Here is a 71,372-nt window from a genome sequence, read left to right as displayed (position 1 = left end):
TGGTTCAACCCTTGTCCGATTCATATGCATGTTACCGGTTTATGCTTAAATATGACTATTTTGCCCTTTTTGCTATAAAACGTAATTTTTGGAAAAGTGAAAGAGTAGAAACCTTTATTACTGATTTATAAACTTGCACCAAAAATTTGATATCAGTTGGAGGTCCAGATTTAGAGTTATGCTCAATATCGTAAATCGAAAGCTTTATGTTAAATAAACGGCGTAATTAGCGTATAACCTATTTAAGCCCACTTTTTGATACCAAACTTTTTACCAACTGATGTTATATAATATTTTGGGATTTTTGAAAATTTTTATTTAATTTTTGGCTGATCGTATCATAGGTCTCTAAGTTTAATTCGGTTAATACCGAATTTACCCTTTTTAAGCCATAAAATGAGTTTTACAAATCCTTTTGACCCCAAACCTTTTCTACTGATTTTATTTGTTAAATAAAATATTTTGGGCTTTCTGGAATTATAAAAATATCTGCTTTCCTTTAAAAACCCGGAAATGGCTCCAAATCGGCTTTTTAAGCGTTTTTAACGCATAGTATGCACTATAAACACATTAGACACATAAGGTTAATACCTACTGATGTTTTTAGCATATTTTTATATAATAACAGTAAGCACGAGTTTTTGAACTCAGGTTTCCAGTTTTGACATTTTTAGCCCTTGTGAAATTACCAAAATACCCCTAAGGGGCATAGTTTGAATTTAAATGATAAGTTTCATATATGGGTCATACCCTACTGTCATAACATGTCAAATTAAGTGTATTTACTGTATAAATCAGACCTGTAACTCAGATTACAAATTTAACCCTTCCATAATCTTTTAAATGACCAAAATGCCCTTATAAGGCATAAATTGAGTTTAAATTCATTCGGGGCATAATAGAACATAACTTGCTGATATTATGACATAATTAAGGCATATTATCTCAGGGAACTTGCATATGACTCTTAAGGTTACCCGTAACGCTCTTTTCGCGTTCGGATCGGTTTATGTAACTAGTTTGCATAAATTGACCGAGACGGGTCAAACTTTATCATTTCTATCTCAAAATCCAGAATGTGTTTAGTATACCCATATTATACAAGTCTTCGAACTTGTCGGGTCTAAATCACATCCTATCCGGTCTTCGCTTAATCGTGCGCTTGAACCGTATCGTCCTTAAAACTAACCGGTCTAAGCTTAGGCTTAAATAAAGACCCATTAGGAATCTAATAGGTTATTATAAACCTTTGTTCCAGAATAGGAGACCCAGTAAAAGCTACCTCCACTTTCTAATTGTGATTCATACTTACCAAGGTAAATACTTTTAACTTATTTTCCCTATACGGGCTTGGGGTAAGGTATATAAAATACCGCTTGGTCCGGCATCGAATTCTTTAATCGTATAGTGGTTAAATTCATTGAGATGACCTTGTTTTGAATGTGTTTTATTACTTAAAGCCTTTGGGGGGTTAATGACCATGTCCCGGATATCCTTGGCATCATCTTACGAGATGGCCACGACCTGAGCACGGGGTGTAGGCGTACACCCGTCAGTGTATAACTCTATATTGTGGTGTGTCTATTAATCTTTAACCCGGTCTACGGATCGGGCTACTGAACGCGGAGTAACATGTAAATCCATTACAAGATTATATTGCATAATTATCCCAAGTTATAAAAATATTTTTATGCCATGTGCATTTAAATCAATTTTCAATCATTTTCAAAATGAGTCAGTTAAATTGTATTTACCAGTGTAAACCGACGTATTTTCCAAAAGGTTAAGTGCAGGTACTACACGTAATAGGCTGGCTGTCTTCTAGAGTGTCCACAATAAGTCTCGCAAGCTTGGATGACAATGAGTCTGTTGAACAATATCCTATTTTACTTTTGATCCGCCTGTGGATCCTTTACATGCCGTTTGTAATACTTGATATTACTTTATATCGGTTTGTAATATATTTATCTTTTGCTTCCGCTGTGCATTTAATTATTGTGTTGTTTGACTATGATGATGTCAACTACGTCACTATACTCCCCACCGGGCCCACCGGTGACACGTGGAAAATTGGGGTGTGACAGGTTGGTATCAGAGCCAACATTGAGTGAATTAAACACTAGCTTTTTGTGTTTAATCTCAATGACACGATAGCACATTCTTTGACCTTCTGAGTCTAGACTTAACATAGGAATACTCTCGACTCTATTCAGAGGATTGTTACTTTCAATTATATATATTTTAACATGTCGCCAAGCAAGGAGCTGTAGTGAAATTTCTCCCCATTTGAAGCCTAGGAAAGGCCGAGCTTCGTATTGCGACTAGGATTAATGTACAACCGAGAAGAAGGCATTCAGAAATAAAATAAAGAAGAAACTCGTTTTGCTGAAGTTCGCTTCCTTAGTAATTCCTTGTAAGGACATTTTTATCCTCCAGTCTCATTGAGGACAACATCATTTCTTTTAAGTCCCTTTTACGGCAATTCAGTATTTTAGAATCATTGGAATGCTTTATCAAAATTTCATTCATTCAATATATATGAATATAATATATGAAATAAATTAAGATAACATTCCTTTTGCAAGATCTAACATTATAATAAAATGGCAAAATCTAAAAGGACAAGACCTAGCCTCGTGTCATATTAAGACCCGGCCAAGATGGCAGTTCCTCAATTTAGATTCAGATCCTTATCAACATTTCAATTTAAAATTTGTTCTGCGTTAATTATAAACTAAGAATCTTAAGAGTAAAACCTAGCCTTCGGGTCAATTATAAGACCGGGCCAAGATGGTAAGACCTGTTTAAAAGATTCGTATCCCCGTTAACATCTGAAAACATGTTAACACTCCTGGCAGACATGATCCATTAAAATCACACACGTCACTTTTATATAAAAGGATCTTCTGAAGATTCCTAACCCAACCTTATGATCTCTGAATCATGGGTTTAGGTCATTAATTAAGATGATCATAATTTTACCATACGTGGTAATATAGTGCCTACGGGCCCTGCTTATTTCCATAAGAGCCAAAAGACAGTGGTAGCGATGACTCCCTGTCAGAGAAAGGTAATGAACTAGGTTCAAACCTTCATGTTTTGATTCTCTGAAATCATAACTTATAAATTAAATTGTCCATGTGACTAGGCCTTTTGTGCCACAAATAAAACTGTTAATGTTTTATAATTAGGATAAATTATTATAGAAATCGTAAATATGATCGATAAATTAACCAAATATGGTCTCTGCTTACCATGATTAATGAATTTCCCTAAGGGGCAATCCCGTAATAAATATCCCTTATAAGGGAAGTGCCTATGGGCTATAGTTAATGTCCTATAAGACTAAAGGCAGTGGTAGCCTACAGCTTCCTGTCAGGAAAAGGTAATGAACTTTGATTCAAACCTTAATGCCACGATTCTCTGAAATCATGGCTTAAAAATCTAACTTGTCTACGCGACTAGACTATTTGTGCTATTATTAACTTATAAATTAGGGTTTATGACAAAAATCTTGAATAAAATAAATATCCTTCCTTCCCTGTCAGTATGCATTTTAAAAAGAATCTTGAAGGTGAGACCTAGCCTACGTGGCCAAGATGGTGAAATCTACTCAAGGGATTCAGATCCTTGTTAACACCTAAGAACGTGTTAGCACTCTTGACAAATGTGATTCGAAAGATCACAACAGTCATCCTTATATTGGATTCTTCTAAATCTCTTGTCTAGCCTAGCAATTAGGAATCATGGCTTATGTCATCCTATAAGATGAGCATATTATAAACATCCGTTAGTGATGAAGTGCCTACGGGCTAAACTTGTTGTCCAATAAGACAACACGACGGTTGTGGTCTACGACTCCCTGTCTAAAAAATATATTGGACTAGGTCCAAACATAATAGTCTATAAGATCAATGCGATCATGACTAATATCATCTAATATGATGATCATGTTATTTAACATCCCTTAGTGATATTTTGCCTACGGGATATAATATGTTGTCCAATAGTGACAAGGCAATTGTAATCTTTTATAATTCTTTGCCTAAGGGGGTGAGCTATGCTCAAATCCCATAGTCTATATGATCAATGCGATCCTGACCAGTATCATCAGTATGGTCACCATAATATTAACATCCCTAGTGATGAAAAGTCTACGGGCTATATTTTGTTCTACTTGAGATAGGACAAAGCTAGTGGTGGTCTTTATGATCCCCTGTTCAAAGTGGTGGGTTATACCCAACCCTAACAGTCTATATGATCAGTGCGATCATGACTAATATCATCTGATACGATGATCATATTACTTTATAGGATATTTGAAGTACAGTCTTGGGCCTTCCTATCTTTATAAGGAGATTTCAAGAAGTACTTTCCGACTCAATGGTTATGATTATATGCATCTTGACGGTGATTTAGATAACGAAACTAGAGTAATACAATAAACACATGGTGGGTACGCTGCTGGTACTTCCTATATATAAGTGTGTTTATTGTACTACCCTTCGTGGTGTTATCCTGAATCACCGATAAGATCTATATCACCCACGGGTTATATATTATATTGTCCACTAGAGACATTGTCAGATATGACCATTGTGGTACATTGTCGAAGGTGATGGGCAATGCCCAAGCCTTAAAGTCTATGAGATCGATAAGATCATGACTGATATACTCAATGATGATAATTATATATATACATATACGTATATATGTAAACATCCATTACTGATGTCCTAGGATTTGCCTATGTGCCAAAGTAAATCGCCTTTCAAGACGATGACAATGGTAGTCTATGACTCCCGGTCCAATGGTGAAGAACTAGATTCAAATCATAAAACCCCTAATCTAATGAGATTACGGATTATAAATTAATGTCCTCTATGACAGGCATTTGTTGCCATATCTTATAGCGTCCTATGCAACAAGGCCTTCGTGCCATATGATTATTTATGTCCTTCCTGACGGACTAATGTTTCATATTTTAGAAAGCCATTATGGCAAGCCTTCGAGCTATCTAAAATCATCTATGTGCCAAAGACAGCTGGGACATTTTGATCCCCTGTTAAAAGGGTAACGGACTCGGTCAAAACCCTAAAGGCCATTAATGATCCTTTTGTGTCTTAGGCTGAATATGATTGATGTACAATCAAATAACACTCCTTAGGAATGTTTATATGGTTTAATAATACCATGGTTAATGTATGATAAGTCATCAGAACGTCGATTAGCTGTTGAAATGCACACAATAAATTGTTACATTTGGTATTTAATACCAAAAGATTCGAGTATGGAAAACTCATATAAGACAAACAACAGTCGCAATGCTAGAAATGCGACAAATGTTAACGGTGCATCAAGAGTGAACCTCAATGTTATAGGAGTTAATCTCCAAAACCAAAGTTAACGCAGTTGTTAGAAAGGTTATGAGAACACGCATGAAATGATTCAAGAAGCCAAATGTTGTTTACTCTAAAACACATGTCGCTACTCAAAATAAGAGTTTTATTCATACTCCATATGCGAAGAATGACCCAAATAAAATCATATGTGGCAAGGAGCCCATTATTTTTAGGATGTACTTAAAAAGTACTCGTCTCTTGGAAGTCCAGAGACTTCAATAGTTAAAAAGGGGCCATTGATTGCAAGGGATTGTTGAAAGAAGTAGAAACCATTAGGTATAACAGTGGTTATGCTGGAAAGCACGCGGTAAGGTGTGCGTCACAAATCATTCGGTGGTAATACCCTTGATTTGTGAGGACACTAATGGAATCCCCTTATACAGTATGGGATGGTCCAAATTTTAAGGACCTTATTAGAAAAACTTGGTATCCGCTTTGCAAAGTGGAAAAGATGGAATAAGAATTTTCCGACCCCCATAAGAGCTATAAACTATCGGCAGTAGGTTGCAAACATTGATTCATTGGTTGAAATAGTGCTCTTATTCGGTTAACCTAGAATTTAAGCATAATGCATAATATATATATATATATATATATATATATATATATATATATATATATATATATATATTATGATCTAGCATCAGCAATAAGAGGGCACATTAAGGTTTCAAAGCCTGCTTACTATGAATCCATTATGGATCCACCTCAGCTACTCACGTTTTATACATTAAGGAATAATCAGTCAAGGTCGGAACTGCCCTACAAATTGTCAAAGATCTTATAGCTAAGTTTAAAAGGATTAAGAATGGAGGCGTTTAACCTTCCTGATCAATAATTAGAGGCAGTTCACATTAATAATGACACCAGATACACCCCTTATTATAACTTTATTGCTAGGAGTTACGTTTGGTTTCAGGTAATGCTAAGTCCCTCATAAGACCATAAATTTAGCAAACTTTTAAGAAATTTTCCCGTAAGAACCCCTGACATTAAGTGTAAGGTAAAACTTACAAGTGAAATCATAAGAACCATTCCTTCTGTTCGTGTCAAAAACTTCCAAATTGCAAAATTCTAGAAGTAGCCTCTCTCTAGAGGAAGTGCGTCAGCACATATAGTTGATATCTCTTTAATCTCTATCGATTACGAATACCAGACAGTATGATAAAAGCGCCATATGAGGATTGATGTATCTTAATATGTTCCATAGATTGCTTCCATGCCTGATCAGTATGGAGGTTTAATGCATGGGACCACAAGGATATTCCGATGGTCATATGGTACTAAAGTCAACTAATAGTATTCAAAGAAGATATCCATAATGGAATTGTCCAAGTAAATGTCCCCGAATAAGTAATTCGTGGACTTGTAACATAAACGTGTCACTTATTTGACACGAGCAATGATGGATGAACTGGAGCTTGAGATTTGGAAAATCTTTGTAATCTCCTTGTGTCTTGATTATCTTCTCCTAAGATTACCCTATTCACCTCCTGAGAGGCAAGTAGAGTTAAGATTTATATCCCATTTAGGGTTATTCTATTATGAAATCTCCAAGGTAGCTAGTACCATCATTGGAAGAATCGAAACCCTGATTAAGTAAGTTTTAAAATAAAGGATTCATATAGCCTAACTTGATATCCTGAAGAATTCGGTATTGTTAATTAAGAAAGACGGTTCATTTTGCTTATGCATTGAATACCGCAACCCAAGTTAGGCAACAATTAAGAATTTCCATCAGCTGCCCAGGATCGTCGATTTGTTCAACTAACTGTGAGGATTAACTATCCCTTAAGATTAGTTTTAAGTAATGGTTGGAATAACCATTTCACATTAAGATAAGCTTTTCTATAATAGTTGATGTATAAGTATCAAGGCTGCTCCTTTGGAGACCTTGCTTAGATGGAATATTGAATACCTATTGTTAAATAGAAGATTGGTACGTCCAATCATCAGGATCTGAAAATTGCCTTGGAAACAACGAATAGGATCATACAAATCCATGATCATCTGTAAGATTGCCAGTTTTGGCAGAAAAATCAAAGATTAATGAAAATAGCAACCCTCCTAAGTCCTTGTTAAGGAATAAGGTTCAACAAAGATATCACTCTGGAAGGGTGTGCCAAATTATTAATTATCAGACTAGTTAATCTCTGAATATATAAAATCATTTGAAGGAACCAAATGTATCAAAGATCAAATAGCTTATAAGCTAAAACCTATTTAAGGAGCTTGGCGGAGCATACAATGCATTGTACACTAATGGATTGAGGATGTGTTTCACCAATAAGGCAAGAAGCATTATCACATATTGATATGCAGATCTATGATATGATGAGCAACTTATATCGATTGAGGATCGCCAGGATAAGAAACCTCAAAAAGGATACATGAACCTATTATATAGAGGTCAAATTGGGAGCTTGGAGAGACTCCAGATATGCTATAGAAGTTAAGTCCGTTACGTGACAAAGGGTACTTCCAGCATTTTAGCAAATCTCGAGGTCGAGATTTCTTTTAAGGGGGTGAGGATGTAACACCTCGTAAAATCACGTCCAATGATATATTGACACGTGTAATAAACCCTAATAAAGTCCAATGTTGAATTTAAGGGACTAATTTTTCGAAAAATCGGAAACTTTGATAATAAAAGGACTGGAAGGGTTAGCATACCTAAAATAAGTTTCTAAATAACCTCTCACAATGTTTATATTCGCAAATGTGCCACTTGATGAATAAGTGTAGTCGTTTGCGTAATTAATTGAAAGTTTGCGCAATAAAGGGATTAAAAGCGTCAACATGATTCTTACCTCTGAGTGACCTTCTAACAAACCGGGAGCTTAATAATATTTAATTATACTCTCGGGAATGCCAAATAATGGCCATCTAAGGTTTTTATACCTATAAGTAAAGTTACGCGCAACTTTGCAAGTTAGAGGGGCTAAAAGTGTCAATATGTTTAATTATACCTCTGAATGACCTTTTAGCGAACCCGAAGCATCGTGATGTTTAATAATACTTTCAAGAATGTCTAATATGGATTAGATGAGGCTTAAATGCTATTAGATGTTGTAATGCGCAAGTTTGCGCAATAGAGGGGCCTAAAGCGTCAACTTTTGAATCTATGCCTTTCGGTGACCATCTAAGCGAGCGAGAGCGTATTAATATTTAAGTATATGCTTGGTAAGGATGAATATGGGTCATGGAAGGCTTGAATAACATTAAACGGCATTTCGCGCTACTTTGCGCAATTTAAGGACTAATTGCGTCAAACTAAAAAAGTATGTCGATTCGCATGGTAACAGACCTTCCGGAAAGTGTCCATGAGTTAAACATGCCCTAATTATCATTTCTATAGCTTATATTCAGGCTTAGAGGTGTTTGGTGCGCAAAAATAAACTTTAAGGTCATACAGGGACTAAAAGTGTCAAAAAGTGCACAAGTTTGCACTTTTGCGCATATCTCGCATTCCGAATATCCCCGGACACCCAAAATTTATGTAAGCACTAAAATATTTTATTTTAGTGATCGCCATGATAAATTTCCTTTCGTCGCGTCGTTTGGTTCGTTTTTAGCGCCCGTCCGTGTTTCGTCGTAATTCGTCGCATAACGTGACCGTACGGCCAAACGAACCGACATCCGACATGTTTTTGAACGTGTTTTATGTCCCCTAAGTTTAAACATCATAGTGGGGCCTTTATACGAGGTTAACGGGCCTTGAACGTGCTTAAAATAGCTGTATAAGCTGACAGGGACCAATCCTGTCGATTTTGAAACTGTTTTGTGCAGACCAGACCTGTCAGGCGGGCCGCATGAGTCTGCTGTGCCCTCTACGCGGGCCGCATGGCCTGATCAGACCTGCAAACAGCAGATAACAGCCTGTTTCCAGCTGTCTTCACATACAAACTAGATTCTAATACCATCAACTTGATTCTAGGGGCTGCCCACAGGTTTTGAAAGGTGGTTTAACACCTGTCCTAATCTGATTTCATGTCCCCGACACTTGTCGCGATCATACGAAGTCCCGAAAAGTATAAATAGGTGATGAGTTCACTTGTTACTCCACTTGCATTGTAAATTCTGAAGCTCTCTAAGCAACCTCAGGCCTTCTAGTGATCTCAAATTGCAATTAGGACTCTTGTAAGTGTTTATAACCCTTTCGATTTCGTTTTAGCTTAGTTAATTAGCTATTAGTCAATCCGTCGTAATTTAAATTTGACTTTGCGATTAATTAAAATCCGCTCAGTCATTTCTCGAATTGAAAGTACCTACAAGTAGGTTTTTATGTGGGTAACAAACCCTTAAAAGGGTATTTTCAGATTCCCACTCTAAGCATGATGATTGTCGAGTCAAAGCGTTTCTTAAAAAGTCAACAGAATGGGTTTTTGCAAAATTTAGCATAATTAACAGTATAGATCACATGCAACCTGTTTGATCATCAAAATAACTTTGTAAATAATGTAAGAACATGTTTCATCATGATCAACTCGACAAATTTTCAGTTTAAACCCGGATCGGAACCGAAAGTCTCCTAAAATGACTTTTTCTTTGACTCTCGATTCGGATCCGTGCATGCATGTTTGAGATCTGCCTTAGAGCTTATTTTGGACCATTTTTATATATGTGCAACTCTCTGAGATTTTACATCTTGGTTCAACCCTTGTCCGATTCATATGCATGTTACCGGTTTATGCTTAAATATGACTATTTTGCCCTTTTTGCTATAAAACGTAATTTTTGGAAAAGTGAAAGAGTAGAAACCTTTATTACTGATTTATAAACTTGCACCAAAAATTTGATATCAGTTGGAGGTCCAGATTTAGAGTTATGCTCAATATCGTAAATCGAAAGCTTTATGTTAAATAAACGGCGTAATTAGCGTATAACCTATTTAAGCCCACTTTTTGATACCAAACTTTTTACCAACTGATGTTATATAATATTTTGGGATTTTTGAAAATTTTTATTTAATTTTTGGCTGATCGTATCATAGGTCTCTAAGTTTAATTCGGTTAATACCGAATTTACCCTTTTTAAGCCATAAAATGAGTTTTACAAATCCTTTTGACCCCAAACCTTTTCTACTGATTTTATTTGTTAAATAAAATATTTTGGGCCTTCTGGAATTACATAAATATCTGCTTTCCTTTAAAAACCCGGAAATGGCTCCAAATCGGCTTTTTAAGCGTTTTTAACGCATAGTATGCACTATAAACACATTAGACACATAAGGTTAATACCTACTGATGTTTTTAGCATATTTTTATATAATAACAGTAAGCACGAGTTTTTGAACTCAGGTTTCCAGTTTTGACATTTTTAGCCCTTGTGAAATAAAGACCCGTTAGGAATCTAATAGGTTATTATAAACCTTTGTTCCAGAATAGGAGACCCAGTAATAGGTTATTATAAACCTTTGTTCCAGAATAGGAGACCCAGTAAAAGCTACCTCCACTTGCTAATTGTGCGCTTAATCGTGCGCTTGAACCGTATCGTCCTTAAAACTAACCGGTCTAAGCTTAGGCTTAAATAAAGACCCGTTAGGAATCTAATAGGTTATTATAAACCTTTGTTCCAGAATAGGAGACCCAGTAAAAGCTACCTCCACTTGCTAATTGTGATTCATACTTACCAAGGTAAATACTTTTAACTTATTTTCCCTATACGGGCTTGGGGTAAGGTATATAAAATACCGCTTGGTCCGGCATCGAATTCTTTAATCGTATAGTGGTTAAATTCATTGAGATGACCTTGTTTTGAATGTGTTTTATTACTTAAAGCCTTTGGGGGGTTAATGACCATGTCCCGGATATCCTTGGCATCATCTTACGAGATGGCCACGACCTGAGCACGGGGTGTAGGCGTACACCCGTCAGTGTATAACTCTATATTGTGGTGTGTCTATTAATCTTTAACCCGGTCTACGGATCGGGCTACTGAACGCGGAGTAACATGTAAATCCATTACAAGATTATATTGCATAATTATCCCAAGTTATAAAAATATTTTTATGCCATGTGCATTTAAATCAATTTTCAATCATTTTCAAAATGAGTCAGTTAAATTGTATTTACTAGTGTAAACTGACGTATTTTCCAAAAGGTTAAGTGCAGGTACTACACGTAATAGGCTGGCTGTCTTCTAGAGTGTCCACAATAAGTCTCGCAAGCTTGGATGACAATGAGTCTGTTGAACAATATCCTATTTTACTTTTGATCCGCCTGTGGATCCTTTACATGCCGTTTGTAATACTTGATATTACTTTATATCGGTTTATAATATATTTATCTTTTGCTTCCGCTGTGCATTTAATTATTGTGTTGTTTGACTATGATGATGTCAACTACGTCACTATACTCCCCACCGGGCCCACCGGTGACACGTGGAAAATTGGGGTGTGACATCGGGTTTTTACCCGAATACCCAACTACCCGATTTCAACAAGGACAGGAATCGAGTTTTAGAGGTGGGTTTTTTTTGGGTAGTGTTTGTAGGTGAGGTCGGATATTGGTTTGGGTCGGTTCTTGCTCGGGTCGGGTCGGGTTTTGATTTTTGCTCACCCCTAGAAAAAATAGATTGAAAGAAATTGGAAGTTTACCTGACTCACAAGAAATTAGACCTTGGAAATTAAAATTGAAGGTCGTGATTCCGGTGGAGGGGGCGGCGATGGTCGTGAACAGTGGTGGAGTGGGCGGCGATGGTCATGAACAGTGCTGGAGTAACTGGTTGCATATGACTATATGAGAAAACCCTATTTTGGGGTTTAAGCTTTATTTACATCCAACTTTCTACAAATTTTGCTGCCAAGTTTATTTAATTTTCAAACATTTCTTTTTGCTACCGATTTTGCTACGTTATTTTTTATATTTATTTCCTGAGATTTGCTACGGATGTTGCTACAACTTTTTCTACGCTTGGTTTTAAATATTTTTTGATAAATTTTGCTACGAATTTTGCTAGGCTTTTTATTTAATTTCTTTAGATACTTATATTCTCAACTTTGCTACAGATTTTGCTACTGGTTTTATTTCACTGCTTTTTTGTTAATTTATAAGTATGTATTTTCTTGGCTTTGCTACGTTATTTTTTTCTATATTTATTTCCTCAGTTTTGCTACGGGTTTTTGCTACGGATTTCATTTGCGACGGAATATTCGTAGCAAACTGGTAGCAAAATGTGTAGCAAAATGTATCATGTTAACTCGCAAAATATAGACTTATACGAAGCGGACTTTTAATAATCTGAAAGTTTGTTAAACCGAAAAATAGAAGTAAAATCGATATGAAAATGTTATGATTAATAGTAAAAATGTATTTCTTTTATTTCATTAACTTTACTCAATTATCTCAAAAAAAAGTAAAATATATCTTGTAAAATTGTACAAAAAGAAAAAAAATAAAAGATTTGTAGATACCACGTGATATCCACCAATTGAACACTCAAATTAAATAGTGTTAGGTGAGGAATTTTTTTTTCTTCAGATAATTAATTAAAGGGTGGATAATTTCATAAACCAATAACCAATTTAATGAGTTCTTATACCAGATTCATATCCAAATTATAAAACATAATGTTATACAAAAATATATTGTTGTAAATAATTATTCTTTAGTAAAAAAATGAAAGAAATTGACTAAGAAGAGGAGGAAAGTTGTGAAGAAGTAAAGTATTTAACAAAAAAAGAAAGTAAGTTTTCTAGTGAAATTTAATATGTGCATAGAATGATAGTATGAGAGCATCATGTGCATTGAATAATTGTACAAAGTTGAATAGTATTTTTGTGAGTCTAAGAGAATTTGATAATTAATATAGGGGTAATAATATAATATAATATAATACAATACAATACAATACAATACAATACAATACAATACAATACAATACAATACAATACAATACAATACAATACAATACAGTACAATACAATACAATACAATAATATAATATAATATAATATAATATAATATAGGTAAAGGATCCTATAAAAAGTGCCCAAAGTGTGAGAAGGGTAAGAAATAATGTGGTGATGACAAGTGTCCTATATCTAAATTAATTCAAAAGGGTGAATTAGTAATTTTCTATTTTCTTTCAATTAATTGATTTAAAGATAACTGCCCAAAATAACTTCCACCCTTTATTATAGGAATTCGATTTTAGGATTTAATCTACGAATCTGTGTAGTGTTATATAATTTTGTAGTGCAACAACCATTCAGAACTGCATAGTGTTATATATTTTTTATATAGTGTTATATAGTGTTACTTGGTGTTATATGGTGTTATAATATGGTTTTTGGTGTTATATAGTTCTGTAGTGTTATATAACTCTGTAGCGCAACCATCAAAAAACACTATATAACACCATCAATTATTAATTCTGTAGTGCAACCACCATTTAGAACTGTATAGTGTTATATATTGTTTATATAGTATTATATAGTGTTACATGGTGTTATATAGTGTTATATGATGGATGCATATTGTTATATAGTGTTATATTTTTCTGGTAGCATGCCTATGATGGATATATAGTGTTATATATTGTTATATAGTGTTATATGATAGATGTATAGTGTTATATGATGGATGTATAGTGTTATACGTTTCTTTGCAGCAGTTACATATTTTTCTATTTTTAGAATTTAGGATCGAGATAATTTAGCAATTAAATTTGAATAGCTAGTTTTTAGGAGATTGATGGCGGTTACCATATTTGAAACATTGGAAAAGACACTATTGCCCTTTAATTTTACATAAGGTCCTTCTAATTAAAACACAATTTACATTTTATACCCTATTGATCTCAACCATTAGATCAAATATCCAATGGTTTAAAACACTTCTTACCCTTCTCACATTTTAGACACTTTTTACCATATCCCTACCCATATAATATAATATAATATAATATAATATAATATAATATAATATAATATAATATAATATAATATAATATAATATAATATAATATAATATAATATAATATAATATAATATAATATAATATAATATAATATAATATAATATAATATAATATAATATAATATAATATAATATAATAATATAATATAATATAATATAATATAATATAATATAATATAATATAATATAATATAATATAATATAATATAATATATATAATATAATATAATATAATATAATATAATATAATATAATATAATATAATATAATATAATATAATTAAGGTTTACTTTTACCAATGTGTTTATTTTCTTTTCTTCATGATCACCCAAATAACATTGGCCGGTGAGTACCTAAATGGATGTAGCCATATAATTAAGCTTTACTTTCACCAAAGCGTTTATTTTCTGTTCTTCATGATCACCCAAATAAGAACATCGGTGGAGGACACTACAAGAAAAAGGACCAATAGCGGCGACACTATTAGCAGCGACAACTAATATGTCGCCGGTATTGCCCTTATCCGCACCTGATATTCCAAGTGAAACCCTAGCCACACGTTTCATATGCTCATCCAACGGTTGGGGTTTGTCCAGGTTAATAGCGGCGACACTATGTATCAATAGCGGCGACAGATTGTCGCCCCTGTTGGTCCGTCGAATAAACAGACAAAAAAGCGTCATTTCTTCCCTCATTCCACTTTCCCCAAAACCTTTCATTTCTCGTCTCACGGGTTCTTCTCCAAATTGGCATAATCTCTTCATTTTTACCAATTTCTACATAAAATCGGTTAGTATTTTTAGTTTTATGTTGAATTTCTTGTTTGTTTAGTTATATATGTTGTTAATTTCTTGATTATTGGTATATGTTTATTTGTATGCTAGAGAATTTCTCCACCGTCACCACCTCTTCTCCTTCTTCAAAATAAGGTTAGTGTATGTTTATTTTTGTTCAAAGATGTGAATGTTGGTAAATGTATGTTAGGATGTATGTTAGCTTGGTGAAAATGTTTAGGCTGAAAATGTGGGAAGATAGAAACAAAATCACAACCAGAATAAGCAAGAAAGTTGTTGGTTTTATTTTGTGTAGGACTAGAATTATGAGATTCTTGAAATAATATCATATGACTTTGTTAGCCATATTTTCTTTACTTAAAATTTGTCATTTTTATTACCTTCTACAGTTTACTAGTGAATTAGCTCAGTCGAGTTCTTCTTTGTTGTCTGACAAGGTTTATAGTGAAGAATAATAGAGAACTAGTGATTTTCTCCGCGTTTAGCAGCGAGAATTCGGTTGGTATCGTTCGATTCGTTATGGTACGGTACCGACACTTGCTATAGCAAACGAAAGAGAAAACCTTACATCGATCGAAAACAATAAAATCAATTACCGATATCGGCACATATCTTGTTTAGTTGATATTGGTTCGGTTGGTTTGCGTTCTATGTTTTTTGTTTCAAAATTGCCATATAAACTTTATTGAAAACGACTATCCTGTTGCTATTGTACAAATCTGAACCGAGACCGACTGAACAACATTTGTATTTGTATCGGTACCGGTTTTTATTTTTATTATTTTAGCTTTCAATAAACTAAGATTATATCGCTATCATACCGTATCGGACTGAACAACATCGGTTTGGTATGTATTAATTTTTATGGTTTCTTGTTGATAACATATATCCTGTCGCTACCGAAACCGAACGAACAATGTAAGTTTGGTAATGGTATTTATTTTTATTGTTTTTTTTTCTTTCGATAAACAAACATCGAATCGCTAGTATATCGTACCAAACAACATCGGTACTGTTCATGTTATTAGTATTCGTGTTTATGGCTTCAAATTTAAAAACAATTAGAGTAAACTGCCATTTTGGTCCCTATGGTTTGGCCATTTTTGCCACTTTAGTCCAAATCTCAAACTTATTACATCTGGGTCCCTGTGGTTTGCGTTTTGTTGTCATTTTAGTCCAAAATTCAAAAACCCCATTTTTTTTACTGTTACAACCTCCTATTTTGTCCTATAGTGCAGGGGCATTTTGGTCATTTTTTAAATTTCATTTGTTTTAGTTTTTTTTAAATATATATTGAGGATGATGATGTTGGGGATGATGATGATCATAATCAGTTCTCTCTCTCTTCTCTCTCTCTCTCTATAGCACCACAACCGCAACCTCCTCCCCCTCTCTCTCTCTCTTCTCTCTCTCTATAGCACCACCACCACCGCCACCTCCACCCCCTTCCCACCACCACCACCACCATGAACTCCACCACCGCCACCACTGAAACCCTAAAGCGCCACCACCGCTGTCACCATCAAAGCCGATACTGAAACCCTAAACCGCCGGAAGTTTAGCAGATTTGGAACCTTCTATGTTCGATCTACGATGGTGTAGCAAAAGTATTGTTGAAAACCAGGTAAATAATCTGCTTTTACAGTGTGGTCAGAGACGGTGGTGGTGGAGGGTTTACGGTGACGGTGGTGGATGGGAGACGGTGGTGGAGGGGAGACAGTGGTGGAGGGTGTACGGTGGTGGAGGGGAGACGGATGATGATCTGTGATTTTGTGATGGATGATGATCTGTGATTTTGTTAGTTTTAAGGGATCGAGATGATGGATGATGATATGTTAGTTCCTTTTATTCACATCGAGATGATCTGTGATTTTGTTAGTTTTTGTGATGGAAGATGATCTCTGATTTTGTTAGTTCCTTTTATTCACCACGAGGCTGTGATGATTTCACCTAATCCGAGTCAAAATTGGGTCAACATTTGAGATTTTCCGCAGCTTGGCGTGGCAGAATCGGAGGAGGGCAAGTGCGCTTGCAACCTCTGTTTGCAGCCATGGCGGGTTTGATTTGTTGTTGGAGCCTCGTTTCTTTTTACAAATCGGTTTTTGATTTTCTTGAAGATTATGTTCTTGATTTTCTGGGTTTTGATGATGATGTTTGATGATGTTCTTGAAGATACAGATCTGAGCCTCGTTTCTTGTTACAAATCGGTTTTTGATTTTCTTGAAGATGATGTTCTTGATTTTCTGGGTTTTGATGATGATGTTCTTGAAGATACAGATCTGAGCCTCGTTTCTTTTTACAAATCGGTTTTTGTTTTGATTTGTTGTTGTCTGTATTTTGATTTTTGTGATGGTTTCTGGTTTTATTCTGGGTTCTTGATTTTCTTGAAGATGATGTTCTTGATTTTCTGGGTTTTGATGATGAAGTTTGATGATGTTCTTGAAGATGGATTTATTAATTATTGAAATGTTATAATAAATTAACATGGACCAAAATGCCCCTGCACTAAAGGACAAAATAGGAGCTTGTAACAGTCAAAAAAATGGGGTTTTTGAATTTTGGACTAAAATGGCAACAAAATGCAAACCACAGGGACCCAAATGTAATAAGTTTGAGATTTGGACTAAAGTGGCAAAACTGGCCAAACCACAGGGACCAAAATGGCAGTTTACTCAAACAATTATTATATAACTTTGTCTGTGACGATAATTAAATATCGGTACCGATACCATCATAATTTGAACTAGTTGATATCATTCGAACAACATCGGTGTCGGTACCGGCTTCCGCTTTTATCGTTTGGGTTGTAAAACACGTATGGATTTCTATATCGAGTGCATAGACGTATCGGTACTGTAACGAACCAAATCTAAATCGATACCCATCCAATGCCCTCGCTAATGTACCATCACAATGCGCGGGCAAATAACTTGGAATGTTAAAAAACAAAAATGAATGCAAATTTAGAATTTTTTTTTCAAAAAGTTAATGAACCTAAGGTATTATTAAAAAACAAATCAAATGCTAAATATAATACTACTAATAAAAATAATGAAACAAATACTTAAGAATTATTAGTTACTATTTATTACGGACAAATAAAATGAATAAAATGTATAAAAACAAATTAAACGCCAAATATAATACTACTAATAAAAAATAAAGAAACACATACCTAAGAATTTTTTATTACTATTTATTACTAAAAATAAAATAAATAATAGATAAAATATTACTAAAAATAAAATAAATACTTTCAAAATTTCAATTATTATTTATCATAACTTTTTATTAATTTATTAAATATAATAGTGGATTTTTCTCCACGGAGGAATTCGTTTGGTATCAATTCCTTGCACATCAATCATAGGGGAAAAACACGTTGTGATGGCATATTCCGAAATCATGGAAAAATTACATCATTATCTGAAATTGAATCGTAGAATCATTTAAAAGAAAGATTATCCCCAAATTTAAAATAAATAACTAAAATAGTTAGTTGGGTATTAACATAAATGTAAATTTTTAATAAATAAAAAATTAACCTAATCATATTTATGTTTAGGTATCTTGGTGGAAATAATATATAAATAATTAATAAAATATGTATTAATTTAATTTTTTATCACTTGTTAATAATAATAAAGTAATCAAATTCACTATTCATCATCACTTACTATTCATATGTATAACTAGGGTAATAGCCCGTGCGTTGCGACGGTACATATCGTGAGCATTAGATCGGTATCGGTTTGGGTCGGGTCGATACAATACTTTAACGATACATGCACTCGGTATAGAAATCAACACCTATTTTACATCGACAGAAACTGATTAAAGCGAACATCGACAGAAACGGCTACCCAATTCAATAATCGTCACAGAAAGGAGTAATGTTTTATTAAAATATAAATAAATAGATAAATAATTAAGAATCCATTAAAATATCTATACTATATAATAAAAGAAACCTGTTTTGAGACACTTGTCATTCTCTCATTTAATTGATTAAAATTATTAATAATACTAAAAATAATAATATTTAATCTATATTAATACAAATTCTTATTATTAATAATATTTAATCAAATCTAAAATCTAATCTAATACAAATTTGTATTATCAATAATATTTAATCAAATCTAATAAGAATTCATATGAATTCCAAAGTTGATATTAACTTTCAAATAATTAAAAAAAAATCTGCCTAACATCACAAATGTTTCTTTTAAATTCGATTAATTAATTTGTTCAACAATCACTATTATCTTTATCATTCAGTCCGCTTAACCGATTTATCATAATACAACCTTCCACCTATTCAATCATATGATTTTTCAGTCTTATATTAACTAAATAAATAAATATTAATATTCAATCTTATCCTACTTTAAATATAAAAAAATCCGTTAGTTCAGATTAATATTCAATCTTATCCTACTTTAAATATAAAAAAATCCGTTAGTTTTTTTAAATATATTTTTTTATTATTTGGTATATAAAATCATATTTATTCAACCTATGTAATACACAGGGATTTTTAAAAAAATATAACTTTTTTTATTATTTGGTAAACAATGGTACATTTATTCAACCCGTTTAATACAATGGTTTTAAAGATATAATTTTTTTATTATTTGGTATATAATATTACATTTATTCAACCCGTACAATACATATGGTTCTTATAGATATAACTTATTTTATTATTTAATATATAAAATTACATTTATTCAACCCGTGCAATAAAAGAGGCTTTTAAAAAGATAATGTTTTATTATTTGGTATACAATTCATTTATTTAACCCGTGTAATACACGGGGTTATAACCTACTAAATAAATATTTAAAAATCTAAAACACTATTCATGAAGAGTTTGATATAATATATAATAATAATAATAATATAATATAATATATAATATGTTAAGACTTTACATTTATTAATAAAATAATAATGGTTTATTTATGTTTAATGTTATGATATCAAACATTTATAGGATTATGTTTTAAACTACGATTTATGTAATTTTTTTTTTATTTATGGTGCTTAACATCCACTTACACAATCTTTCAACTTTCATAAACATCTATAATCTCTAGATGTTTTAAGAACTTTTCATATGTTAAGTGGTATTATATAGACTAACAAAAGAAAAGGCTGGGCCATATTACAACATTATTCTAAACTCAAATATAATTGTTACATTCAAACTAATCAGTATACATGATCTTTGTTACTTATTTTATTTAAATCAAGATTTGGAAAGGTTATCATATAAAATAATAATTAAAAGAAATTAATATAAGATTAAAAGAAAACTAATGTAATATGAAAAGTAAAAAAGTTAGGCTTCCATCAACTATGATATGTCACTTACATGGCATGCTTCCCGAACATGGTGGTCATGGCTCCTTCTGATGAGATTGAACTTTTTCATATGGTGGCAACTGCTACTGTCTTTGATAACAGAACTAGTTTTCGTTATCCACATGGAAACGGGATAGGTGTTTCCTTGGCACCCGACAACAAAGTCATTCCTCTTGAGGTACTCCAAACAATTTAAGTTAAAATTACCTTTTTGTCAATACTAAGCGTTAGGTCGTGACAGTAACTCATGAAATTCTTCATTTAATAGGTTGGAAAAGGTCGAATAATGCTTGAAGGAGAACGGGTCGCACTCCTAGGATATGGGACAATAGTTCAGAGTTGCTTGGCTGCAGCAGTTTAGAGTTGCTTGGTTGGAGTTGATAGCTTTGATAAACAGTTTATGTATTTAGTATTAAAATCGAAAACTTATGTATAAATTTGTTTATTATAGTTAATATCATTAATTTGGTTTGTTCATGGTTACTATTATTTTAATTTTGAAAAAAAATAAAAATAAATTGCTAATTACAAGAAATTGGCCACATAGAACCACGACAAGTGTGTCACTAAAGGTTAGACAATAGTCGCACTTACAATAAATTCATGTGACCGTACAATAAAATTAATCACACTTACAGTGAATTTACGCGACTGTTGATACTGTTTAGCCACACACTTAATGAACCATTTGCTTAATTAAAACAACATTTTTGTCACAGTTTTTTTTTCAATTGATGTGACTAAAACCAACTTTTGAGTGACTATATAATATATATGGACACACTTACAGTTAATTCTTATCACTATATATTAGAAACCACCACATTTACAATATATTTATGTGGCCATTGATACCATTTAGCCACACTTATTGAACAATTTGTTTGATTACAACAATCTTTTGCCACACTTTTTTAAAATTGATGTGACTAAAACTTACATTTTAGTGACTATATAATAGAAATGGTCACACTTACATTAAATTCTTGTAGCTATATAATAGAAACAACCACAGTTATAGTATATGCATGTGGCCATTGATACTACCTAGCCACATTTAATGGACCATTTGCTTGATTACAACAACCTTTTGCCACACTTTTTTAAAATTGATGTGACTAAAACAAACATTTTAGTGACCATACAATATAAATGGCCACACTTACAGTAAATTCATATGGTCGTTGATACCATTAAGCCACACTTAATTGACTATTTGCTTAATTACAACAACCTTTTAGCCACATATTTTTAAAATTAATGTGGCTAAAACAAACTTATAAGTGACTATACAATAAAATTGACCATACTTATAGTAAATTCATGTTGCCGTTTCCACTCCTTTAGCCACACTTATTGGACAAAATGATTTTCAGCAAGACCTTTTAGCCACACTTTAAGTTCCTACGGCCACACATAAGTGAAAGTGGCCGTATGATACCTATGATGACTCGACCTTTGGTCACACTTAAGCTGGAAAAAAAAGTGTGGTGAAAGGCGTATGGTCACACTTTTTATATGTGGCCGTAAGCCATTTTTGACGTAGTGTTGACTATTTGTTAGTTTACAGTATGAGTGATCAGGGAACATCGGACGCTTATCGTCACTTAGATAGTTCACCAAAAGATGAGGGAACATCATCTCAACCTAATCTCTCAGGATACTCAACCGATACTGAGGAAGGGATATTTATATTTAAGGCACAGTTTGAGGAACCCTTTACTACTAAAAAGAGAGGTTGGTTTAATAGAGGAGCACATGAGAAAAGAAAGAGAATGAAGAAGTTGCAACAACAGAGGGCGATAGTCAGAGCTAATAGGGAAGCAAATGCACAGACTCAGGAAACAATTAATAGGCCACCTTGGGAAGAGGAACTAGATAGACAGCTGGCCGATTTCCATATGTTAGCCACTACAGCAGTAGACGCTAACCTAAACCAAATAGCCGAACCACCACTGTTACCTTTATTCCCAGACCAACAAATGCTAGAACCCAACCAAGAAAACCAATTCCCGATACCTGCATTTGACCCCAACGAGTTACCTAGAGTCCCAACCCCTAGAATCACCAGGAGCGACCCTAAAACACAAATCAAAGTGAAATCAGAATATAGCAGCGGAAACAACACAGATCAGGAGCGATTTTCGCTCTGATACCATGTAAAATTGGTATGAACAATATAGAATAAAGACAAAACAATGACAACACCAGAAATAGCGGCAAAACATGACGTGAAACTTTTATTACTTATCCAACCCTAAAAACACCCAAACCTCCCAAGATCTTACAAACTGTAAGATCTGTAATATGAACAATACAAAGAACAATCAACTGATGATTATTAGTTGATTATTAAGAACGATACAACCAAATACAAAGATCCACAGGATCTATAACAACAACAGATCCACAAGAAGGATCAAAAACTGAGAAATAAGATCCACACTGGATCATTAACACAGATAACAGCTTGTAACTACTTAAGCAACTCGAATAGATTAAGAGAGGAGGGGGTAGGTGTGAGATGAGAGAGAAATTGGTGTGCGAGTATGATCTAGAACCCCTAAACTCTTTCTCTTTATACCAGTAACTATCAATGTTTCACTCAGCTCCCTGATCTTCCAAACCTGCACACTTAACACCCACATAAGCCCATATAGCAAACAGGCCCAGACAACTTACCAGCCCAGATATAACTTATAGGCCTGGACAACTTGTATATAACCAGCCCATGTAATGTATAACGTATTATATTATGATGTATGAATTAGGATAATATAATGTCACATTTTAACACTTCTCTAGTGCCATTAACTTTGAATATGGTCAAGGGGGATTTTGTTCATGATAAAAGCAATAAAAAGGAACGATGTTGAAAAACAAGGTCTGGGAGGCTGAACACCTAGAGTAATCGCTACAGGGTGGGCTACCGAGACTATTTTCTTCAACTCCGTCTAATTACTCAGAATCAATTAAATGCGGTCAACCTCAGACAGAGTTAGATCTAGTTGGTCAACTAAGGCAGAGTTTGTCTTAAAAACTAAAACGTAATTCTTATGTCTATTGTATTAAAGAATGAATATCAGTTTTCAAGGAACTAATATCAATATTTGAACATGTATTTTTTATTTATATTGGTATTCATGTATTTTGTTATAAATATTAGTAACTTATGATATTTGACACATATATAATTTCCCGAAAACTAATTTCTGTATATTTTAACATGTCTTTGTACTCCTCGAGTACTCTCCGCCTAGGCTAGGCTGCGTATTCGCAACTCCCCATCGATCGACCTGTGAGCTCCTAAAGTCATTATCGTTTCACTTGGAATACAAAAACATTGCTCCATTGTGAATAGAAATGATTTAAGTTTTAACATTGAATTCATGAATTTGCTTAAAATAACTACACAAGTATTTCAACATGTCTATTATATATGACCTTATTGTACATTGTATATGCAATGTAACCGACAGTCATATTTTAACTTTTTTAACAAAGGTTTAAAATTTCGTTGTTCTCTCTTGCTAGCTTTAATATTGTTTGTTTGTTTGTATGGTGAAGCATGCAAGAGTTACTTGGGAAATATAAGCATCACTCGAAAAATAACTTAGATAAAGTTGACGAACCTTCACTCGATCTACAGGTTTTCATCTCTTGATCTTCATATAACCAACTTATTTGTGTTGTCACTATAAGCATGATTCTTTCAGATTGTCTTTCAAGCTGTCTGTAGCTCCAGGAAAGTGATGAAATAAGGATGGGAAAAGAGTTGTTTGACAAAAACCAGGGACTGAGGTACGTACTCTTATCACATCGATTCACTGAATCAGTACACAGTTTATAGCACGATAAACATTGTTGCTAAATGTGTATTATTTTCATCATGACGAAAAACAGTCACTTACACGGTGAGGACCTTCAAGGACTTACTCTAGAGGAACTTCAACGCTTGGAGACCTTGCTCGAACGAGGGCTCCATCGTGTGCGTCGAACAAAGGTTTTTGTTACATTCTTTCATGTTCTTGCTACACCAAAAAATAGACAACATATAATACACACAAAAAACAAATAAACAATATCTACAACAAATACTACGGCTACTACTCCCGCCACTGACAGCAAGCGCAAGTGGAACGATTTGGACAAGGTGTCCAATTCAGTGCAGTCACAGAAAAGGGCGGACACTGGCAGCAATCGTAGTTTCAGCCAGTCGTCTTCAGTGAACCAGAATCAGGGTAACAGTTCAGGTCAGGGTTCGTATGCGGGAAAACTACCAAAGTGCAGTAAGTGCAACTATCATCATCGGGGGCAGTGTACTCGGATATGTCACAGGTGCAACAAAGCAGGGCACCAGGCCAGGGATTGTAGGGCTTCATTCCCGAACCCGCAGCAGCCGTCACAGCAGCAGGGGAGACAGCAGCTTCAGCAGAACCAGGGTATTCGTAAGGGTTGTTTTCAATGTGGTGCTGAGGGCCACATCAAGCGAGACTGTCCTCAATTGAATCAGAATGCTGGTGGTAATAACAATGGGAATAACAACAACGCTGGGAACAACAATGGGAACAATGGGGGAAACGGTGCGCGTGGGCGCGTGTTTACTATTGGAGCTGGGGAGGCTCGGAATGATGGCAATGTAGTGACCGGTACGTTTTCAGTAAATGGTATATTTGCTTCTATTTTATTTGACTCTGGTGCCGATTAGAGTTATGTATCTTTGGGATTCAGTCATCAGTTAGGGTTGAGTCCTACAACACTTGTAACCAAGCACATAGTAGAGATAGCGGACGGTAAAATGATTGAAGCTTCACACGTTCTTGTTGGGTGCAGACTCGACCTCATGGGTCAAGTGTTCGATATTGATCTACTCCCTGTTACTCTTGGAAGTTTTGATGTGGTTATCGGCATGGACTGGTTGTCCAAGCATCAGGCGGAAATTCTCTGCAAGGAGAAAATCGTGCGTGTTCCTCTCCCTAGTGGAGAATCTTTATCGGTTCAGGGTCATCGTAGTGGTGCCGCGGTTAGCATTATTTCAGCGATGAAGGCTCAGAAGTGTCTGCGTAAGGGCTATCCTGCTATTTTAGCTCTTGTTACTGATTCGCAGTCTGACAAAAGGAAGATCGAGGATCTTCCAGTTGTTCGTGAATTCCCTGTTGTATTCCCTGAAGAACTTCCTGGCTTACCTCCACACCGTCAGGTGGAATTTCAGATTGAACTCGCGCCAGGAGCAGCCCCGATTGCTCGTGCTCCTTATCGTCTTGCGCTAGGGGAGTTACAGGAGTTGTCAAATCAGCTCCAAGAGCTGTTGGATAGGGGTTTTATCCGACCTAGCTCTTCACCTTGGGGAGCCCCTGTACTATTTGTGAAGAAGAAGGATGGGTCCTTTCGGATGTGTATAGATTATTGCGAGCTCAATAAAGTGATGATCAAGAATCGTTATCCTTTGCCACGTATCGACGACCTGTTTGACCAGCTGCAAGGGTCAAGCTTCTATTCCAAGATCGACTTAAGGTCGGGTTATCACCAGGTACTAGTCAGAGAGGAGGATGTTCCCATAACGGCTTTTCGAACGCGGTATGGCCACTATGAATTTCGGTTATGCCGTTTGGGTTTACCAATGCACCAGCGGTCTTCATGGATCTCATGAACCGCGTATGCAAACCTTATCTGGACGACTTTGTTATTGTTTTCATCGACGACATCTTAATTTACTCCAAGAACAAGGAGGACCACGAGCGGCATCTACGTCTTATCTTGGAGCTCCTGAGGAAGGAGCAGCTTTACGCAAAGTTTTCTAAGTGTGATTTCTGGATTCGAGAAGTACACTTTCTTGGGCATATTGTCAACGAGTTGGGGATACATGTGGATACAGCCAAGATCGATGCTATTAGGAATTGGGCGGCACCGAAGAATCCTTCGGAGGTGCGACAATTCCTGGGTCTTGCAGGGTACTATCGTCGGTTTATTCAGGATTTCTCGAAGATTGCTCAACCTCTTACCTCCTTGACACAGAAGAACGTTGTTTACTCTTGGGGAACGAAACAGGAGGATGCTTTCCAGCTTTTGAAACAAAAATTATGCAGCGCGCCGATTCTATCTCTACCAGAGGGTACCGAGGATTTTGTGGTGATGCTTCGATTCAGGGTCTCGGTTGCGTGTTGATACAACGCGAGAAGGTGATAGCCTATGCTTCTCGTCAGCTGAAGGTACACGAGAGGAACTATACGATTCATGACTTGGAGTTAGGAGCTATGGTGTTTGCGTTGAAGATCTGGAGGCACTATCTGTACGGTACCAAATGTACCATCTACACCGATCATAGAAGCCTTCAGCATATCTTCGACCAGAAGGAATTGAATATGCGGCAACGTCGTTGGGTAGAGCTTTTGAATGATTACGAGTGTGCTATCAAGTATCATCTGGGTAAAGCTAATGTAGTAGCTGATGCACTTAGCCGAAAGGAGACGAAGCCTAAACGGGTTCGCGCATTGCAACTCACTATTCATTCGAACCTTCCTGATAAGATTCGTACGGCTCAGACTGAGGCATTAAAGGAAGAAAACATTGAAGCTGAGGGTTTGCGAGGTATGAAAAAGCAGCTCGAGCAGAAATCTGATGGCATCTATTATATTACGGAAAGAGTATGGATTCCCCTGTTTGGTGATCTCAGAGAACTTGTGATGGATGAAGCGCACAAGTCACGATACCACTACGGTCCTGATGTATTCCGCTACCAAATTAATAAACATCGATGCCACTGATCTAGATCTCGTGGCACCCGCTCCCGGGGTAGGGGTCGGGGGTTGTGACAGCTGTGATGGCGGCGTTATACCTTTTAAAAATAATTAAGATCACCAAAATGGGTTCAAAAGAATCAGGATTGTATTACGGGTGGCCGGAAGGGAGATTTGACAAAACATACACAATAGCAATCAAATTTAATGGTTGATGATGGCGTAAATTTTGAAGCCTATTTGAATTTGAAACCACAAATGGAATTGTTAAACAAACTGTCTATTCATCTATGAAATAAACATCTATTTCAGAGACGAAACTGTAGAAACACACCGATTTAAATCATGTGCTCACTTTGCACAATGAAAAATAGGTTAGTCAAATCATCATTCAGCATTATAACTCTTGGGATTTTGATGAAAGGTTGCAACCCTTAATTTGGGTAAAGCGGTGCGTATAAAAAAAGACGTGACACTTTAATTTCCGTGTATAGTATGTTAGTAATGGTGTGTTGGTTAGTTTGCATCAGTTAGTTTCCGTGTATGCATTTTGGAATGGTGGCAACCCTTTAATAAATGGTTGTGCCTTAAGTTGCATTATGTTGGATAGTTTTCGGTTCATTTTGATCATCATATAGTGAAACGGTGCCTTCCAAACTGATACGACGTTAAAAGGCAACTTTTGTATATTTGTATAATAGATAATAATTAAGTAAAGCGGTATGTGTTGGTAGTTTTTTAAAAGTCTCAACCTTTCATTGTAGAGAGGCAACACAAGTTGTTTTTTTTTTTTGGAGGGTTATATAATATAACGTAGTATTATAAAATTTCATATATATGAAATCAAGGATTTGGCTTACGTAATTACCAGTTATAAATTTTTAATTGATAAATATATTACGTTTGCAGTTTAAGACATTTGTTTTGGCATGTGCTCGTATACCACACCCTATTCAATTGCTAAATCCAATTTACTGCAAATACGATCCGTCTTCGGTCTAGAGCTTAGGATTTAATCCACATACAGCAATTCTCATAGGGCAATTACCGTAATCCTAATACGGGTTTAAAGCGTTGGTAAATTCGATTCTAGTAGTATAATTCAAATAATGCTTTCACATCATTATCTGAATGTCGATAGAAATTATATAAAATCGTTAATCGTCCTTAATTTCTCTTGACATTTTCAAGCTAGATTAAAATATAGAAACAAGGACAAGTGGTCCTATACAATCGTCCAAAATTAAAATATAGAAACAAGGACAAGTGGTCCTATACAATCGTCCAAAACCTTGTAAACTTGATACTCACGTACTTGGCATTTGGCTTTTCCAAAATAAATTAGAGAGTTAATTATTGTTTTTGTCTCTCTGTTTTGTAAAAAATCACTATTTCAGTCTCTGTAATTTCACTTTCGTAACCATTTCAGTCTTTGTGGTTTCACTTTCGTAACAGTTTCAATCCATTTATTCTGTTAAGTACAGAGACTGAAATGGTTACGAGGTGGACTGAAATGGTTACGAAAGTGAAACCACGGGGACTGAAATCGCAATATTTAAACTAATGGACTGAAATAGTGATTTTTAACAAACCACAGAGACGAAAATAGTATTTAACTCTAAATTATATATGGTGTGTTTACATATATCTGATCGAAAAGATATATTCTAAAATAAAAACTTCTTTTTTGTTCGTTGAAAAGCATTTTATAAAAGAAATGATAGATCCTGTATAAACGATATAAATATAAGTTTAAATTTTAATATATGTTTCATCGCTCCGCCTCTCTATATCACTGGGTTTGTCCACGCCGTCTACAACCACTATTCTTTCTCAAATTTCTTGATTTCATGTTAATGTTTATCGATTTGGTGCGACTAGGATGTGCGTATTTACGGGATGTGCATGTTCATGGTTTAGACGTGTGAAGTGTAAAATGTGTATAAAAGGTATGTAGTTAAGGATGTGGTGGTGGTTCTTAATGATTGATTTTTTGTGTTTTTATGTGGTGGTCGTAAATATATATATATATATACTAGTCACGTACCCGCGCGATGCGGCGGGAGTGGCAATTTACAATAGTATAATTGTTTACCGTTAGTTTATCCGTCGTCTCGTGATATATTGTATAGTACTTAAGTTAGTTTTCTTATTCGTGATATGATGGCACTGGTTTTTCTGTTAGTTTATCGATTCTTTGGTGATCTTCTACAAGAAGAGTACAAAACAAGGAAGTAGATGTAATTAAAAACAAGAAGAGTTCAAAATAGTCAAGTAGCTGGACAAAACAATAAAAACAAAATGTGGGGAGTCTCTTGTATCTCTTCCTGTTTTACCAATACATCCGTTCGCTTATGACTTTCTTGCATCTTCTCCTCTACTGTACCAGATTTCAACACATAAAAAAAATGTTAGACACTTACAGTGATTTAAAATAGTAATTAAAAGGTAATTTCTGGAAGCAAATAAGGCACAACATCTACTAACTTACCTTCTTTTTGATAAGGATGCGATTAATTAATCACGCAACACTTCCTGGTAGACAACATTTGATGTGTAAACTCCGCGTTGTTTGAATTCTTTGGCGAGATGTACCAACACCTTCGTACTTTGTCTTGAAATCCCTCTTGATAACGCGACATAAAGTTGTCCATGTGAAAATACAGAATCCGGTAGATAAATACCAACGTTCGGAATTGTTTGACCTTGAGCTTTATTAATCGTCATGGAAAAGCTAAGTCGAATTGGAAATTGTTTTCTTTTCAGCTTGAATGGGAACATGTCATCTTCAGAAAGGGTTAGAGGGATTCTTGGCAAAAAAACTCTTTTTCCGGCATGTTGACCAACTGCAATTTCCGCATCAATAACATTTCGCATGAAACCCTTACATATCAACCGCGTGCCATTACACAGGCCATGTGATGGATCGATATTACGTAACAATATTATTGGGCATCCAATTTTTAAATGAAGCTTATGAGGCGGCAATCCACTAACATTTAGCGAATTTAAGAACTCGACCGGATAGAAGTTGCGCTGATCGTCTTCAGCTTCATCAAAACTGTAATAAACTTTTTCCTCCCCTTGAAAAATTTCAATCATTTGATTATTAATCTCGTCAACACTATCATTTTTAGTGGACAATATTGCTCTAGAGATTATATAATCTGAAGAATATACATTATCTTCAATTGATGGAAAGATGGCATGGATCAATTCTTTTATAGCGTTTTCTTTGTTGTTGCACTGAATTGTCATGTCATCGGGTATGCGGATATAGTTTCCTTCGATTGGTTCTTCAGTTCCATCGCCGACTCTTAAAAGAAATTTAGAAAACCATGGATCTTTCAGCGCTCTCATATTTATGGTCAACCGCATCTTCTTAGTCAAAGACCAAAGAGGTGACATTCGTAAGCTGGAGTCTACAATCTGTGCTCGAGTGCCACGTTTGATAACCGGCAACACCTGTCTGAAGTCACCTCCCATAACCATTATCTTTCCACCAAATGGGAGACTAACACCTATAATGTCTTGGAATGTACGATCGACTGCCTCTATCGCTTGTCGTTTAGCCATCGACGCTTCATCCCATATGATTATTTTGGCAGAGCGAATCAGTTTAGCGGCCCCACTCTGTTTTTTAATATTGCACATTGAATTATTTTCAAGATTAAGAGGAATCTTGAATCTCGAGTGAGCCGTTCTACCTCCTGGCATATTATTAGCCGCTGCACCTGATGAAGCTGTTGCGAGAGCAATAAGACCACGTGACCGAATTTCAGCAAGCAAGGCAATGTACAAAAATGTTTTTCCAGTTCCACCTGGACCATCAATAAAGAACACGCCTGGAAGATCATTATCAACATGCATCATGATCTCATCAAACACATTTTTTTGGTCCGGATTAAGTGAATGTTTGGCACTCAAGTGTTCAGGTTCCAAAACAATCCCATACTCTTCTTGTAACTCACGATAACCTGCATCTTGTAAGTTAACATCGTCAGTTATCTTAGGAAGGTCGAATTCATTGAAATTTTTACCCATGGATTGTACCAAGACACTTATTTCGGTAAGAACCATATTTTGAACTCGTTCTATACTTTGACAGTGTAACCGATGATCTTCAGATAGTGAATCAAAGTGGTCATTCCATAACTTTCGAACATCTCCAGGTTGGCAAAAAATCATTATGGTCGCAAATAACCTTCTAAGAGCATTGGGAAACTGAAACGTAGAGGCTTCTTCGAGACATTGTGATAGATATTCATCGTCTTCTATTAAGCCTAACTCAAGAGCTGCTTTCCGAAATGTCGCACACCGTTGACCATTAACTGTGCAAAGATGTTCGAAAGAAGTAGGCCCTCTGACATTTGACAAAAGTAGGCGTAAGTAGTACCTTTCTCCTTCGGCTGGATTAGCGGAAACGATACGACCTCTTTGTTTTTTACCGAAACGACGACTCCAACGGCGTGTGCTTCCATTCCAAGTATAGTGTTTTGGAAAATCTTTATACAAATGTACCCTTGCTGTTTCATCGTTTCTATTCTGATCAAAAAATGCTGTTAGCATGGTTCTCTTATCCCTTTCCCTATCAACAATATTAGGCATCAAGTCATCATCTCTAAATCTAACCATCTGATTATTTGGGAGATGAAGTTGTAAGGCTAGAACAGCAGGAAAGATTTGAGAAAGAGAGAAGGAAAAAATTCGCCACATAGCCTCTGGGGGCGATATGTAGCGTGCATCTTGAAATCTTTTTATCTCATTAATAACAACCCCTGGCTCACTTTGATCGACTTGAATAACCTGTTTGTCATGTCCTTTATAAACATACTTGAAAAGATATTTCACAGATTTTATACTTGAGCAAACTTCAACATTCATGTGGCAGTTAAACATCATCAAAAGCCTTGGGTTATATGGGACCACCCATCTATTATCAAGTGTTTGTCCTCGTAGGTCCACTTCTATCCCGGTGTCTCTCCTTCGATACAACGGATACGAATCTTCTCCTTGTGTCGTCTGTTCGTTAAATTGTCTAGGATAGTGAAAACGACAAATTTTAGGATCACCCTGCATACAAGGACTGCTTGATCGTAAATTGCCGCAAGGACCGTGAATCATGTGCTTGACAACCATCTCATGCAATCTGGGATGTGTTAGTTTGTTAGGAATTTCAGCACACACAACCTTATCATAATGGTCCGCGTTATTGATCTTGTGTTGCGGGTACATGATTAGGAGAAAATGTGCGTGCGGCAAACCCCGCTTTTGAAATTCAATGACATAGACGTATGACTTAACTTCCCCGAGGACATGTTTCTTGAAGAGTTGATCCTTAAGATCTTCTAATTTAGCCCGGAACACTCTTGAAACAAGGTCTGGATGATCTGTAGCAGTTTGACCAACATGTAAGTTATCACATATCTCAGGCCACTTAGGATTACATGTCATTGTAAGGAATACATCAGGCTTGCCGTCGTCTTGAACTAACGTCATCGCATCTAGAAACCGACGTCGCATGTCGCGAGGCCCCCCGATGAAAGATGCAGGCAACACAATTCTTTTCCCGACTCTGTTTGCATGAACCTCGCCAGTATTGACGCAATCCACAATACCTTGGTACAATTCGGCTCGAATTTTTTCCTGGTTTCTCTCACAAAATTCTAAGCGTGACGTCTCAATTTTGATGTAAACATCAACCACAAACTGCTGTAGCAGCCTACCACCGAACAAAAGCACATTATCGGTAGATCGAATCTGGAACTTGTAACAGTAGTACTCTCGCATAGCCACGGTTGTTCTACCACTTCGTGTGTTAGCCTCTGAACGATGAAGATGTATTAAAAACAAACAGTTAATAAAAATAAAACGCATTACGCTATTTTTATGATCTTCACTTAAAAAGGATAACAAATTGTTGGTACCTTCCATTTCTCCTTCGATGTTGTCATTGTTGCGAACCTCATTGATTGATACTCCTTGACGTGGTATGTTAGCATGCCAACCCGACTCACCATTAGGAAAAAATAAAGGATACGACAATGGATCGTAACAACTGAAGTACGGCTGAATAGTTTGTCTATATTCAGACCTACCGTACACTACAATACTTCGTTTATACGAAGTGATATTGTCATTACCTTCAACCCAAATACCAGCAACCTATATAATTGTGAACTATAAGTAAGTAAAATAAGCAATTATATTAAATAATTGCAATTAATATAATATATTATATATACCTCCGATGTCGTTGGTCGGTTGTACACCCTTTGGTCAAGTTCAACCGAAGTATTCAAAGTGACTCTATAGTTGTCCAGAGGTCCTAGTTCCGCAAGTCTTCTAAATGTATCGACATATGGGTTTGTAGAAAGAACGCGTGTTAAAATCTGAGTAATACGCCGATCAAGATTTGGCCATCGGAGTCTGTGATCTAACTCAGTATCAGGATCGTAAAAATACAACTGCAAGTACCTAGGAGTCCCATCCCTCGGAACTAATTGGTCGATTCTGTGATATATTCCTTTATGTGCACGAAAAGTATATACGCCGTCTCTCATATTGTTCAATGTATCATCCAATGTCACACCCATTGAGGCAAAAGAAAAATTGGTGTTATAAGCACGGATGTTTTGCCTAAACAAATCTCCAATTTCATCTTGAGACGTGAAAAGTCGGTACAATTCCTCTGGAATTTCTAAGTTTGCTAACACGGTTTTCCCACTCATACAACAAAAGGTATCAAATTCAAATTGAAATCGTTTTGCTCCACAATTAGGACATGCGGCTCGTTCCTTTAAAACACGATGCTCTCCAGGTACACCATTGTAAACAAAATTATAAGGATCATCTTCTACGCTCCCATGTTGGAGGGAAGGTTGATCAACTACTTCAGCAAATTGGGGTAATAAAGTACGCGGATGAATTTGAATACCTAAAAAAATTGGTGTATTAAGTAATGAAGGTTGTAAAAGATGTCAAGTTCGAAAAAGAAATCTTTGTTAAATAAATAGAAACCTCGTGATGTTCTATGCCTGACTACGTCAATTACATCATCTATCGGGGTTTGGTTGGCTTGACTGCCATTTGAAATACGCATTCCATTATCGTTTGGTGTATTAGAACATCCTTCATTGTACTCCTTGCATTTTGTAGTAGAAACACTTGAGGCGTTCTCATTTGTTGTTTGTAGAAATTGAGTAATATTAGTTTGTAAACTTCTTAACGGTGTCCTTTCTGTTGACCTATTATTCATTAAAGATATTCATGAAGCACTTTGGGGGGCATCACCACTCCCAAATTTAGATACTTTGTTATTTTCTTTGCGTGCAGCATAGTATCTTTTTTGATACTCTTTTCGTTTTTCAGCTTTAGTAGATGCACTCGAGCTAGAAGCATGATTTCGAGGGTTTGAGAGTCCATTAGTCATTGTAAATTGAAAAAATGACAAATACCTTGCAAATTAAATAAAAGAGAGTTATCATAGATGATGAAATTCTCAAATCATAACAACATTCCAACACATAACTTAGAGAAAAACAAACCGAAGGATAACATTGAAATACATAATGATAACATTAAAATACATGACTTAAACGGAATATCATGACTTAGAGAAAAAAAAACACAAATCCTTAAAACATTGACATACATAATGATAACATTAAGTGAAAGCCAATCTAAATACTTGGTGAAACAATGGTCTGCACAAACACCGCACCCTTAAAACCTCGAAACCAAGAAACGGGATAAAAACATTCGAAGGGCTTCATATCCATTTCAATTGTAAACAACTTCCCTAATTTAGTCATCACAAACCAATTACCATTTGTCACATAATGTGTTATATCGCACCACAATGACAATGATATCGGGGGGATCGGAGGACATGATAAGACCTTAATCCAGTAATCCCCTTGTAGTGTCCATAGGTCAATTGTCATCTCAAACATGCCAGTGCTAGCAAACATGTGAAGCACATTTTTTACATTAACTAAAACACCTTGAACCATTCCATTAGAAGGAACGGGTGGAAAGCTTATCTCCTTGAACTGCTCCGAATTAACATCAAAACAAATCACCACATTCGTACCTCCAATCCAACATTCGCAAACAGTGAAATATAGAGTACCACCACAAAATGTGCCAGCTGACCAATTGAAATGAGGGCTTAGGTACTCTTGTCTTGTTATGAAAGGAATATTTCTCCAAGAGTCTACTTCCCTAGAATAAACATAGACACCAAGTACACCACTCCTACGCTTTATATGCAAGACCTTGTAATCATCGTCAGCGTCAACGTACAAACCAATGGCATCAAGGTTATTTATATAGAATCCATGAGAATCAGGGGTTGACAAACGCTTGAAAGCAGTAGTTGTTGGATTCCAAAGAAGCAGCTCGTATGTATGATTCAAGCAAACACACAACAATCCGTTCAAATGTGAAAGTATTGAGACATCATTATTTTGGTGATGGAATGGAAATGTAACTGTTGAGCTTGGACCATAGTCATTGTTATTAGAGATGATTGGACGAACAGAACACGTTAGGTCGTCAATTAGTAGAACTCTCTGGTTAGATGAAACTACTGAGCGAGAACAATGTATCTTTACGAAATCTTGTGTTGACAATAACGCATACCATTGCTTACATACACTCTTAGAACGACCTACATCCTTTGCTGGCAGCCTCGTTAATATCTCAAACACGATTGTATGAGTAGGAAGGTCAGCCATGGTTATACCTTCGTTTAATACAGATAATGATTATTTAGTTGTCCAATCTAAGAAGATTATACCTTGGTGATAGATTATAAATACTTCTACAATTACATCAATATGAGGGAAACAAAAAGCAAAACACGAAACACCAAGAGAGACTTTAATATTCAACAACTAAACAAATAACAACACCAAATGTTTCTAACTTAAACACAAATTGGATAACGATCCATAATTTACATATCCCGTGCCTCGACCATATCCGGTTCGTACGTAATCGTACTCAACTCCGTAGACTTCAAAATATTAACTGAAATAACAAATAAAATATAACTTTTATTAAACTACATGAGCCATTAGATCTAACTAATTATTAGAATGTTCATGTGTAAAGCATAACATACTATCTGGTAGATGAACCAACTTGAGACGTGATACATATATGATGGACCTTTGTTGCACGGCTCGAATGGAACGTATAACATCGGAAGGCTTCAGGGCAGACAAAAACAATTGTATTGTGTGACCACTGTATATTACGATTTTGGGTTAAAGTTCTTCTAATAATAATATTTTCTTACATATAACATAAATATTATGTTTGTAATATGTTAATAATAAATAATAACGTACGTCTTATCTTGAAGAGAAAGTTCAAAACAACATCGATCACGTTTGCCTTCTATTATTCTCCCAACCACATCTAAAACCAAATTAGTTAAATCGTATAGACCATATATAAAGTTTTATATATTTAATAAAAATTATAGATAGAGAATTAATATGTACCAACAATATCCATTTGAGGTCTCCTGTCATGCTTCAATTCTATAATGGAAGGGACCAATGGATATAAAGAAGCACCCCTTGGAATCGTAAGCGTAAGTGAAGAAAGCTTTGTATATTCGTTGATGACAATTTTCTTCTCGGACCAAACTAACACGTAATTCTGGTACTTTGGGCACTCAAGATAGTTGAGATTCTCAATTTGGAAATGATTCAACGAAAAAAAACCACCCATCAATGACGCGTCATTATATTTGTGTATCAAATTTTGTGGGACGAACGCAACAATTTTTTGTCTCTAAAATGAAAAGAAATTTAGTTGTGGAAAAACGCTTATATAACACAAAGTAAATTAAAATAATGTTCTTACGTGTTGATCAAGAAATATAACCACTAATCTCTTTCCATCGACGTCATGCCAAATAAACTCCACCTTAACAAAGATTATATTATACCATGCTCTATCATTTGTCAATGATGAAAATTCTTCAACGGAAAAATGATCAGACATATCCTATTAAGTGTTCAATATTAGTTAACTAAAAAAATAAAAACTCCAGAAATAAAATTTAAACTAAAACATGATTAAAATTAAACAGCAACAAATTTAAATTTAAAGTAATACATAATTAAAAGTTACATAATTAAAAGTTACATAATTAAGATTCAAACTAATTCGAGAAAAAAAAAACTACAGTCATCATAAAAGTTTTTCTAAGGTTCCCAAACCATTTTTTCATCCAATGGTGGTTCGTAAACCGCCCCAGGGTCAGTTTCGTACCCTTCAGCCCAGGTCGGTAGTTCTTGTGTTTGACTATAGTTTTCCACATAAGGGGGGTTTGAAGGTGGAGGATGCATAGGAAGTGTAGGAGTGTTTGGCACCGGACGATGGCACCCCTCAATTTGTAGTCCACCAAATTGTAGTTGAGCGAAGGTATAGTCATACGCCCAATTCAACTCTTCATCCGTCCAACCAAATGGATCATCATATTCAGGGTTTGCCAATGGAGGTGGGGTTGAAACCGAAGGTGGGGTTAAAACCGGAGGTGGGGTTGACACCGGAGGTGGGTTTGAAGTTAGAGGGTTTGAATCAGGAAGGTTTAAATGGTTTGTTGATCCTAGTGATTCAACGGGAATTGGATAACCACCGCCCATACCTCTCAATTGATATGTGTTTGGAGTGATTTGTAAACTGAAAAATACACATAATTACTATAACAATCAGCTTTGTGAATACAGTATTGTTTTAAATACAGTATTGTTTTGAATACAGTATTGTTTTGAACACAGTATTGTTTTGAATACAGTATTGTTTTGAATACAGGATTGTTTTGAATACAGCTTTGTGAATACAGTATTGTTTTGTGAATACGGCGTTTTATTTTGTTTTGAATACAGTATTGTTTTAAAAAAAAATCCTGTAATGATGAAGGAAAAGATCAAAATATAACAGAACAAAGTAAATGAATGAAAAGATCATAATTATCACAAAACCATGACACATATCAGTCCCAAAAATGAAGGAAAAGATCAAAATATAACAGAACAAAGTAAAATCAAAACTACAAAAACAATTTACTATAATTTACACATACACATAATAACTATAACAATCAGCTTTGTGAATACAGTATTGTTTTGAATACAGTATTGTTTTGAATACAGTATTGTTTTGAATACAGGATTGTTTTGAATACAGCTTTGCGAATACAGTATTGTTTTGTGAATACGGCGTTTTATTTTGTTTTGAATACAGTACTGTTTTAAAAAAAATTCCTGTAATGATGAAGGAAAAGATCAAAATATAACAGAACAAAGTAAATGAACCTAAATATCATAATTATCACAAAACCATGACACATATCAGTCCCAAAAATGAAGGAAAAGATCAAAATATAACAGAACAAAGTAAAATCAAAACTACAAAAACAATTTATCCTTTCACTATCTCGAAAAATGAAAAAATATATCAAAACATCCCACAGAACAAACTAAAATAAAAAGTACATAACAATCTATCTTTTCACTATTCCATATCTAAAATTGACCTAACTATCATAATTTTAATTGAACTACAACACTTATCATCCCAAAAATGACCTAAATATCATAATTATCACACAACCATGACACTTATCAGTCCCAAAAATGAAGGAAAAGATCAAAATATAACAGAACAAAGTAAAATCAAAACTACAAAAACAATTTATCCTTTCACTATCCCGAAAAATGAAAAAATATATCAAAACATCCCACAGAACAAACTAAAATAAAAAGTACATAACAATCTATCTTTTCACTATTCCATATCTAAAATTGACCTAACTATCATAATTTTCATTGAACTACAACACTTATCATCCCCAAAAATGACCTAAATATCATAATTATCACAAAAACATGACACATATCAGTCCCAAAAATGAAGGAAAAGATCAAAATATAACAGAACAAAGTAAAATCAAAACTACAAAAACAATTTATCCTTTCACTATGTCATATCTGAAAGAACTTACAACAATGCAAGAGGGAGATGTGAAAAGCCGACAAAAATTTTAAAACCTTGATGTGAGAGCCGAGAAACAACGCAAGATCCGAATGCAAAGACTTGATATATTCTGAAATCGAAGTAAATAGAAGTTGTTAAGTTGATGTTTTGAAAGTAGGATTATTCAAGTGAGATAAACTTACAATTTCAGTTGAGTGTAGTTGAGAGTTTGTAAAGTGTGAGTAGAGTGTAGATATCTCTGGATTATTTATAGAGACTGAAGGAAGCAGTGCTGTCTTTCAAACAGTGTATGGAAGAGTGTTGATATATTATACAGACTGCAGCAAGCAAGCTGTCTTTCACACAAAAGTAAAGTGTTGCTTTTTCCTGTAGATTGTACTTCCCTACTTTTGGCATCCCTTTTTGTCAGATGTGTGAGCATTGAGAGAGAAAGCAGATGGTGATCCGTGTGAAGTCAAATGGACGGTCCCGATCTTGATCCCTTTTTGTCTGTAGCATAAGTCAAATGGGTTAAGATCAGTTAAAAAACAAAAAGCATAAAAATAACAAAACACATCAAAAAACAGAGAATATAGTGAAGTTTATATTCTCTCAGTAGCATAGCATGTTAAAAATTAATATTCAAGGCTTAGAAATTACCAAAAAAGAGCGAAAAACCGACTGAATTCGAATCTCAGCCCATTCTTGACACTAATGCTCCGTTAGTTCTCGCAAAGTCAACCATCATAAAAAGAAATCAAGTATTAGTAAAGATTTGATATTAGTTATAACCAGTACACTATTAACTTAAAATAAATTTAATATAAATCACATTTTGTCAAGTTGCAAATATAAAAACCTTTATTATAAACAAAAAAGAAAAGAAAATTGATGAATGATGATAAACTTTACTTTACCTCTGATCAAAAAACAGAGAATATAGTCAAGTTTATATTCTCTCAGTAGCATAGCATGTTAAAAATTAATATTCAAGGCTTAGAAATTACCAAAAAAGAGCGAAAAACCGACTGAATTCGAATCTCAGCCCATTCTTGACACTAATGCTCCGTTAGTTCTTGCAAAGTCAACCATCATAAAAAGAAATCAAGTATTAGTAAAGATTTGATATTAGTTATAACCAGTACACTATTAACTTAAAATAAATTTAATATAAATCACATTTTGTCAAGTTGCAAATATAAAAACCTTTATTATAAACAAAAAAGAAAAGAAAATTGATGAATGATGATAAACTTTACTTTACCTCTGATCAAAAAACAGAGAATATAGTCAAGTTTATATTCTCTCAGTAGCATAGCATGTTAAAAATTAATATTCAAGGCTTAGAAATTACCAAAAAAGAGCGAAAAACCGACTGAATTCGAATCTCAGCCCATTCTTGACACTAATGCTCCGTTAGTTCTCGCAAAGTCAACCATCATAAAAAGAAATCAAGTATTAGTAAAGATTTCATATTAGTTATAACCAGTACACTATTAACTTAAAATAAATTTAATATAAATCACATTTTGTCAAGTTGCAAATATAAAAACCTTTATTATAAACAAAAAAGAAAAGAAAATTGATGAATGATGATAAACTTTACTTTACCTCTGCTTGAGTGAGCATGAGACCACTAAGTGAGGGAACATTCTGCATATGAAGCCCCCATCGATTCGAATGAAGCAACGTTCAGCGTCGCCAAAGCCAATTCCGAGACTCTCCAAGCAGATACACTTTCTCCGGCAGCCAGAAGATCGGAGTGAGCTTGTTCTGTAATAATAGTGATCGTGACAGTCGTTAACCAAAGGTATAACTAATTAAATTCAGATCCTAAAAAAAGGTTTCCTTGCGAGTTGCGAGTGACATACCTGAGTCGATTCATCACAAAACACATGCGAAAATCCTTCGTAAACCTCAGATTTCGTCCTTCGAACATCCGTCAACCGCTTCACCTGAAAAGTAAGAATCACAAAAGAACATGGTAAGATATATAACACTCATTGCAACTTATCAGAACATCAAACGGATCCCTTGTTCAAATCTGTGGATCCCTTGCCAGATAAAGCTGGTGATACATCTCATGAAACCCTAGATCTGCTCATCGAACATCCCACAGAACAAACCAAAATCAAAAATACATAACAATCTATCTTTTCACAATTCCATATCTAAATGACCTAAATATCATAATTATCACACAACCATGACACTTATCAGTCCCAAAAATGAAGGAAAAGATCAAAATATAACAGAACACAGTAAAATCAAAACTACAAAAACAATTTATCCTTTCACTATGTCATATCTGAAATTAATCTAACTATCATCACCAAAAATACAAATTCAAATATCACAAGACTTTCAACCTAATTTGAAATAACCGCATCTACTAACAAATCTACATCAAGATTAAAGATAAGAATCACAAAAGAACATGGTAAGATATATAACACTCATTGCAACTTATCAGAACATCAAACGGATCCCTTGTTCAAATCTGTGGATCCCTTGCCAGATAAAGCTGGTGATACATCTCATGAAACCCTAGATCTGCTCATCGAACATCCCACAGAACAAACCAAAATCAAAAATACATAACAATCTATCTTTTCACAATTCCATATCTAAATGACCTAAATATCATAATTATCACACAACCATGACACTTATCAGTCCCAAAAATGAAGGAAAAGATCAAAATATAACAGAACACAGTAAAATCAAAACTACAAAAACAATTTATCCTTTCACTATGTCATATCTGAAATTAATCTAACTATCATCACCAAAAATACAAATTCAAATATCACAAGACTTTCAACCTAATTTGAAATAACCGCATCTACTAACAAATCTACATCAAGATTAAAGATAAATCAACATTTAGAACCTAACCTGAGTCGATTCATCACAAAAAACATGCTAAACTCCTTCGTAAACCTCAGATTTCGTCCTTCGAACATCCGTCAACCGCTTCACCTGAAAAGTAATAATCACAAAAGAACATGGTAAGATATCTACTAACAAATCTACATCAAGATTAAAGATAAATCAACATTTAGAACCTAACCTGAGTCGATTCATCACAAAACACATGAAAAAATCCTTCGTAAACCTCAGATTTCGTCCTTCGAACATCCGTCAACCGCTTCACCTGAAAAGTAACAATCACAGAAGAACATGGTAAGATATCTACTAACAAATCTACATCAAGATTAAAGATAAAGCAACTTATCAGAACATCAAACGGATCCCTTGTTCAAATCTGTGGATCCCTTGCCAGATAAAACGGATCCCTTGTTCAAATCTGTGGATCCCTTGCCAGAACATCTCATGAAACCCTTGATCTGCTCATCAAACGGATCTGGTGATAGATTCAAACGGATCTGGTGATAGATCTCATGAAACCCTAGATCGCCGAGAAGAGAGAAAAGAGAGAGAGAAGAGAGAGAAGAAGATCTGATGTTGTTTTGTGAGATGTGTGAGCATTGAGAGAGAAAGCATATGGTGATCCGTGTGAAGTCAAATGGACGGTCCCGATGTTGATCCGTGTGAGAAAGTAGTATAGATGGACGGCAGATGTATACCCTTGTAAAGGGTAAAAGGGTTTGTGTTTTCTTGTGCCTTAACAGTTGTACATTGTGCATTTAGTGTTTTTTCAACACCTTGTTCAATTACCATCTTGTCCTTCTAATATCCTTATTAAAGTGGTATAGATATATATATATATATATATATATATATATATATATATATATATATATATATATATATATATAGGGTTGGGCTATATAGAAAACCCTATATATATAAAAAACCCTAGAAAACCCAAGCTCCCGACATTTTTTTTTTTGAAAAAAATAACACATGTAATATACATGTTTTTAAGACTTTTGGGCCAAAAAAATCAAAAAAGCGCCGAAGGGATATTTAAAAAAAAAAAAAAAGTTTCAGCGAATTTCAGGAAAATTATGTCTTTTTTGCTTAACACGTGTTAGGAGCTGAAATTTGTTTATTTTTTTTAAAAAAATCCCTTCAGCGCTTTTTTGTTTTTTTTTGGCCCAAAACACTCTAAAACATGTATATTACATGTGTAATTTTTTTCAAAAAAAAAAAAAAATGTCGGGAGGTTGGGTAAAAATGGCTTCCCATTTGGGTTTTCAGAGTTTTCTAAGAATTTTAGGGTTTTTTATCTAGCATTACCCTATATATATATATATATATATATATATATATATATATATATATATAGTGAAGGGTTCAAATAAGAAAAAATTTTTTGTAAGAATAAAAAATAACAAACTTCAACCAATAAGAATGTTTTATTTTACTTCATTTAATTTTTGTATTTAATTTGGGTGTAAGGGTATATTGGTAAACTTAGATAGATCATTAATTGTTAGTCTTCCTTTTTAATAGCTAATTAATTAAATTTGTAACATATTTTCAAAAAAAAATATATATATATATTTTCAAAGAAGAAAAAAAATTAATTTAAGGTGTAGGATAAGTTATGAGGTATGTAGGATGAATTACGAGTTGTGTAGGATAAATTTCAATATGTGTAGGATAAATTTCAAAAATGTGTAGGATAAATTTTGATGTTTTTAAGCCAAAATTTTTGTGTGAAAGATGATAATCTTTATAACTAATTAATTAGTCAAAAAGAATAATAAATGAGATGAGAGAAAACTATTTAATGTTTTACAATTGTACCATTTGTTCTTTTTCTTCTTAATTTATTTTTCTTTTCAAATGAACCTCCCTATATATATATATATATATATATAGGGTTAAGTTCATTTGTGAACCTCCCTATTTTTGTGAACTTAATGAACTCATCCTAACCCTTGATTTATTTTAAGATTATAAGGGTTGGATTGTCATTTACCATATATACTTAATTTTAATTTTATTAATTATAAATCAAATTGTAAATGAGATTCATCCAAATCAGTTATCATAACTGAATCCTATTTTGATGGGATTTCAAATGATTGAACCAATTGCATAAGATTCATTCGAATCCAATTGTCAACAAAAAAACCCTCATCAATTCTTTTCCTCTTTTAGTCGCATAGTTAAGTTTCAGATCCTTTTCATTTCACCAGTTTGTTCATCACTTGTTTTCGGGATATTTTCTTTTTTCTCTCAATTTTATTCGTTTGTTCATCTTTCTTTTCAAGATATCTTTTTTTTTTCTCGATATGTTATCATTCTACAAGTTCTAATACATATTTGTATACATACTGTACATGTGCCATACTATGAAAAACATATCAATCTATTGCTACATCTCAGTTTACCCAACTGTAATACATATGTGTACTTTGTCACTTACACACGTGTATTATTACAATCGTTAAGTTCACAAAGTACACCATTTTAAAATCGACAGAAATACACAACATATCACAATGTTTCTTGATGAAGTTTGAACAAATACACCTCTCATCGGTTCGTTTTACCCAACACACTTAACTGTACAAAGCAATATATTGCATCACCTACATATATGTACAATTCAGTTTGTCCAACTTAAATACACATGTGTATTTCTTGAAAATATGGAGGCGGTTTTTTTTCCATGATGAATTAAAATTGAATTACTAACTGAACATGATAGGGCGGTTATTTTTTCTTGTAACTGAACATAATTTTTAAGAACAAATAATTACGATACTGCCCTTCAGCAGTTATTTTAAATCAGGTTTTAGATTTTTATTAATTAAAAAAATCCTTTAAAACCTAGATCATGGTCTCCTCATCCAACGGCTAGGATCTGTTCGTTTTTGTTCACAAAATAACAATGTTCACTCTTGATCCCCACCCTATATATATATATATATATATATATATATATATATATATATATATATATATATATATATATATATATATATATATATATATATATATATATATATATATAGGTAGAGGATCCTGTAAAAAGTGCTCAAAGTGTGAGAAGTGTAAGAAGTGTATTATAACACTATATATAATACTATATAACACCATATAAACACCGTATAACAATATGTAACAACATATAATACCATATAACACTATGTAACACTATATATCATTATATAACAAATATAACACTATACATCTATCATAGACATGCTATCAGACAACCTATAGTGTTATATTTGTTATATAATGATATATAGTGTTACATGGTGTTATATGGTATTATATGGTGTTACATATTCTTATACGGTGTTTATATGGTGTTATATAGTATTATATATAGTGTTATAATACACTTCTTACACTTCTCACACTTTAGGCCCTTTTTACACTATCCTTACCCTATATATATATATATATATATATGTATGTGTGTATGTATCAAACGAGTTTTAATTCAACAAACAATTATATTACTCAGTAAAACTATCTTAACAAATGTTTGACAAATGCTACGTTGAAAAAGACAAATCTTCACTTAAAATGAAACATCACGGTAAGATTGTTAAACCCTGGTTATCGAATTATAGTACTCTGATTTTTTCATTGAAAATTCTATCTAACTCAATATGCATGACGGAGAGTACTATCCGACGTTAAGAAAAACTATTAAAAAGTACAAACAGAAGAGAATTCTATCTGACCCGATATGCATGATGGAGCTAGAGTACTATCCGATGTTAACAAAACTATTAAAAAGTACAAAGAGAAGAGAATAACAAAAAGTAAACTCAACCCTCAACTTTTTTGGTTTTTTTTAAGTCATCTAATTAATGATCACTACATGAATAAATAAATGGCCATTCACACCCTTTGTACATTAGTTCCATTTGTTTACATTTTTTTTTGAAAAATACATTTCAACGAATCAAAACTCTTTTATATTTACTAAAGGACGTTTTAATTGTCTTTTAGTTATACATAAAAGAAAGAAAAAGATATAAGAAATCTTATCGTTTGAAAAACAAAATATTGTTAAACGTTCATTGTCAATGGCTTCGGCTAATGTTTCTTCATTATTTTAGGGTCCAGATCACCACAAAAAATCTAAGGTGATATGTGCACTATGTTGATTGTTGTCCAATGCAACCCTGCAAATATTTCATGGCAAAATATGAGCATTTTTATTTTGTGAGGTCCTGTTACTACCATTTAAAAAACTAACTAAGTTAGTATGAACCAAATTAGTTTATATTTTAGGCGAATTTCAAATTTGACCATACTGACTTTTGGGAATTCCTATTAATTTTAGGAAAATAACCGAAGAAATAGAATTTAATGTTGGTTCAGTTCTGTTTATACATGAAAGAAAACATTAAAACATACCTGTTATAGCAGACAGTGCGTTGGAGAATCCAGTAATGGAGTTCGACATGCTTGTCATCGTGATCTGGTTCCTCCTTAGGGTGCTGACTAATGATGGGGACTTAGAAAACCGAAAAGGGATATCGGCTAGGAGAGGAGGTCGAAATTATGATGTTATGGCTAATGGGGTGTGTGTAAATGTGTAACTGAGTAACCCCTTAACCTCCACATAATTCTCCTTATATAAGCACCCAGGAGGAAACCTAATTAGTTAATAAGGGTAATATGGTCCATCAACAATTACCAACTAATTATTTAATAGGTTATAATATATTTTGATCTCTATCATGTAAATGATTATAATGGCTATAGATTAAATATTATTACATAATATATTTAATCTTACATTCTCCCACTTAGCCGAGTAATCATTTACTATGAGTATTAGATAAGCCTGATCAGGAGTTAACACTCATTTTAGCCTTAAACAAGTACTATAGCAGAAAAATACAGCCGTTGAATCATTATGCGACTCAGGACCCCCATTAATCATACTATAGCCTTAATTTAAAACCTAAACATCATGATCAAAATACGCGTAAGCCCTTTGTTTGATTTGTAACTTTATTTGTCTATATGCCATTATACCGGTTGAACATATTCTAACAGACATACAAAATCAAACTGAGGAAATTTCATTAATCATAAACATAAGCTAGTACAATATGCTTAAATAAGGTCTTTACTAAATCCCATATTCCGAACATGTTCTTTATAAACCTTAGGAGGGAGACCTTTAGTCATCGGATCCGCAAGCATATCCTTAGTACTAATATACTCGATACAAAGATTATTTTCCTCAACTCGTTCACGTACAAATAGATATTTTGTATCGAGATATAAACCAGCTCCAGTCGAACTGTTACTGTTCGAGAAACTAACGACAGCTGAATTATCACAGTAAAGCTTCAATGGTCTAGAAATGGAATTAACAATTTTGAGTCCAGTGATCAGATTTCTAAGCAACATTCCATGACAGGTTGCGTTATAAACAGCAATGTACTCTGCCATCATTGTGGAAGTTGTGGTCAACTGTTGTTTATGACTCTTCCAAGAGATAGGGCCGCCTGCTAACATAAAGATATAGCCCGAAGTGGATTTCTTGTCATCTTTGCATTTGGCAAAGTCAGAATCAGAATAGCCCACCACTTCTAAATGATCACTTCTTCTATGAGTCAGTTTATAGTCTTTCGTCCCTTGCAGATATCGAAGTACCTTCTTAGCTGCTTTCCAGTGATCTAGGCCAGGATTAGTCTGATAACGGCCTAGCATTCCAGCAATATAAGCGATATCTGGGCGAGTACAGACTTGAGCATACATCAAGCTCCCGACTACTGACGCGTAAGGTATCTGGCTAATTTGCTCCTTCTCAACCTCTGTTGTCGGACGCTGGAATGAACCGAAAACATCTCCCTTAAATACTGGAGCGACGGAGGGTTTGCACTGTTGCATGTTGTAACGTGTAAGGACACGATCTATGTAAGCCCTTTGGGACAATCCTAAGATCCCTTTGTGTCTATCTCGGTGAATTTCGATGCCAATGACGTAAGAAGCATCTCCGAGATCCTTCATGTCGAAGTTATGCGAAAGTAACCGCTTCGACTCATGCAACATGTCTAAACTATTACTTGCCAATAGAATATCATCTACGTAAAGGACAAGTATAGTAAAGTTGCTCCCACTCATCTTGAGGTAGGTGCATTGATCCACTTGATTCTTCATAAAACCTTGCTTCTTCATGACTTCATCAAACTTGAGGTACCACTGACGTGATGCTTGTTTCAACCCGTAAATGGATTTCTTCAACTTACAGACTAGATGCTCCTGACCTTCAGGTTTAAAGCCTTCAGGTTGTTTCATGTAAACATCTTCGTCCAAGTCTCCGTTAAGGAAAGCGGTTTTAACGTCCATCTGATGTAACTCCAAATCAAAATGAGCTACTAGGGCCATGACGATCCTTAATGAATGTTCATGAGAGACAGGTGAAAACGTCTCTTGATAATCAATTCCCTCTTTCTGAGTGTAGCCCTTTGCAACCAATCTTGCTTTGTAGCGTTCAACGTTCCCATTCGGATCCAGTTTTGTTTTGAACACCCATTTGCATCCTACGGGTTTGACTCTGTTGGGTAATTCTACCAAATCCCAAACGTCATTTTTCTTCATGGATTCAACCTCATCAATCATTGCTTTATTCCATTCAGAAGACTGCTCACTGCTAATGGCTTCATTGTAAGAGATAGGATCATTGAGCTTTCCGGGATCCATTTCAGTCAGGTAGGTAACATAATCATCCCAATTAGTAGGCCGTCTTTGCCTAGATGACCTCCTAAGTGGATTATAGGGTTCAGCGTTGTCTTGGTTTTGAGTGTTTGATGTGCCTTCATCATGAGGTATAATGGGTTCTGATTGTAGAGGTGAAATTGGAGTTGGTGCAGTAGCTTCAGGTGCAGTAGTTGCATTGGGTACAAGAGGAGTAATCGGAGTAATGGTAAGCGACGAGTCTTTCCCCCCCGCGTCTTGTACTTCTTGCAATTCTTCGTAAGGATTGGTACTGCTCCCACTGACCTTGAAATCCTCCAGGAACGCGGCACGCTTGGTTTCAACAATACGGGTGACATGGGAAGGATAATAGAAACGATAACCCTTTGAGTTCTCAGGATACCCGATAAAGAAATAGGTAACTGTTTTAGGGTCAAGTTTCCTTAGGAAAGGATTGTAAAGTTTTGCTTCAGCAATGCAGCCCCATACTTTCATATATTTAAGACTCGGTTTCCTTCCTTTCCTTCCTGTCCAAAGTTCATAAGGAGTTTTAGGGACAGACTTAGAAGGAACTCTATTGAGTATATGAACAGCTGCTTTTAACGCTTCAGTCCAGAGGAATAATGGTAAATTAGTGTTGGCTAACATACTGCGCACCATGTTCATAAGGGTACGGTTTCTTCTTTCAGCGACACCGTTCTGCTGAGGTGTACCAGCCATGGTGTATTGGTTCAAAATTCCCTGGCCCTTACAAAACTCTTAAAATGGACCAGGAGCTTGACCCATATCAGTATGTCTTCCATAATATTCACCGCCTCTATCTGATCTCACAACTTTAATCTGACGATCTAATTGCTTTTCAACTTCAGCCTTATAATCTTTAAAAGTTGTAAGAGATTCAGATTTCTCCTTAATAAGATACAAGTACATGTAACGAGAATAATCATCAATAAAAGTGATAAATGAAGTATGTCCTGTTATGCCAGCGATTTGGTATGGAACACTAATGTCAGTGTGAATGAGTTCTAATAAATTAGAGCTCCTAGTGGCACCTTTCTTATTCGCTAATGTCATTTTACCTTTAAGACATTTGACACATGTTCCAAAATAAGAGAAATCGAGAGGAGGTAAGACTTCATCCTTTACGAGACGATTTAATCGTTCTCTTGAAATGTGGCCTAAACGCTGATGCCACAACATGGATGAAGTCTCTAAGTCTCGTTTCTCTTCCATCTTTGTGAGTGATTCATTAATGTTATATGATAACAAAGATTTGGAAAAGCCATCATCTAGTTCTAATCTATAGAGACCACCATCCAGAACACCAGTACCATAAAGAACAGAATCATAGAGGATAGAGAGTTTGCGATGACCATGGGAAACAATAAAACCGTCCATGTCTAACTTTGGTCTGATACAAGGTTCCGAGTTACCTCAGGAACATATAAGGTATCATAAAGTTTAATACATAAACCAGTTTTCATAACTAATTGTAATGTTCCAATGGCCTTCACTTCTAATTCTCGATCATCCCCAACCTTAAGCGTTCTTTGGTTTCTTTCCAGCTTCCGGATTGAAAGGAATCCCTGAGTAGAATTGGTAACATGAACCATAGAACCAGAATCAAACCACCAAGAATTAGCAGGAACACTTAAATTATAGGACTCAAGTATCATAAAATAATCGTTACCATTCTTAGCCAGCCACTCCTTAAAGTCAGGGCATTCCTTCTGCATGTGTCCTGTCTTTTTATAGAACTTGCAGCGGATACTGCCTAAGGAGTTCTTAGAGCTGGAAGGTGCACTTGTAATATTAGGATTAGGATTAGGCCTTTGGACTTTTGAAGCATCCTTCCTCTGATAATTATTCTTCCCTTTCTTAGAATTGGAGGTAGTGAAGTTTGCAACATCAGTATGGCGATCCATCCTCATACGCTCTTCCTCCTGTACACACATAGCGACCAGTTCACTCATTGTCCATTTGTCCTTCTGAGTGTTGTAATTGATCTTGAATGCTTCAAAGGACGAAGGAAGCAAAGTAATGATGAAATGAACAAGGAAACCATCACTGATTTCCATTTCCAGCCCCTTCAGCTTATTGGCCATGTCATTCATCATCATGATGTGCTCGCGAATGCCGCTCCTCCCATCATACTTAGTTGTCACCAGCTTGAGAATAAGAGTACTAGCGTGTGCTTTAGACGTCCCCTTGAACTACGCCTCCACAGAAGCCAAGTAGGTTTTAGCATCTTCAGAATCAGGAATAGCTCCCCTGATAGCATTGCTTATGGACTGCTTCATAAACATGAGAGATATGCGGTTACACCTAGTCCACTTTTCATGAAGTATCTGCTCAGCAGCAGTACTCTGAGTGGTAAGGTCCGCTGGCTTATTCTCCCTTAGAGCATAATCAAAATCCAGCAGCCCAAGCGTAAGCATGAGAGCATCCTTCCATGCAGCAAAGTTATCACCAGTCAAAGATGGAATCCCCTGATTTGGTGCTGATAGTGGAAATAAGATGAGCAAGTTATGATACTAAGGAAGAAGTCCTAATGTGACCTAAGGGCACGTTAAACTAAGGCAGGCATAAATAATGACCATTTTACATTATGAAGCTGTGATAATGTCTATTACTAACATCAAAATAATAGACTTAGTTAAAAATTCTACTTAAACGAAGACAAAACAGCTTTGGCCAGAAGTGTAATCATTTAAGCATATGTGCAAATTGGTTGTAACAAATCAGCTTTGGCCAGAAATTGAAACAATCACTTTAGTTATGCACTTGTTAAGTATGCCATCTATGAAAGAATTAAATCAGCTTTGGCCAGATATTAAAACATTCATGCTTATGATGCACACTTAACATAGCTTTCGTAATACTTGAATGATAAGTAGATGTATCAAGTCAGCTTTGGCCAAAAATGATACATTAGGAGCTCATTCAAGTTAAGCTATTTTGGTTTTGCAAAACATTATCTGATTCTGATTAATTAACTAAATAACTATAAAACCAATTATTTAAACAGCCTAAAATAATGAGGTTTCGAGTTAGGTCTCGACTGAGTTATGAGATCTCGAGTCAGTTATGAGATCTCGAGTCGCAACCTTGTTGTCACGAGTCGGAACCATGGTCTCGACTACTATATCTTATGAGATCTCGAGTCATGATGAGGTCTCGAGTCGCAACCACGGTCTCGAGTCGCAACCTTATGGTCTCGAGTTATGACGTTATGGTCTCGAGTCGCAACCTTATGGTCTCGAGTTATGACGTTATGGTCTCGAGTCGAGACCTCTGTCTCGAGTTGTAGATCTTTGAGCCCTTATGATTTCGAGTCGAGACCTTATGGTCTCGAGTCGAGATCTGTTGGTCTCGAGTTGTGAAGGTTTAAGGACCTGATGATTTCGAGTCGAGACCTTATGGTCTCGAATCGAGACTGATGGTCTCGAGTCGTAATCTGATGATCTCGAAGCTCCCTGTTAACAACTGTTTATTGTGATAACATAACTGAAAATTCGAAATCTAAGGGATTATGAGATATTATTCCTGTTTTAAGATGATCTTATTTTATCAACATATTTCGAAAAATTGTAACTGTTTATCTAATAACAGTTTTCGAGTAAAGCTAAAAGATAAAATTGGATCAAACATGGAAAAAACACTCATTAATCCTAAAACATTCCAAAACATAACAGAATTATCGAATTTTCCCAAGAACATGATGAACCCTAAAACATAAAACATAAATTCTGGAACCCGAAACCTGAATATTAATAGTTTTTTCTAAACAGATTTCGGCTAAAACATGACCCAGTTGAATTTGAGTGAACATATAATTAATCTTTTTCCCAAAAACAGAGATCGTGAGTTGATCTTCGTGACTCGAAACCGGCTGTTATAGTTTTAAAGTTACAAAAAAATCCATTTTCCAAGTTTCAATCCCAGAATTATGGATACGAAAACAGAACTGACAAATCAACATATGCTCTGATACCACATGTTGGTTCAGTTCTATTTATACATGAAGGAAAACATTAAAACATACCTGTTATAGCAGACAGTGCGTTGGAGAATCCTGTAATGGAGTTCGACATGCTTGTCATCGTGATCTGGTTCCTTCTTAGGGTGCTGACTAATGATGGGGACTTAGAAAACCGAAAAGGGATATCGGCTAGGAGAGGAGGTCGAAATTATGATGTTATGGCTAATGGGGTGTGTGTAAATGTGTAACTGAGTAACCCCTTAACCTCCACATAATTCTCCTTATATAAGCACCCAGGAGGAAACCTAATTAGTTAATAAGGGAAATATGGTCCATCAACAATTACCAACTAATTATTTAATAGGTTATAATATATTTTGATCTCTATCATGTAAATGATTATAATGGCTATAGATTAAATATTATTACATAATATATTTAATCTTACATTTAAATTTCCTGTAGATACAATCTAATTAACCAAAGATTGTTTGAAATATTTAAACCTCTTTGATGATAAAGAAGACGAAGAATGATGATCAAACAATAGTGTGTAATATTCCACCAAGAATAATAAATGGTGTCTACTATTAGTGAAGAGACTCGAACTCGGGACCTCAACTTTCTTGAGGACGTGCTTTACCAACAGACAACCACACAAATTTGTTTATGAGTTTCCTTACAAAATATTAAAGGGTTCCTTCAGTATTTTTTATTTAACTTAACACTATAAATTACAAAACGAACGGGTTCCTGGGAACCCCTTTCTTTAACTATAGATCCGCCCCTGATTTTACCATATCATCAAGTAATATGTCTTGATTCATTTTTCTAGCCAGGTGTACCAATTAAAAAAAAAATTGTCCAGTATCTCTTCGAACCTAACATAACTATTAAAAAGTACAATGAGAAGATAACAACATAAAGAAACCGGACACTCAGTTATTTAGGTTTTTGTAAGCTTATCATGATGAGTTATAATTTTATTTTAATGTTTTTAACTGATTCTATGTAAGGGAGTAACTGTTATAATGGATAGTGTTAGTATTCATTTAATTTTTATTTTTTTTTGAACGGTAAAATCACTTTATATATAAATATAAAGTGCCAGCTTCAACTGAGAGACAAGAACAACCATGAAAACAAAAACAAAAGAAAGAAAGAAACAATTAAGTTATGTCTACAACATCAAATGATACCCAGTTTTCCCATTTCGGTTTCTTGCATCTCGAGCGATAGCTAATCCAAAGAAAAGAGTCTTCTTTGATGAGCTCCACCGTCTTCATAATCGGGATAAAGCAGCCATCGAACACCTTAGTATTTCTTGCACTCCAAATTCTCCAAACTGTAGCTATGACAATTGTGTTAACTAAACATTTCCAGATTCTTCCACCCGGGCACTCCTTAACATAGTTCATAAAGTCTGACAGTGACCCGCAATCATTAGGGAAACGAATACGGACCCAAGTCAACACATTCCACCATATACTCTTCGGCCACAAACATTTAATAAAGATATGATCTGGACTCTCCACTTCAAGCCCACATCGAGGGCGACTAATATCGGATAGCACCACACCCCTGCGGTCAAGACATTCCCTAGCAGCTATCCTACCTAAAAGGGTTCTCCAAAGCAGGAAACTACCTTTAGGCGGAGCCCAGCGGTTCCATTCATACTTCGGATCGTTTGCTGCATCAGCCAGTTTAGCACTTTTGATATCTTTTCGAACCTGCTTAACCGAAAACTGCTCCTTCGTACTATTCCGCCACCGCGAGTTTCCGTTCTCTTCCACCAGATTCTGATGAATATTTATGCCTACCTTGTCTAGCTCCGACTCCATATTACCGATATCCTTCCACAATCCAGGGATAGATTTTTTTAAAGGAATTAGATGATTTACCGAGCCATTGTTGTGAACCGCCGCGATTGCCTTAGCCCAAAGCTGGTTCGGGTTCGATTTGAATCTCCACCACCATTTAGTTAACATAGCGTAGTTGATATCAGTAATACTTCCAATCCCCATGCCAGCTTTTTTCTTGGATTTCATTATCAACTCCTACCGAATCCATCTGAGCCTTTTACGCGAGTCCGTGATACCCCAAATAAAGTCCCTTCGGATCTTTTCAAGTCTGTTAAGGACGCATTTAGGAGCGGAAAAAAGGGATAGATAATAAGTCGGGAGACTTCCTAGAACCGATTTAGCAACCGTGACTCTCCCGGAGAATGATAAGTGTCTAGCTTTCCATTTGGAAAGTTTCGAATGAAACCTATCCACTAATTGTTTCCAATACTTTGCCCGCTTCATATTTACCCCAATCGGGATGCCCAGATACATGAATGGCAGAGTACCCACCTCACAATTCAGCACGTTAGCCAATCTCACCTTCTTGTTATCCTCCACTCCAATCCCAAACAGCTTGCATTTCCGGCGGTTAACTTTAAGCCCTGTAACCAGATTTAGCCATCTCAACAACCGATTAAGAGTATTCACATTCTTATCCGACCATTCCCCAACGAAAAGAACATCGTCCGCATAGCAAAGATGGGATATAATTGGACCACCGTTAGGGAGTTGGACACCTTGAAACAGGCCTGAATCGATTGCTCTGTTAAGGAACAAATTAATAATTTCCATAGCAATTATAAAAAAGAAAAGGAGATAACGGATCTCCTTGTCTTAAACCCCTCTTATACTTGAATTCAGCCGTTGGCGATCCATTAACAAGAACCGAACCCATACCTGAGGCGAGGCATCCTCTTATCCAACTTATCCATTTCTCTGGGAAGGCCATGTATTCCATTATTTGAAAGAGGAATTTCCAATTAATGGAGTCATAAGCCTTCTCGAAGTCAACTTTGAAAATTAGCAATTTCTCTTTATTCTTTTTTGCCCATGAAACAGTTTCGCTTATAATAAGCGGGCTGTCCAAAATGTTTCTTCCCTCTAAGAAAGCCGATTGCGTTGGAGAAATAACCTCATCAATAATAGCCTTGAGCCGATTCGCCAAAACTTTCGAGATAATTTTGTATACCGATCTAACAAGAGAGATATGCTTAAATTAGCAAGCACTTGAGGGTCTTTCGTTTTTGGAATAAGAGCCACGAAAGAAGAATTACAACCTTTACTCATAATTCCACTTCTATGAAAATCACTCATGACCCCCATAATCAGTTGTTTAAAATCTTTCCAAAAAACCTTATAGAATTTTATAGTGAAACCGTCCGGGCACGGGGCTTTCAGTGACATCCCTCACCAAATCAGGTATCCGTACGACTTAATCAATATTTAATTACTGCTTAATTACCGTGCTTGCTTACAATTGTGGATAAACTGCTACTTGAATACTGATACATACACATACTTGCATCATACTCTATTAACTGTCACTCCATTATTTACATACAGAACTTTAGTGACAAACTTGATGCACAAAAGCACAGTAGCACAATGAACGGATAACCCATTAAACATGCTGATATAGCCAGCATCAGGCAGACACTACCTCTAAGGCCAGTATGAGCCGGGAATAGATTACTACACTAGTAGTGAGTGTAGGGAGGTGACGATTGTTAAACTGCGTCACTAGGTGATAGTTATAGTGACCGGATGTGCCTAAAACGTACTTTAAGTACAAAATTCTGCACTTTAAATAAAAATTCAGCATTTAAATTAATTAGTAAAGTGCAAAAAATGGGAAAATAATACTAGACACTTTCCAAAGTGTCGGAAATTTATTGTGTCACTAAAAATAATATTAACGACACTTTAAATACTTCTTTAGCACTTTAACGGATTAATATCCAACCGAACGATCGGACTTTACCAGGAACCTAAAAATATTGTCAATGACACTATTTTTCTTTTTCTGAGCCAGTTAGGGTCCCCGAATACCCCAACACCCGTTATAAAACATAACACACTAGGTAACTAATTTAATCTCACAATTAACTAACTAACTAGTGCTTGACTTATTAGTTAAAATCAAACTATTAACCCCACCCCCCCCCCCAACAATCGTTTCCCCCAAGGGGACATGCTCCTTACAAGTTTGAATATTTTATTTGACTTTGCTTGAAATCTGGTGTACATATTATTCGGTGGTTAATACACCAAAATTGATTATATATTTGTTTAAGGGATAAGCATGTCATTCACACAATAACACTTCACAAGAAATTTTTTTCACTCTCTTTCCCCATTGTTGACTTCGGCCGAAACCATACATACACACCACCATTATTTTCAAACTTCTTAAATCATTCCAAGGGCACCTAAGGGTGAAGGTGATCACGCAAGGAGGCTCGGTGCTTACAGAATCACAAGGACCTCTCTACGACGCTATTAACCACCCATTCTTCGTCTAGTTTCTTCCCTAGCCTCGAGCTAGTAGTAAGTGACTCTAAACACCTTATTGATCTTGTCTAAAGTGGTTAATAAGAGATTTGTCGGTTAAAAATCATGAACATGTAAGAACAAAATTAAAAGTCTACTAAAAGTGATGAACTTGGTGGTTAATAAGTAAATATTGGTGTAAAACTTATAAAACTAGTTTTGTTATGATTATTTAGTGTTGTTTTATGCTAGTAGTAGTTCGGATCGTCATCTAACCCGGCTAAGTCATGTTCATGGAACATGACCTAGTGTATGTTAAAGTGTGAAAGTGGTTAGATGAAGAACACTACTACTTATAACCATGAACTTGTGTAAAAGTGATTCTTTTGTAAAAAGGAGTTCTAAACTAGTAGATCTAAAGATCTACAAGTGGTATTTTCGAAGAACCAAGTGTAAGATGAGATCATATTTTTAAAGCCGGAATTTCATAAACTAAAGGTGTTTTTATGAACACAGAAGTGTGTAACAAAAAGTTTTAACAAAGAATTATTTTTTAATTTTTGACAAGAAGTTGAAAAGATGCATCTTCTTTAAAAAAACAAGATTATCAAGAAACCGATTTTATTTATAGAAAGATCTATAAAAATAATGGAAAGTTACTACGCACTTTTACATAACCCACACGTTCATGTGTTTTGCGATTTATATCTATTTTGGCTATTTTGATGATGAAACATTGGTTATTGATGTTGGGAACATTGTTGAATTGAATTTTTAAAAGAAAATGATACGCTAGAAAGCGTGGCCACCTCCAGTTACAGAGGAAAGTTACAGAGGAAACTCTGGCGAAATTTTTCCAAAAATCTAACACTTGTAAATATTTTTATCACAAGTGTTGTGGATATATTTTTAACTTGTTTTCCCAAATAACATTCGCCACGATTTTTATTACGAAACTTCCAAGTGTCGGAGGTGGGATTTTCACAAAATAAAACTTGCTAAAATATATATTTAGTATATATTTTTCAAAACAACACTTGTGAGATTTTTATGATTATTTTGTGAACTATACAAATATTATTTTTAGGGTAAAAATAATATTACTGACTATTAACGGCTCCAAAATAATACGAACGCCTTCACAATAAATATTTAAGTTACACCGGTATTATTAATACCACCCGAACCTTACAACGTAACTTACGTATTTTCAGAAAATACTCATAAATGTGTATTTTGACAAGGATATTATTTTGGAAAATTATGTGAAATAAAATATAATATTTTTGGGAAAAATATTTATATTTTGGAGTTAGAATTAAAATATATTTTAAGTGAGACTTAATAATATATTTCAAAGTTATACGAACGCACATGTATTAAAACCCCCATCCTTGGGAAGGAATATATTTACTAAATAATTGGGAAGTGTAATTACGAAATAGTTGCCTAACTATTTCCCTAAGACATTAAACCTTAAGCTAAGGCACGGCCGTCCGTCTAATAGAAGTTAGTACGTGTAGGTCGTCGCACAGCAGGTTGACAGGGAGTTACTTTTTAGAGACGCACTTCGGTGAGTTCATGCCCCCCTTTTCTCTTAACTGTTTTCAGTTTTTATACTTCGAGGGTGAAATACATGTTACTATGATTACAAGTACTTTTACACATGGTATGATTAGCGTAAGGAGGGTTACTACTTAGATCATGTGAGTGGGTAGGCGGGAACTGAAGGCCATTAGTCCTCATTGTAGGACCGAGGGACAGTAGCGGTAGATCTATCTGGGTGTAGCGAGCCCAGCCCCAGGCCCAACAGTACGGACCTCGGGGTGACTTTGTACCCGACGCAAAAATTTGCTAGGTTTGAGTCTTCCTACTGCACTTCACACATATCAATGGCCTTGCAAACCATTGGTGATCTCTTTATTTCCTTATTTGCTACATACCAGGGATTTTATACTTACAAAGGTTTTATATACTCACTACACATGAACTCGCTCAACAATTTTTGTTGATTTTTCCAAACTTACATGTATTTCAGGGAACTAAGGATCTGGCATGGTATGCTACGTTTTCGCGCTGCGTACGAGTTATGGGATCATCCACGTTTAGGGATTGCGACTTTTACCTGGACGAGTCGCAAGTCTTAAACGGTGTTTAAATTATGTTATGGTTGCGTCTTAAGAACAATGTTTTTATTTTGTAGTGTTGTAAACTCGATGCATGTGTTTGCATTTTAAAACAATGTTGCGGTATTTTGTTTTTAAGACTTTAATCAATGGATGATCTGCATGGTTTTACTTTCATATAGCTTTGTTGTGATTAAGTTATGGTATTAAGAAGTCACACCAAATAAACCCACGCTTCCGCAAAGCCAGGGTGTGACAGGTTGGTATCAGAGCTCGGATCATAGCGAACTAGGATTCCTTCTCGAGTCTAGACTATGATCACTAGGGCTCTCATGAAAACATTTTTACACTACATACCACTTAAGTCTAGATCCAAAACGTTTTTACAAACAAAAGTTGAGCACATTTTATTTATTAGTTATAGCTCAGTCTGGGAGGCTGAGGCTCGGTCTGGGAGGCTGAGGCTCGGTCTGGGAGGCTGAGGAAGTTGACTAGTGGGACTAGGGAATCAGTCTGGGAAGCTGGGAGAATTGGCTAGTGGGACTAGGGAGTCAGTCTGGGAGGCTGGGAGAATTGACTAGTGGGACTAGGGAGTCAGTCTGGGAGGCTGGGAAGTTAATCTAGTGGGACTAGGAAGATCAGTCTGGGAGGCTGGGAGGCTAGTGGGACTAGGAGAACTATTTGATTGCTTATTGGACTAATGTGCTTATCTAACTATATGATTGATTATTTGTGCATATGTGTGTTTGTGTTACAGACGCTATGGCTTCATCCGGCACAGGAGAGTCGGACACCACTGACCCTATACCCGTAGTATCGGACGACAGAGTGTCATCAGAGTACGAGGTGCACACTTCGGACACCACCAGCACGGATGATGATGATTTTCAGCCATTCGCGCTGCCTGATGTCGTTGCTGAGCCCGCTGATGGCCTTATCGCCGAGGATTTGCCGCTCGCGGTGATCCCTGCCCCTATACCTCTTGCCTCTTACCCTGTTCTTGATATGCTCCTTGACGTAGTCGTAGACGACGACGTCGACTTGTTTGACGAGGATCCACTAGAGGATGATGTTGAGGGCGAGGCCCACATAGCTGCTGGCGATCTCTTACTTCTCGTGGATGCTCCTGCTGAGGAGTCACCTGTTCATTCACCCGTCCCAGACTCTTTCGAGTCTGTGGCATCTACACCATCACACGCGCAGGGCGCGCATCACTATTCGCATGATTCAGACCCCGATAGGGCGTCATCTGCTGCACCTGCCCCTGCCCCGAGTTTCGCGATCGATCATGACATTGATGATGATTCCGACCCCGTCTTCCCACCTGGTTTCGATCCAGACCAGGACATTGAGTTTATACACCTAGATCAGCCCATGGAGGACCCTGTTGACCCTGCGTTTGCTGATCCCGCAGATTTCGAGATGGAGTTTGACGACCCGGAGCCTGCCGTGGCCCCCGAGCCAGTAGTTGCTCCGGACCCCGTATTCGAGCATGACCCTATTCATGCTGATGTACCCGCTGTTGATCCTTTGATTGCTGATGTACCTGTCGATGATCATCCTATTGTTGCTCCACTGATGGAGGATGATCATGTTGTTGCTGATGCCCATATTAATGCACCACCATTGTTAGAGGGTCCTGTTGCTGCCCCACTGGTATTGGATGAGCATGTTGCTGATATACCCGCTGATCCTGTTGTTGTTGCTCCTTTTCCTGACCCAGTACCTATAGAGCCTGATCATGCACTCTTTGCGACTCATGTTGACCCTCGTTATGCGCACACCCGGAATGGGTGGATAGATGATGATGATGAGTACCCGCCTTTTGTGGTACCAGTTACACCTGTTTTGGCACCTGCTTCAGTTCCTGTTGGTGCACCCCTGTTTCCCGCACCCGTCACTGATGCGCATCGCGCAGATCTGCCCATCACATTTCTCTAGGAGATCCCTCCGCCACGTCCTGGAGAGGGCTCTTCTCGTCAGCCTTTCGACCATGCACCTTTTTCTGACTGGAGGAGATTAGTTTGCACTGCAGATCCCTCATCATACTGCTGTTCCCCCTGTTTCACCGTTTACTGTGCTATCTTTTACTCCATCCAGCGAGCCTTTTCTCTGGACTTCACCACCCATCATGCCACCATCCGATCCTTATCATCCGTATCACATGGGTTATTCTGTAGAGGATGTTCTCAGGTCATTCATGATCCAGCAGGAGGCACTTACTCGTCGTGTGCAGGAGCTTGAGAGAGCACATCGACCACCATACCAGTGCCAGGGCCAGACTCACCCTGCGATATCACACCCCCCTCGTCCATTATCTCCTGATTCTGCTGCTCGTTTTTGGACTCAGGAGCAGCAGCTAGCGTATCTTTTGCGTTCTCATCGAGCCATGGAGGAGGATTGGCTTCACATGCGCCGACTGTTCTATTCTCATTTCCCCCCTCCTCCACCGCCATCAGAGTAGGGCTATTTTGTACGACACGGGTGGACTTTTGTTGAGAAGACGGCGATTGCACAGACTGCACAACTTTTTGGAGACTGCATATTGATCATGACTTTTATTGATATGTATATTGGATATTGTTGACACTGATTTGATATTTTGGACTGGGGTGATGTAGCCCTTAGTCGTTGATGTTGTATGATACAGTTATGTACTTGTAAACTTTACATTGTGGTCTCGATTTATGGCAATGCAATCGCAGTATTCTCATCACATGTGATGTTTGATTGATTATTTATGTTCTATAACATGAGATGTTATTGATTTATTTATAATATGGGATGTTATGTGTTTGGTATATTTATAACATGAGGTGTTATGTATCGTTATATACGTACATCTTACTATGGCCTGACCAACGTGAACTATATTTTAGAAGATGCCACCAAGACGTCAAACACGCATGCCTACCAATGAGGCAGAACTTCAGTAGGTCATCGCGGCCGCCATCGCGCAATACGCCGCCTCCCAAGGAGGAACTAGCGGAAGTAATTCTGGCAATACCGGCAACAACAATCCGCCTCATGGTAATACTAAGTCATTAAGACATACCACGATACATTTGGATACCTCTAGCGAGTTTGCTAATGCCATTCATATATTGTAACGTATGTGCAGGGTGCCCCTACAAGCAGTTCCTAGACTACAAACCTGCGAACTTTGACGGCACCGGAGGTACTGTTGCTTTTGTTCGTTGGGCCAAAAAGACAGAGTCAGTTCTCCGCATGAGCAAATGCGCTCCAGACCAGCAAGTTACCTACATTTCTGGGCTATTCTTAGACGGAGCCCTGTCCTGGTGGAACTTACAAGTTCAAACCCTTGGTGAAGTCGCAGCTTACGCAATGACATGGAACGAGCTGAAAGAGCTCATGCGCAGAAAGTACTGTTCACGTGCGGAGATACAAAAGTTGGAAACTGAGTTTTGGCATTTGAAGATGGAAGGTCCGAAAATTGCAGAATATGTTCAAAGGTTTCACGACTTATCTCATGTGGTACCTTATATGGTTACGCCAGAATTCAAGCGGATTGAGCGCTTCATTTGGGGTTTAGCTCCTCAAATCATGAGTATGGTGACCTCTTCAAAGCCGGCGACAATCACTGAGGCAATTGATCTGAGCGTAGCTCTTACTAAAGAAGCCGCCCGTTTAAACAAGTTTTCTGATGTTGAACAAAAGAAGAAGGAGACTCACGTCGAGTCGTCCGGGGGTAACAAAAGAAAATTCTCGAACTTCAAACAAGGCACAACAGTGATGGTAGGAAAAGCGCACCAGTCCAAGCTACAACTGGTACTGGAAAGAAAGGAAAGGGATATATGGGAACACATCCCAAGTGCAACACCTACCAGCGTCACCATTCTGGCCGGTGTGGGTCAAAAGTATGTGAAGCATGTGGAAAGGTTGGTCACTCGAAGGATACTTGCTGGGCCACTGTTGGCCGGGGAGGTCAAGGAGGTTTTGAAAATAGAAACAATAACCGGGGTGGAAATGGAAATCGTGCACAAGGAAATAACGGAGGGAATGGAAATCGAGGCAACATCGCGAATCAAGCTGGTGCTGCGAATCGTAATCAGAACAACAATCAAGTTGGGAATAGAGGTGGAAACGGGCAGAGACCAGGTTGCTTTAATTGTGGTGACATTGGGCACTATAAGAGGAACTGCCCAGAATTGAACCAAGCTCATGGAAGAGTTTTTAATATCGAAGCGAGGGAAGCGCGCCAGGATCCCAATGTTGTTACTGGTACGTTCCCTGTTAACCAATGCTTTGCATCCGTTTTATTTGATACTGGTGCCGATTATAGCTTTGTGTCATTAGAATTTAAGAATATGCTTGGGTTAGCTGCTAGTAAATTAGATATCCCCTACTCAATCGAATTGGCTAATGGAAAGTTGGTAGAAGCCAATGAAGTTGTCAGAGGTTGTGTAATCGAGTTGGGAGAGCGTGAGTTTGCTTTGGATCTACTACCAGTCCAGCTAGGGAGCTTCGACGTGGTAGTAGGAATGGATTGGTTATCAAGCAACAAGGCAGAAATTGTTTGTCACGAAAAGGTCGTTCGCATCCCAACCGAAGATGGTGAAACAATTGTGGTTCATGGAGAAAAGCGTGATACGCCCTTAAGAATCATCAGCTGCCTGAAAGCTCGTAAGTGTTTACAAAAGGGATGTGATGCCTTCCTGGCACACATTGTAGATAAGAAAGCTGCTGAACCAAAGATCGAAGACATCCCTGTCGTGAGGGAATATCCGGAAGTCTTCCCAGAGGACTTGCCAGGATTGCCACCTTAGAGACAAGTGGAGTTCCGTATAGACTTAGTTCCAGGTGCAGCGCCTGTAGCTAGGGCACCTTATAGACTTGCACCGTCAGAGATGCAGGAATTGTCGACACAACTTCAAGAGTTGTTAGACAAGGGATTCATCAGACCAAGCTTCTCACCTTGGGGAGCTCTGGTCCTGTTTGTCAAGAAGAAGGAAGGTGGTTTTCGTATGTGTATCGACTACCAGGAGTTGAATAAACTGACGATTAAGAATAGATATCCTCTACCAAGGATTGATGATCTATTTGACCAACTGCAAGGTTCAAGCTTTTACTCTAAGATCGATCTTCGATCTGGATACCATCAGCTAAGGATACAAGAGGAGAGTATCCCGAAGACAGCCTTCAAAACTCGCTATGGACACTACGAGTTCCTAGTTATGCCGTTTGGGTTGACAAACGCACCTGCTGTTTTCATGGACCTAATGAACAGAGTTTGCAAGCCGTACTTGGATAAGTTCGTGATTGTGTTTATTGACGACATTTTGATTTATTCAAAGACAAAGGCTGAACACGAACAGCACTGAAGAGCTATTTTGGAGTTGCTGAAAAAGGAACAGTTGTATGCCAAATTCTCTAAGTGCGAGTTCTGGCTACGTGAGGTCCAATTTCTTGGACATGTGGTGAATGGGGATGGTGTCACACCCCGATTTCCACGTGTATCACCGGTGGGCCCGGTGGGGGATTACCGTGACGTAGTTGGCAACCATATAGTCAAACCACAATATATAAATGCATAGCGGAAGCATAAAGATAAATATAATTCAACCATTTACTGTAATATCAAATGTATCACAAGTAGTTGAATAGTATCCACAGGAGGGATCAAAATAAATAAAAATGTTGTTCAACAGATAAGACATCAAGCTTGCGAGACTTCTTAAGATGCTAAGGAGCTATTGCCAGCCAATTACGTGTAGTACCTGCACTTAATCTTTTTGGGAAAAATACGTCAGTTTACACTGGTAAATACATTCAACCGACACTTTTGAAAAATGTTTATTAAAAATTGATTTGAATGCACGAGGCACAAATTCTTTTATAACTTGGGAGAATTATTTAAAATTATAATCTTGTGAACGAATTACATGTTCCTTCTATGCGTTCAGTAGCCCGGATCTAGTCCGGGTTAAAGATCAATAGACACACCACATTGCGTAAAACCGAGGTGGGTAAACCATCGGCTACGTCTTTTAATAGTATAGACATAATACTGGGTGTACGCCTACACCCGACTGTCAAGGTCGTGGCCATTTCTTCGAATGATGCCAAGGATATCCGGGACATGGTCATTAACCCCCCAAAGGCTTTTAAGTAACAAGATTGTTTAAATGAGCCAATCAAATTATTCAATTAACCACCTAAGCGATGGAAGATTTGATGCTCAATCAAGCGGTATTTTATATACCGTAACCCAAGCCCGTATAAGGGAAAATAAGTTAAAAGTATTTACCTTTGCAAGTATTGTCCTTAATCAGTTAAATCACAGATATCTTTTACTGGGGCTCCTATTCTGGAACGAAGGTTTTAAAATAACCTATTAGAATCCTAACGGGTCTTTATATTAGCCGTAGCCTAGACCGGTTAGTTTCGAGGGATAGATACGGTTTAATCGCGTGAAAGGCGAAAACCGAGAATGGAATGTGATTCTGACCCAACAAGTTCGGAGACTTGTTTTATACGGGTTTAATATTCACACTCTGAATCTTGGGGTCAAAATGATATGGTTTGACCCGTATCGGCTAATTTATGTAAACTAGTTACATAAGCCGAACCGTGCGCGTAATAGGCGCAACGGGTAACCGTGGGAGTCCTACACTGTTTTCCTAAGTCAATATACTTTAAAGAGGTTGTGGTATCAGTAGGATACCTTCCATAATTCCCGTAACGAGTTTTAGTTCATTATACGCCCCGTAGGGGTTTTCCGGTCATTTTAAAGACTTTTAAAGGGCTTTCTGAGTTCTATAGGAAACCTGAGTTTCCCGATCAGTTTAACAAGTCTAAAATATCTTATTTATTATTTAAAATCAGTAGCAACTGGAATCGGGTCAAAAGACCTTGTAGAACTCAAGTTTTGGCCGAAAAGGGCATATTCGGTATTTACCGAACCGTAGCCATAACCGCCGGTTATGAGCAGGTTAAAATTAATTAAAAATCTTTAAAAATCCCAAAATATTATTTTACTACAGTGGCTAAAAGTTTTGGTGACGAAATCTTGGTTTAGGTAGGCGTTATGCTAATTGCGCCGTTTATTACAAACGTTTCTTATAAATGCGCTATTTAGCATAACTCCCATTCTAGACCTCGGATTGGCGTGAAACTTTAGGGACATGCTTAGAATTTAGTAAGCAAGGTTATGGTCCCTTCACGTGTCTGAAATACTCGTTTTATTTTAAAAAGGGCGTTACGGTCAACTTTTAAGTAATTAACGGAAATGCGTAAAAGACTCGGACAAACAACGAACCGGTCACAGAGGGTGATACCATCACGTGACCTGGTCCTAAGAGAGTCCTAAGGCATATCTACATTGCACTAAAACGGGTCAGAACTGAAGTCAAAGCAAAAGTCAAACTTTTGCGACATTCGGCTCCGAACCGGGTCAATATGGCAAATGGCCGAATCAAACGAGTTTAGACAAGTTTATATACTTAATATCATGTTTTATGAGTATTCAAATAGGTTTCATATCATCTATATTACAGATTATGCAAGAATCGCAAAAATGGCTTTTTGTTGACTTTTTAAGTATACGTTTGACTCGATATTTGACATAGTTAGAGTGGTGATCAGGGGGAACCCTTTCAGAGGTTTATTACCCACATAAATACCAACGCATAACTACTTTTGATTCGAGAATTCACTGGACCATTCGTGATTTATCGCAAAGTCAATCGTTAGTTACGACGGATTGACTTTTTGGCTAAACTAAGCAAAAACAAAGGCATAGAAGGTTTGGCATACTTACAGAGACTTGATGTAAGACTTAGAAATGCTAGAAGAAGACTTGGGAGCTTCAGAAATGAGCAGGAGGTGTGTTTTGAGGTGTGTTCTAATTGTGAACCATGTATGCCTATTTATAGTGCAAGAATTGGCTTTAAGATCCTTACAACTTAGCCTACAAGTGATCATGGATGATGGGCAGGTGGCCTAAGGTGCTATAGGTCGAGTAGGGGACGCCCATACCTCTGGGAAACCCATTCATAAATGTTTTACCGCTTTAAACAGCCAACAACCAACTTTCTGTCGCTGGGCATCGCTTACGGACCGTATGGCTTGGGCCTTGCGGTCCGTAAGCCTATGGCGGAGACAAGCTTAATCATTCGCCCCTTTACGGTCCGTAAGGCAGGACCCTTGCGGTCCGTAAGGGTTATTTTTAAATCTTTTTCAATCTTTTGTAATGATTAATAAAATCCTGGTATTTAGTAACGAAATCTTTGGTAATTAATAACCTGACCTTTCGGGTTTGAAGGGGTAACTTTGCGATTTGGCCCTCGATTATTTACAACTAAGGGCCTCGTGTTATTTACCCGCACTGTTAAGTCCCCGGTTATCTTGTTAATTATTCGGAAAGCCTTAACTTTCATTGTTGACGCTTTTAACCCTTTTGTACGAATTTGATCATAACTTTCTCGTTTTAAAACGGAACTTCGCGGAATTTATATAGTACATTCTAGTGAGCGTATTTTACTGTTACAAAGCCTCGGGTACGTCAAAGGGTCACTCAGAGGTATAATTAAACATGTTGACACAGTTAACCCCCACAGCTTGTAATCTCTCACTTTCTTCCGCGTTTTTCTTCCGTACGATCCATGATTTATTCGTTTGAAGGTACGAGCATCGTTTAGGGTTACTATTCAGTATACTTACCCTTGTTTGACATTTATAACCCTCGAATTTATATACTTTCAAGGTTTGTCAACATTAGTCCTTTATTAAATATAAAACGCCACGTGTAAACTTAGGACACGTGTCAATACATTATTGGACACAAAATTTCAAGGTGTTACATCCTCACCCCCTTAAAATAAATCTCGACCCGAGATTTACTCAAACAAATAGGGATATTTCTCCTTCATCGTGGATTCAACTTCCCACGTGAATTCGGGACCTCTCCGGGCATCCCATTTAACCTTAACTATCGGCACATGTTTTCTTCGGAGCTTTTTCACCTGCCGGTCTTCAATCGACAAAGGCTTCTCCACAAATTTCAAGCTCTCATCTATATGCACATCTGTGTGTGGGATCACCAATGATTCATCAGTGAAGCACTTCTTTAGATTGCAGATGTGGAACACATTGTGAATTCCATTGAGCTCTTCTGGTAAGTTCAATTTATAGGCAACCGACCCGACGCGTTCGATAACCTCAAAAGGTCCTATGTATCTCGGGCTCAGTTTACCCTTCTTACCAAAACGCATCACCCCCTTCCAGGGTGATACCTTTAGTAGCACTTTTTCACCTACCTCGAAGTGAAAATCCTTACGCTTTGGGTCAGCGTAGCTTTTCTGCCTATCACGGGCAGCCTTGAGACGTTCCCGAATCTGGATAATCTTGTCCGTTGTCTTGAAAACTATCTCTGGTCCTGATAATTGGACCTCTCCCACTTCCGCCCAACAAACAGGCGATCTACACTTCCTACCGTATAATGCCTCGAAAGGCGCAGCCTTTATGCTGGTATGGTAGCTATTGTTGTAGGAGAATTCGATTAGGGGTAGGTTCTTATCCCAACTACCACCTAAATCGATAGCACATGCCCGCAACATGTCTTCTAACGTTTGAATAGTACGCTCACTCTGACCGTCTGTCTGAGGATGGTAAGCCGTACTAAAGTTCAAATGTGTGCCCAAAGATTGTTGGAAACTCTTACAGAAATGAGACGTGTATCTAGTATCTCGATCAGAGATAATAGACACAGGTATGCCACGTAAGGCGACAATCTTATCAACATATAACTGGGCCAATGTATCGGAGCTATAAGTCTCCTTAATGGGTAGGAAATGAGCTGACTTAGTCAGTCGATCGACTATAACCCATATTGTGTCGTTTCCTTTGCTCGTTTTTGGTAACTTGGTGATAAAATCCATAGTTACACACTCCCATTTCCATTCAGGAAGTTCAGGCTGTTGTAGCAAGCCAGATGGCTTTTGATGCTCAGCCTTGACTTGCGCACAAGTCAAGCATTTGGCTACATAAGCGGCTACAGACTTTTTCAAGCCTATCCACCAATAGTTTGCCTTTAAATCCTGATATATTTTATCTGCTCCAGGATGGACAGAATATTTGGAACTATGGGCTTCCCGGAGGATAACATCTCGTAGTCCTCCATAAATAGGAACCCATATCCGCCCATTCAATCTCAAAATTCCATCCTTGCTAAGAGTTAACTGCTCCTCAGTTTCTCCTAACTTTTCCTTTGGATAATTAGCTTCCAACACAGCCTCTCGCTATGCAGCTAATATCCTTTCAATCAAGTTATTCTTGACTTCAATGCTCTTGGCATTGATGCGGATGGATTTCATCCTTTCTTTCCGGCTCAGGGCATCAGCGACTACATTCGCCTTGCCGGGATGGTACTTGATCTCACAATCATAATCGTTCAAGGTCACCATCCAACGGCGTTGCCTCATGTTTAGCTCCTTCTGGTTGAACAAATGTTGAAGGCTTTTGTGATCTGAATAGATCACAAACTTGATCCCGTATAGATAATGCCTCCACAGTTTTAGTGCGAATACAACGGCACCCAGCTCCAAGTCATGGGTGGTGTAATTCTTTTCGTGCACCTTTAACTGTCTTGAAGCATAGGCAATCACTTTGCCTTTCTGCATGAGCACACACCCCATGCCAGTGCGTGACGCGTCGCAGTAAACTACGAACTCTTCGGTACCTTCCGGTAGCGTCAACACAGGAGCGTTGCTCAGCCTTTGTTTCAAAATATCAAAGGATTCTTGTTGCTTAGGGCCCCAAACAAACTTTTCCTTCTTCTTGGTTAGAGAAGTTAAGGGCGCAGCAATCCTTGAGAAATTCTCAATGAATCTTCTGTAGTATCCTGCCAATCCCAGAAAACTACGGATCTCTGTGGGCGTCTTTGGCTCTTGCCAATTCATGACCGCCTCTACCTTAGCGGGATCCACCTGGATACCACGCTCGCTTACGACATGTCCATGAAATTGGACTTCTCGTAGCCAGAATTCGCATTTAGAGAATTTGGCATAGAGTTTCTCGCGATGCAGCAATTCGAGAATGCATCGTAGGTGTTTCTCATGGTCAGCTTTATTCTTTGAATAGATAAGAATGTCGTGGATGAATACGATGACAAATTTGTCCAAGTACGGCTTACAGACGCGATTCATGAGATCCATCAACGCAGCCGGTGCATTTGTGAGCCCAAAAGGCATCACTAGGAACTCGTAGTGACCGTAGCGAGTCCTAAATGCTGTTTTATGCACGTCTTCATCTCTGACCTTCAGCTGATGGTAGCCCGACCTTAAGTCGATCTTCGAGAAATAGCTAGCCCCTTGCAATTGATCAAACAAATTGTCGATCCTTGGCAATGGGTATCTATTCTTTATCGTGACTTTATTAAGTTCACGATAATCGATGCACAGACGCATCGATCCGTCCTTTTTCTTCACAAACAGGACAGGTGCTCCCCAGGGAGACGAACTAGGCTTGATGAAACCTTTTGCTAACAGTTCATCCAGCTGGGTCCTCAATTCCTTCATTTCAGTCGGTGCTAGCCTATAGGGTGCTCTAGCAATGGGAGCTGCTCCAGGGATGATATCTATTCTGAATTCCACTTGCCTATCTGGTGGCAACCCAGGTAGATCTTCGGGGAAAACTTCTGGATACTCCGCAATGACAGGAATGTCTTCTATCCTTGATTTGGGCTCTTCAATAATCACTTGTGCCATGTAGATGACACAGCCTCTTTTTAAGCATCTTGAAGCTTTGAGCATAGTTACGTTCTCGGGCAATCCATACTGCGTATCCCCTCGAATGGTGAGCGATTCACCAGTCGGGGTCTTTAGCACAATTTGTTTTCTATTGCAGACTATCTGGGCCTGGTTGTACGCTAACCAGTCCATGCCCAGAACGATGTCAAAACCAGCTAGATTAAAGGGAAGTAGAGATAGAGGAAAAGAATGGTTCTTAATGGATATCATACATCCGTCTAATATAGTGGAGACGGTTTCTACAGTGCCGTCTGCCAGCTCTACCTCGTATTTCACATTTAGGGTTTTGATAGGCATGTTCAGCAATTTGCAAAATTTTTGGTCTACAAAGGATTTATC

The 71,372-nt window shown here is 36.5% G+C and overlaps 6 protein-coding genes across 6 annotated transcripts; 1 reads left to right on the top strand and 5 right to left on the bottom strand.

Annotated features, from left to right (window-relative positions):
• Nucleotides 1-24,375: 24,375 nt before the first annotated feature.
• On the top strand, nucleotides 24,376-25,194 carry LOC110882621 (cold shock protein 1-like). The gene is made up of 2 exons (XM_022130598.1): nucleotides 24,376-24,489; nucleotides 24,658-25,194. Exons 1-2 carry the CDS (start codon nucleotides 24,376-24,378, stop codon nucleotides 25,192-25,194), a joined length of 651 nt encoding a protein of 216 aa, XP_021986290.1.
• Nucleotides 25,195-29,740: 4,546 nt separating this feature from the next.
• LOC110882623 lies at nucleotides 29,741-34,655 on the bottom strand. Its single transcript, XM_022130600.1, has 5 exons — nucleotides 34,579-34,655; nucleotides 34,244-34,470; nucleotides 33,469-34,160; nucleotides 33,151-33,388; nucleotides 29,741-33,048 (listed from the first exon to the last, which is right to left on the bottom strand). The coding sequence occupies exons 1-5, from the start codon at nucleotides 34,653-34,655 to the stop codon at nucleotides 29,741-29,743; spliced, it is 4,542 nt and encodes a 1,513-aa protein (XP_021986292.1).
• Nucleotides 34,656-34,905: 250 nt separating this feature from the next.
• On the bottom strand, nucleotides 34,906-35,964 carry LOC110882624 (F-box/kelch-repeat protein At3g17530). Its single transcript, XM_022130601.1, has one exon. The coding sequence runs from the start codon at nucleotides 35,962-35,964 to the stop codon at nucleotides 34,906-34,908; it is 1,059 nt and encodes a 352-aa protein (XP_021986293.1).
• A 108-nt stretch (nucleotides 35,965-36,072) lies between these two features.
• On the bottom strand, nucleotides 36,073-37,252 carry LOC110882661. The gene is made up of 4 exons (XM_035978568.1): nucleotides 37,106-37,252; nucleotides 36,739-37,033; nucleotides 36,583-36,652; nucleotides 36,073-36,478 (listed from the first exon to the last, which is right to left on the bottom strand). The coding sequence occupies exons 1-4, from the start codon at nucleotides 37,244-37,246 to the stop codon at nucleotides 36,316-36,318; spliced, it is 669 nt and encodes a 222-aa protein (XP_035834461.1). The 5' UTR covers nucleotides 37,247-37,252; the 3' UTR covers nucleotides 36,073-36,315.
• Nucleotides 37,253-53,974: 16,722 nt separating this feature from the next.
• Nucleotides 53,975-54,853, bottom strand: LOC110882626. The gene has a single exon (XM_022130603.1). It carries the CDS (start codon nucleotides 54,851-54,853, stop codon nucleotides 53,975-53,977), a length of 879 nt encoding a protein of 292 aa, XP_021986295.1.
• A 9-nt stretch (nucleotides 54,854-54,862) lies between these two features.
• Nucleotides 54,863-55,581, bottom strand: LOC110882627. Its single transcript, XM_022130604.1, has 2 exons — nucleotides 55,547-55,581; nucleotides 54,863-55,412 (listed from the first exon to the last, which is right to left on the bottom strand). The coding sequence occupies exons 1-2, from the start codon at nucleotides 55,579-55,581 to the stop codon at nucleotides 54,863-54,865; spliced, it is 585 nt and encodes a 194-aa protein (XP_021986296.1).
• Nucleotides 55,582-71,372: the final 15,791 nt, after the last annotated feature.

This window comes from Helianthus annuus, chromosome 10 (assembly GCF_002127325.2).
Source record: "Helianthus annuus cultivar XRQ/B chromosome 10, HanXRQr2.0-SUNRISE, whole genome shotgun sequence".
Classification (NCBI taxonomy): Eukaryota; Viridiplantae; Streptophyta; class Magnoliopsida; order Asterales; family Asteraceae; genus Helianthus; species Helianthus annuus.
The sequence above is the reverse complement of the archived record's forward strand: the minus strand, read 5'-3'. Positions and strand labels throughout refer to the sequence as shown.

Excerpts from the sequence above, each read along its gene's own strand:
- LOC110882661 (XM_035978568.1), bottom strand. The coding sequence starts at position 37,246 with ATGTCTGATCATTTTTCCGTTGAAGAATTTTCATCATTGACAAATGAT. Across the intron at positions 37,034-37,105 it reads TTATATTTCTTGATCAACAC|AGACAAAAAATTGTTGCGTT; the intron begins GTAAGAACATTA and ends TTTTCATTTTAG. Across the intron at positions 36,653-36,738 it reads ACCTCAAATGGATATTGTTG|ATGTGGTTGGGAGAATAATA; the intron begins GTACATATTAAT and ends ATTTGGTTTTAG.
- LOC110882627 (XM_022130604.1), bottom strand. The coding sequence starts at position 55,581 with ATGGATAAGTTGGATAAGAGGATGCCTCGCCTCAG. Across the intron at positions 55,413-55,546 it reads AAGAGGATGCCTCGCCTCAG|AGCAATCGATTCAGGCCTGT; the intron begins GTATGGGTTCGG and ends GTTCCTTAACAG.
- LOC110882623 (XM_022130600.1), bottom strand. The coding sequence starts at position 34,655 with ATGACTAATGGACTCTCAAACCCTCGAAATCATGCTTCTAGCTCGAGT. Across the intron at positions 33,389-33,468 it reads ACCGACCAACGACATCGGAG|GTTGCTGGTATTTGGGTTGA; the intron begins GTATATATAATA and ends ACAATTATATAG. Across the intron at positions 33,049-33,150 it reads CATCGAAGGAGAAATGGAAG|AGGCTAACACACGAAGTGGT; the intron begins GTACCAACAATT and ends TTCATCGTTCAG.
- LOC110882624 (XM_022130601.1), bottom strand. The coding sequence starts at position 35,964 with ATGGCTGACCTTCCTACTCATACAATCGTGTTTGAGATATTAACGAGG.
- LOC110882626 (XM_022130603.1), bottom strand. The coding sequence starts at position 54,853 with ATGAAATCCAAGAAAAAAGCTGGCATGGGGATTGGAAGTATTACTGAT.
- LOC110882621 (XM_022130598.1), top strand. The coding sequence starts at position 24,376 with ATGACGAAAAACAGTCACTTACACGGTGAGGACCTTCAAGGACTTACT. Across the intron at positions 24,490-24,657 it reads ATCGTGTGCGTCGAACAAAG|TCACAGAAAAGGGCGGACAC; the intron begins GTTTTTGTTACA and ends AATTCAGTGCAG.